This window comes from Mytilus edulis, chromosome 9, assembly GCF_963676685.1.
Source record: "Mytilus edulis chromosome 9, xbMytEdul2.2, whole genome shotgun sequence".
NCBI classification, from domain to species: domain Eukaryota; kingdom Metazoa; phylum Mollusca; class Bivalvia; order Mytilida; family Mytilidae; genus Mytilus; species Mytilus edulis.
Genome location: NC_092352.1, coordinates 74489913 through 74562001, shown reverse-complemented (window position 1 = coordinate 74562001; position 72089 = coordinate 74489913). Strand labels below are relative to the sequence as shown.

The window sequence follows — 72089 nt, the reverse complement described above, 5'->3', positions numbered from 1 at the left end:
ACACTTGTGGATTTTATACTGCCAAACTGATAACATTCAACGAACAACAAGCATTGAATAAAAAGCTCTTGGGTGCGGATTTTCCATATTCCAAAAGTTCTGAATGTGCAGCTCTGCTGGTCGACTTTTGTTTGTGTCATAAGGACAATAACAACTTTGCCTTAAGAGGACACAATCTTACACTGGATAGTACTTACTTATAACTGAGATATTCACTGCGTGAGAAGCTTCAAATAATGTTCCATGGAATGAATTAGATGCATTACAAAAGTACTGGCCACTTTCACTTTCCCTAATGTTCTTTATTTCCAAAACACTTCCAGCATGTATCGAAGTCCCATTGAAATACCATAGATATGTCGGTGAAGGGTTTCCATTACTAATACATGTCAGTAGTATGATTTCAATGCCTTCCATATACATAGATCGGTTAGGATATTTCATAATGCTTGGAGTCTGAGCTTTGACTAAATATAGGAGAAAAACGACAAGTGTTGTACAAACTTTATGCATGATGTTTATTTATAGCTGTTCGTCAAGAGATTGATGAATGTATGGATCGAGTGTTGGTGGTTAAACGTCAAGTGACATATATAATATTTATAAAGGACGAATCATATGAGCGCTCAGCCATCACCTAATCTCAAACAATAGTGTAACAGCAGAAAATAAGAACAAATTTGATAGAATCAGTTGATAATAAGCTTAAATAACTAAAATGGAAAAAAACACAATAATATCTAAAAACTAGAATAACATATAGCACCACGTGTTCCTACAGTATCACTAAAACATTATAACATGTTTCGATAACTACTTCGTATTTTTATTAAAAAAACAGTTCTTTAAATATCTTTGTTCAACCTTTTATAGTCTAAGAGTTACATATTTGACATATGCATGCAGACATTGACATCATTAACATTATATTTTCTATGAATATTTACTTTTAGTCATTCAATTAGATTTTCAACCAAATACATTATATTAAAGCAAGTTGTTTGTTCAGTAGTCTTGGCACATAATATACCATTGTGGTTACTTAAAACCCTATTATGGAGAAAAGGTTCAACAAAATGAAAAGCGTTGTTATGAACAAACAGCAGTCATACAATTTCAAGGAAAAGTGCCAAACATGTATACGATTTATTATATAGACGTATGAACATAAGTAGTATTACAATGCGAAATATTAGGGGAATACTTATTTTCCGTTGCTTCTTCAGTAAGTTAAAAATATATCTAAACACATAATCTAGCTAACAGGTTTAATCGACCATTTTCTACAGAAGAGATGACTGTACCAATTCCATGAAGTCTTGAATATGAATAGTGTATTCAATTCGTTCGATGTGCTTGGACATTTGATTTCGAAATAACCATGATATTCTAAGGGTCATTCCGTTCTGAAGTCTCCGTAGAGGATATTTGTTTGTCCTTTTCCATTTTATCATTTAAAAAATGTATCAAGATGGAAATCAAACACCGTAGGTTCCATAAAACAGAAGATAAAAATAAACCATTATAGGTCAGATTTCGTCTTCAACACGGAGCCTTTGCTTTCATCGCACAGCAAGCTTTAAACGGCTCCACACACGACTAGTGATAAACTATTCAAAAAGGAAAACAAACGGACTAGTCTATATAAAAAAAACTGGAAACACCTATAAAATTCATCAACAATCGCCAATCACAGAACATCAGCTGGTTTCTGGACAAATGCAAACAGATTTAAACGTTTTAATTGGTATCAAACTTCAACCTTAAAACGACGATCATCCCTTAACAGAGGCGATAATTTAAATGTGAACATTTGGAAAATACTGTTTCATAACTGGTTTGGAACATCAAGGAAATCATGCACGGAAACACAAAACATAAGATATGTATGTATACTCCCTCGCGACAGGTTTTCTGTAGTTATAAATATCCCCTTCTAAACACACCAAAGAATATTATAAACCGTACTCTAATGCAAAATTTCCTAACTTAATTCGACTAGTAACAATCTGTAAATAAGTCCCTTTTAGTGATTGCATAACATGAAATGTCAGAACAGTTTGTGATTGAAAACATTATAAGAATTTATATAGTTAACGACAAAAACATCTTGAGAGGTAAGCAGTCTGTTTGTTAATATCTGTTTTATTTAAGTTAAATATAAAAAAGATGATGTGCTATGAGTGACAATGGGGCAACTCTCAATCCAACTCTCCATCTCTATTATTATGTATAAAGAGTTAAGAATTATAACCACTAAAATCTGAATACCAATGATACAAAACATTCATCTGAAATAGACAAATGTTTGTAGTTTACTTAGATGCTCCAATACATTTTCACGAAACATAATTACAATATTTCACGAGTTGCATTGTTGTGCGATATGCCAGAAAAACATTCCCTACAGTTAAACATCAAGTACTTACAGAAAATATCAATTGGTAGTGTATATTTAAACATTGCGTCATTCGACATCAAGGATTCTTCTGCACAACTTATGATAGCTTGGTTATCTTTGTCTGTTAGTGTTATTGTCAGTGCGCTCATTCCTTCATATGAACATGATTCGTCTAATTTTGTATAATTTGTTTTCGTATTTGTATAGAACACAGGAAAATTGTTTTTGTCACGTCTTTTACGCCAGATAAACTTTCCAGGTGGTTTTCCTACATTTCCTATACAAATAAATGTTACATTGTCTCTTTCTGTGAATGATGCCAAAGTCCCTGTTATTGATACACTGTGAGGTTTTGTTGGAGGTACTAAAATAAGAGAAACACATCGCAGAAATAAACAGTGAATACAATTTTAGATTAGATTAAATAATAAAATCACAAAAATACTGAACTCCGAGGAAAATCCAATCGAAAAGTATCTTAACACACGGCGAAATAAAATGACAAAACACATCAAACGAATGGACAACAACTGTCTATTCCTGACTTAATACAGGCATTTTCAAATACAGAAAATTTTGGATTGAACCTAGTTTTATAGCGCTACACCTCTCACTTGAAGACCGTAATATTTACAATGATGCGTGAACAAAACAAACATAGTAAATAAAATAGTTAAAATATGGGTACAGCAGTCATCGTTGTGTTACAATCTTAAACAAACAATTTTAAAAATAAACACAAAAGTATCTATCAAATCAAAAACACATTCATTGCTTTGCTTGCCTGACGTCAGACAATTTGTCACATAGGAAGAAATGTTGTCGTTCAATGTTTATTCGAAACAATTTTAGAATTTCACATTGGGAATGTTGGCATACAGGGTTAAAAAAAATCAAAGTATATAAGAATTAATTTCAGAAATAGACCGAGATTCAAAATTGTTCACAAGTTCTTTCGAATTTTTAAGAAGCCACAAACGGTTTATACCACTACGCGATTAAAATTTTGTCGTTTGTCGTTCAAAGTATGTTCTAATTTATATTTATTAAAACGATACTACACAAGGTAGTTATAAATCAACTTTAACAAAAATCAAACAATGTTATATACTTTCAATTTCAGAAAGTAAATTCTACTTGCACAACACTAAGAAATATTTTTTGTTCCCTACTTTTTCTTAGTGAATCATATTTGAGTCTTTGAACAAAGGTGTACCTATAGTAGAATTTGGCTTTGACCTAGCCTTTGGTACATTGTATATTAACTCTCTGAATAGTATAAGTTTAGTAATATGGAGTTATTATTACTGTATTTTATGTTCTGGTGCTACGATAACAGTTTGTTCATGTGGTTCCTGTTACACTTGTTAAGTATGTAAGCGATCATCGAGCGTTTTAACGGCTAAAGAAACCTAGTCATAATAGGGAGGAACAAAGTTGTTTATATTCAAGATTTTAATTATTTCTTATGACAGTGTTTCGTATGTATCTCGTATACAAATAAAAGAGGGACAAACGATACCACAAAGGACAGTCAAACTCATAAATCAAAAATAAACTGACAACGCCATGGCTAAAAATGAAAAAGACAAAAAGACAAACAGTAGTAAACATGACACAACATAGAAAACTAAAGAATGAACAACACGAACCCAACCAAAATATAAGGGTGATCTCAGGTGCTCCGGAAGGGTAAGCAGATCCTGCTCCACATGTGGCACGTCGTGTTGCTTATGTGATAACAAATCCGGTAAATAGTCTAATTCGGTAGGTCACATTAAGGGAACGGAATGGTAGTTACGACGTAAGGAACATATCCGATATCATTTGTGAAACGGTTATTCCATAACGGTCAACCAACTCGTGATGGAGTCCGTAAAATTTACGAAGGGTTTATTTCAACTTCACCATTTGGAACTCTTGGTTTAATAGCTTCCTTGTGAGCAGCAACCGTCTTTCAAGAAAATCATGATAGGAAATGCAAGCACTGGAATATCGTATCAATTGGGAGATATATACCCCGTATGCAGGTGCTGCTGGAATGTTGCTACTTAGAAATGGAAAGTTCACAATTGGAAAGCTGAAATCATCTCTTTTGTCGTAAAATTTTGTTTTCAACCGAACCTCATTGTCAATTTCTAGATGTAAGTCAAGATATGAGGCCGATTTAACTGTATCTGTAGTATCCTTTATCTCTTGTTCGATGGGATAGATGCGTTCCACATAGTCACCAAATTTTGAACTATTTAGTGAAAGAACATCATCTACATAGCGGAAAGTAGAGTTAAAGGATATCGCTAACTTCTTATCTTTCAATTGTCAATTTGTAGATGTAAGTCAAGATATGAGGCCGACCTAACTGTATCTGTAGTATCCTTCTAGTTATAAGCTATACCAAATAAACCAAACATAATTACAAATTAAACCTTCATTGGTTTTATAAACGTATAAGACACTATTGTTCGTTCTTTGTTATCGACAGGGAAGTATGTGATTTTGAATAGTACAGTCATAAAAAACCTATGTCAGATGATAAAATAAATAGCTTTGTGAATCAATTTCTTTTTGTTTATGATCTTTGGATTTGTTAATACGAGGAAACCATATATGGTTACACAAGCAAAGGCTGTCATGATTTATGAACAACATTACTCTTAGTTTGGTGTTGTGTTGCTATGTGTCTATTTTTGTATATTATTTGGGTTTTTTGCCTCTGACCAATTTTTAAGTTAAGCCAAAAAACAAGTTATTTTTACAGTGTATTCTCATTTGTACTATAACACCACTGTCCTAGATTCGGGGAAAAGTTAATCAATCACACAGCATGCAAATATATGTTTAAACCCCGTCTCATGTTTTAGGTGTGTGTCCCTAGTCATGATCCTATAGAACAGTGGTTGTCCTTGGTGTATGTCTGTCACATTTGTTGTTTTTTTTCAAAAATTGTTATGCATAAGTTAGTAAGTTTTCACGTTAATATTGTTCCACATTTTCTTCAGTCTGTTTATAGCTTACAGTAGTATATCGATGTTCAAAACTTATAAATCGATAGAAAAAAAACAAATCCGGGTCACAAATCAAAACCGAGGGAAACGTATTAAATATAAGAGGAGAATGACGACACAATATTAAAATGTAATACACACAGAAACAAACTAAGCATAAGACAAAATCCGATGAATGTTTCTTATTGTAGAAGAACGAACGTTTGTCTGTAATTGCCTTAATCCACTTTGTTTGAAATTTGATGGATAAAAGTCTCATCGAAAATCATAGCATAATTCCGTCTTTTCATATAATAAAGTAAGCATCCAAAAAATATATTGGAAAGCATGAAATGTTCAATCTAAAAAGACAATAATTTAACCTTTTGGTTCAATTTATATGATTTTTACTTGTAGGATTAAGGTACATGCCGACTTAACTATTTGCTTACCCATTACGTTGATTGATGTTTGCAGCGAAATTATTGAATCAGCGTCATTGTAAGTGTTTAGATAGGTAACTTTACAAAGGTATTGATTTTGATCAATGCATTTTATTTGCTTGAATATCATTGTTGCCTCAGTTGATTCTTGCGTTATGTTTGTCATAGTTATTCTATTACGGAGGTACTCTCCTGAAGAAGTAATCACGGTGGCGTGTCCTGGTAAGAAAGTGACAATTGTGAAAAAATTGCTGTATGTAGTCTTGTTTCGGGCATAAATTCCAACAGTATAAATGTTTGCGACATTCTCTTTTGTATATGAACATGTCATCTCTATATCGCTTTTACCAGTAGCAGCAGTAATATTTTCATTCATTAAAACATTGATCCCATTCACCACTGAAAATATATGATGGGAAAATCATTTATAAATTTTATCATCACAGAGGTTAGGATCGACCCATGTACCAAAACCAAACTGTCCAAACACTTTGCCAAATATTGGAACACATCACGTATGTAGCGTCAGTTACTTATTAGTTTTTTAGGAGTATTTAAAGACTATAAATTCAGAATAGAAAGGTTTTTAGAGTCAATTTCTCTGAATTGAAAATTGTATCTTTTGAAAAATAGAACACTGTCACACACTATAATCAAAGAAGACTATACATCATGACCTTGCAAAAAGAACGCAAACCATTGATGTACGTTTAAATAACAATCGTAAACAACTTTGCAACTATTCATTGTTAAAATAAGTCTGGATGCAATTGTAGAGTTAGAATCGTTCTTTTTCAACAACATAAAGTAAAAGAACTTTTTTTCCTTTATTTTATCTCAATTTAATTTAATCTAAATGTTATCTACCAAAGCGATCCTAAACATGATGTTTTATTTCAAATATAATTAACATAACATTCAGACAACCTGTATAATGATCAATTTATCTAAATTAAGCATAACAATAGAATTATTCCTTCGATGCGTGTACAATATTTACCCCTTTCTGTCCTTTCTATCGGATTTGTACTGATAGGTTAAGTTTTTTAAAAACAATTTGTTCATGTTAAGTCTTGTATAATTTATATTATCTTACCCTCCATTTTTGTCATACTTAGTTTCTATGTCAAGGTTTAAACTTTTGGAGTTTACATGCTTTCCTCGTGTTGTGTTTGTTTTCTTGTTTGTTTTTACTTGTTCATTTACCGAATTTGAATATCGTTGAACTTTTGTTGCCTAGATTTAAACAGCAATGATGCGGTTTTTTTTAAGCTTCACCTAATGTTTAGAACAAACGTATTCACCTAGAAAATTACCAGTGTTTTACCTGAACGGAAGAATGCCACAGCTGAGTTGCACTATTATGGACCTTTCGTTACAGGTAAGATTTAGTTCAATGTAATGTTTACAGCTGTGTTAAGATTTTATTAGCCTGTATGTTTGTAGTTGAACCTTTCTGCCAATCCGTATTGTATCTATTTTAAGCAATGTTTTGCACATCAAAAATCGTACATGTTGTAGCTTAAAAATATGGTTGATATAACTCTAGTCATATGTTTTATTCTACGCAATATCATTTATTAGTCCTACTAACATCAATAATTCACTCGAGCGGCAAAACCTTCATTTAGATGATCATCTGTATATATTTTCTCAAATCGCATTTTTTTTTTTATAATTTGCAAAAAATAAGATTTTACTCTATTTTTTTTTACAAAAACATAATAAAAAGTGTGAGTCACCGTGCTATTTTTGAATCTATAAGTCTTATAAAATTGCTCAAATATTCATAGGTGTTTTATTGACAAACCCATTTTTGTGCATAAAAAAGTATCTATGAAGTTTTCAAAATAAAATATGATAAGATAGGTCTTATAATATGTTTTAAAAGATAAAGAGAAAAATGATGACACCGAACTTGTTTACTTGCTACAAGTTAAACAAATTAACATATAAGTCCAGTATAAAAACGTTCATAAAAGATGTATCTCCTATTAAATAGCTTAAAATTCTAAAAAAACAAATATTTGGTTTTTGATTAGACAGTTTTGAATTTGCAGATTTGAGCAAAGAATTAGAACGATTGTGGGCTGCAATTGTACAATCCAGTATGGCGGTATACCATGAATCTACCGTAAATAAATGCATTGTAGTTACCAGGATTCAAGTTTAATATGCCAACGTGCGTTTAAATTTATCATAGACATTCTACAAAGTAGTTATTAGTGCACGCAGAAGTGTAGATTATTGGTCCATTTCTCTCGATCTCACGATCTCTCTCGATCTCGATCACGATCTATCGATCGATCGAATCAGTATAGATTCCAAACTCCTACAGAATTAGACCAATAGTTCGCTTACAATCAACACGTTCAATGCAGGAGTAAAAAAATCCAAAAAGCACCAATAAGCGTTGATACTGGATTTTTTCAGTAAAAATAAAAACAAATATTATGTTCAGGCGTTTGTATAGTGAGACCAATCAGTTCAAATTGTTAGACCGAACATAACTACATGTATGTTCTTAATTCTAGGTATAGAGATCGTCAAGGAGATGTGCATTGTTCGTTCCTATAGGAATGCCGACAATTTTTTGAAAATTTCTAAATTTAATAAACATATAAAACAACTCCAGTATAATGATCACTTGTTCCTCCGTGCAGCATGTTTTCCCTTTTGTTTCACTAATTTGTAAAGAACAAAACGTATGGTGTCTCAAATCAAATAACTGGTGTAAATGTATGCTACCATTCTTATATTAAAAAGCGTGTAAATTATTTTTTTATACCATTTTTAATGAAAATAGGGAATTCAAATAAAGAGTAACTGTAATACAATAACTTAAAATAATTTAGTAAAATAACACGGTATTTTCGCTGATAAAATATAAAAGCACACAAATAACACAAACAGTATTTTTTAACAATGGTCAACTATGAAAACGGTAGAAAATCATATTGTCTTCAATGAAAGCTATGTCATTTGGTCTTTGGTGTAGACTTAGTAATTATACCGCATATTCTGATTTCATGATGAACACAAAATTATTCAATTACAAATATTCCTAAAAAATACTTACCATCAATATCGATGAAACATATTGAGATAATAGTGCAAGTAAAACATATTGCAAAGTATGTGTTGACACCCATTATTATCTTGTGATTTATGAATTAGCGGAAGTAAAATAACAACATAGTTTTCCGGCTTTTATTGGTTTATTTCCTTGTAAAGAAAAACGATATCGCAAAGGTAACGAAATTCGATATAAATATGTGATATTTTTTTCAAAAAATGTCATTGAATGCAGAAATAAATCTCGTACATATTTGGGGTTAGTGTCAGACCTTGATCGGGACGCTGGGAGTGTCTACTTTTAAGTTCTGTATTTCGTGATCGAGCAATATAATCATCGGTATTTCTTAATTTAGTTCAATCGAGACACAGGATTTAGTTGCATTAACGTCCGGGAATAATGATTTTTTTATCTATCAGGGTTCTTATTTTAAAGGTAAAAAATGGCATTAACTTACCCTTCCGGGGCATCTTGTGTGTAGGAGTTTGTGCGTGTTTTTAGTGTTTGGTATTCTGTTTGTGACTGTCCCTTTTGTACATGTGTTTATTTTTCAACAGTATGGTTTGTTTTAAACTATTTAAATGTATTTGCACATTGTTTGTTCTATGGTTTTAAGTCTTTGGCTCTGTTTAAAACCCCGAGAAATTCGTAATCGGAACTACTCTATGACAGGATAAGAGAAGTTATTGAATAATTGTATCCTAGCTTCAAGGATTAAAATATTATACGCCAGACAAGTGTGTCGTTCGTAAAAGACTCATTAGTGCAAGCCGATATTTTTTTTTATGTCAACATACCAGCATGGTAAATTTATAATTACTTGGAACGGAAGTGTGTAAAGTGTAAACAAACAAAGTATAACGCGAATTTATTAGAATCAAATATGTTTAAAATAAAATTGAGAATGGAAATGGGGAATGTGCCAAAGATTCAACAACCCAAACATAAAAAAAAACAGCAGAAGGTCACCAACAGGTCTTCAAAATAGCGAAAAAATTCCCGCACCCGGAGGCGTCCTTCTGCTGGCCCCTAAACAAATATATACTAGTTCAGTGATAATGAACGCCATACTAATTTCCAAATTGTACAAAAGAAACTAAAATTAAAATAATACAATACTAACAAATGCCAGAGGCTCCTTACTTGGGACAGGCGCAAAAATGCGGCGGGGTTAAACATGTTTGTAAGATCGCAACCATCCCCCTATACCTCTAGCCAATGAAGAAAAGTAAACGCATAACAATACGCACATTAAAATTCAGTTCAAGAGAAGTCCGAGTCCGATGTCAGAAGACGTAACCAAAGAAAATAAACAAAATGACAATAATACATAAATAACAACAGACTACTAGCAGTTCACTGAAATGCCAGCTCCAGACTTCAATTAAACTGACTGAAAGAGTATGATTTCATCATATGAACATCAGGCACAATCCTTCCCGTTAGGGGTTTAGTATCATACCATCATAACATTTGGTAGCTTTTGAAGTGAATACTGACACCTTTGTGCTTTATAAAGAATATTTCCATAAAAAATTGGATGTGAAATACCTGAACGTATAAGAAGTCTGCATGTTGAGCTATATTTACGAATGATGTCTTTATACCGATGATAAAATTTAGTAAAGGAGGAACGAAAGATACCAAAGGGACAGTCAAACTCATAAATCTAAAACAAACTGACAACGCCATGGCTAAAAATGAAAAAGACAAACAAACAACAGCACACACGACACAACATAGAAAACTAAAGAATAAACAACACGAAGCTCACACAAAAACTAGGGGTGATCTCAGGTGCTCCGGAAGGGTAAGCAGATAATGTTTGACTAGTTTGTGATATCGAAAACCCTGGTGTAATAATTTTTCAGTAATACATAAATTTCTCACGTTAAAATCTAAAACATTGTTACATACACGAGCGAATCGTACAAGTTGAGATATATAAACACCGTAAGATGGTGACAAGGGAACGTCAACATCTAAAAATGGATAATTAACGATAGGAAATGAAAAATCATCTCTTTTATCATAAATTTTAGTATTCAGCTTTCCGTTAGTGATATAGATATCAAGATCGAGGAAAGGGCAGTGGTCATTGTTAGTATTAGCTTTATTTAAAGTAAGTTCAACAGGATAAAGGAGTAGGTCCGGTAAGGACCGGTTTTGGCCTCAAATTTCAGTTTTATCTGACGAAAGATTTTGACCACTTTTTAAACACTTAAGTGTCTATTTCATATGATTCAATTAATTTATGTGAAAGATTTTAACTTATTTAGTCATAAAAAACGATCCTATTCAAGCTCAAATATGAAAAATCTACCAAATATGCGAAAAAATGTCACTTTTCAGATGGTTTTCGTCAAAAACGAAAGTGGCCGCATCCGTGTTCATCCTCAATCTTTATATATGTTATGTATTATCATCAAATACAACTTCCATTTCAATATTTTGGATGAACACGAATGCGGCCACTTTCGTTTTACACGGAAACCGTCTAAAATTTAACTAAAATGCTGGAATTGTGACGATTTCAGTAATTTAGCATGACTTATTGGTGCTAGTACCCAATATATGTGCATTGTATTGTCAAAAACAGCCCATATTTATGTAGCAGAACCATTCTTTTATCCGATAAATAACTAAAAGTTTACATTTTAACAATTTTGTAAAACTGCTATATTTTGGGGTCGAAAAGGGGTCTTACTGGACCTACTCCTTTCTTTAATATACATACTGAAGTCGTCATTATTGAGAACCAAAATATCATCCAAATATCTAAAAGTATTATAAAATTTGTTTATCAGATGTTGTTGCGATGGGTCTTTGTTTATTTTTGTCATAAATTGTAACTCATAGCAATACAAAAACAGGTCCGCAATAAGTGGTGCACAGTAAGTCCCCATTGGAATTCCGATAATCTGACGATATACAGAATCCCCAAAGCGAACAAAAGTGTTATCTAGTAAAAATTCAAGATCATATATAGTATCAAAGCATGTCCAATTGACATATCTTTTTTTTGTTTATTGCTACTAAAAAATGACCTAAAGAGTTTGAACATATATATTCACATTCTGACTTTTTAAATGCCCATTTAATTAGGTGTGTGAATTTTTTCTTAATGAGAATGTGAGGCAATGTGGTATACAGGGTAGAAAAATCAAAACTTTGAACAGCTTTAAAATCACCAATATAAGCATGCAATTTATCAAGTACTTCCAACGAGTTCTTAACACTTCAAAAGTAATTAATTCCACTATTTTCGAAGGCCTTATTTGAACAATTTATTATCAGGTTTTTAATAGTACCAAGTTGCTGGTAAGAAGAATAGACAATTTATTAGTGGAACAATGGCTTGAGGACGAAATAAATCTATATTTGTAAGGTGTTTTGTGTAGCTTCGGAAGCCAATACATAGTTGGGACTTTCATTGTATTTGGCTCTGCTTGTAAAGCGGTAGCTAAAAGTTTATGTTTGTTACAGATGTCGTTTTCTGAAAATGGAGTCAGTTGGAATGTTGGTGAATTGGTGATTTCTGTTTTTTTCAGAACCTCAATGTAAAATTTTCGTCAAACAATAATAATAGTATTAGCAGCTTTATCGGCCGGGACAAAACCAAATTTCTTGGCTAGTTCTTTTAGTTTATGTTTGATACGAGAAATGGGTTTGTTGTGGTTATTGTTAATAGCAAAATGTTCTTTACAATGTTGAATACGTATATCAACTATCTTCTGTATACTTTTTGGTGATGATTCAAGATTGAATTTTTTAGTTATTGAGTATTTTGTAGAAAAGGGGGAGGGTGTTTTTAGATGTCGCGTCGTATCTCAAAAACGATTAAGGATTATTGCTTAAAACTTTACACATTTCTTTGTTATATTAATCTAAAGATTTGTATACTTTTTGGTGATGATTCAAAATTTTCTTTTAGTGATATTTAGTTAGTTTTTTTTTTTTTAAACAAAGTGTGTTGGGGTTTAACATGTCCCGCTGTGTCTTACAAACAATATATGGTTATTGCTTAAAACTTTCTCAGAAACTATTTAAGATTATTGCCTAAAACCTCAACACAAGACGTCGGGCCTATCATGCATTCATTGCGCAGCTGTTTATTAATTATGTTATTTGATGTATTTTATAACAATACAAGACTATACAAATAGTATTGTGTTAATAATAGTGCAATTAACTATATCGGCCTTTTTCAAAATCAAACTGTGTTAAACAAATAAATCCTGTTATATGGTTGCTTTACAATAAAGTCATTCAAATGAACAGGTATATTATTTATCTTTACTTTTATATACGAATGAAAAATGAAAGATAGAATCACAACTACAAACGATAAGACAAAATATTCGATCAGAATTACAAATAAAATTCGTAATTAAATAATTTTAAATACCTGAACGCTGAATAAACAAATACCGAGACACGTCTTTTAGCAATGTGAATTAACACTCAGAAAAACAGTCATATTCTGGAATAGGTCGCGTTCAGTACTGAAATCACCAGACCACGTAAAGGGTCAACCATAATCTAAGATACGGAAAACATGTGCTTGGTTAGTTTAGACACAGAGACATCGTATGTATCCACCAACTCGCGATGGTGTCCATAAAATTTACCGACGATAATCTTAAGCTTTCTACTACATAACTTGGAACAATTTCTGCGTAAGGAGCAAACTACTGTATAGTGTGGACACGCACGAGCATAACGTATCGATTGCGATATGTAAACACCATACGATGGGACAGAGGGTGTGTTACTGCTGAGAACTGGGAAATTGATAATTGAATATCTTCATTCGAAAAAAAGATGTTAAGACGAGTGGAAAAGTAAGAAAAAAAGTCTACAAGTACGACAAAAATGTGAGTATTTTTAAAACAAATATTAGTTAAACAAAAATTTGTACGAAACTAGGTTCTCCTACCTTACGAAGGATTATCTTATTTTACAAATAAAAAGTTGTAGTTTCAACAACATTTATTTTAAAATGTTCACGAGAAGATATATATATATATAACAGCTTGCTGGATACGATACTGCACAGATAAAAGTAGCTTACTAATTTGAAATATATCATATTGATTGTTATGCTGCTTACATTAACGGTATCAACGTTTGTTTTAAACTTTTTTCCTTAAACTTAATTCATTCAATGCACTTTATAATACACAAGATACAGACTATTTTGCATTTATAACATCGCTATTGGTGTACTATTTAACGCGATTTTGAAATATTACCGGGTGGTGGTTTTTTTTTTTTTTTTTTTATATAGTTTAGAGAAGACTATAAATGAATTCAATGGGACATTGTTCATGATAACAAATAATACATATTTCAAATGCATTGCATTGACAATCTTAAATCATAAGGTTTAATACGATTGAATAGCTTAAGCCCAATATGATATTGTTTGAATCTAGCAATTAAAATAAAACATCCTCTTGTAAGTGTGTAAAAGGAGTATGGATTGGTCGTTTAAGCGTCAGGAAAGGGGTTGTATGATTCAACTACTTAACTTTTGTCAAAAAACATTCAACGAGTAATCGAACAACACAATAATTCACGAATGAGCGTAGCGCATTCGTGAATTATTAGTGTTGTTCGGTCAAAAGTTAAATACTTTTCGATATTTGAAATATTTGATTAGCTATTTTCTTTTTATTGCATTGGCAATTGGCTATATTTCTGAAATTAGATTAGAAAATGTCAGACACTATATCTTTTTATAAGACTTCATTATTTGTTTTGATCCGACGTTATGACAAGACTTATTGTTGTATGACGTCGGAGGAATGAAATGTGTTTATTTCTGATGAAAAGACCCTATAAGTAAATCAATATTAAAGCCAACATATGCTATCTTTCATGACCTAACAACAGTATCGTAACTATATCACTTCTTAATAAGTATGTTTAAAGGTTTTGTTATCTTTTGAGGTGAATACTGACATTTTTGTGCTTTATAAAGAATATTTCCATACTATTACTTATACTGATGATAAAATTTAATAAATGTTTTGACTACTGGTTTATTATATCGAAAACCCTGGTGTAATGATTTTTCAGTAATACATAAATTTCTCTCGCGAAAATCTAATACTTTGTTACATACACGATCGAATCGTACACGTTCAGATATATAAGCACCATAAGATGGTGACAAGGGCGCGTGACCATCTAAAAATTATAATTTACGATAGGAAATGAAAAATCATCTCTTTTATCATTAATTTTTGTATTAGGCTTCCCGTTAATGATATAGATATCAAGATCGATCAAAGGGCATTTATCATTGTTAGTATTAGCTTTATTTAAAGTAAGTTCAACAGGATCAAATTCCTAGTTTACATACTGAAGTCGTCATTATTGAGAGCCAATATATCATCCAAATATCTAAAAGTATTGTCAAATTTTTGAATCAGATGTTGTTTCGAGGGGTCTTCGCTAATTTTAGTCATAAATTGTAACTCATTTGTCATACAAAGTCAGGTCCACAATAAGTGGTGCACAGTTAGTTTTCATTGGAATTCCGACAACTTAACGATATACGGAATCTCCAAAGTGAACAAAACTGTTATCAAGTAAAAATTCAAGGGCAGATATAGTATCAACGCATGTGCATTTGACATAGTTCTTTTTTTTTTTTTTTTTGTTGCAACTAAAAAATTACCTAAAGGAGTTTGAACACATGGATTCGCATTCTGACTTTTTAAATGTCCATTTAATTAGGTGTGTGAATTTTTTCTTAATATGCCAGCTTTAGCAGGCACCTATGGTAGAAGCATCGTTTTGGAATAAAGATTGATAACTTTCTCTACACGACCAATCTGAAAAGTTTCGTCACTCTCCTTAAACCTCGTACGATTATTTTTTTTAATGGTGGCCGAATTAAACGTTTCAACGCGAACTTGAAAAAACTGGACAGATCGGAATAATTTCGGTGTTACATTATGTAAATACGGCATGAATTTCAGAAAATTTGGTAACTTGTGTAGTTTATTTAAATTTTATTGTACCACGGAAATTTCCGTAGTTTGGATAACAACATCTGACGCCAAGTTTCGTCTGCTTCGTTTTTCTCTTATTAGTGAGGTCAAAACAAATTTCCTAAATAATCACAGGTGCTTTCATTTAAAAGTCACAAAATCATAATAAATGATAACATATTTAGCGTAAAAGTTCCGTCCAGCCATGGGAACACAGAAAAAAAACTCTGCAAGTAATACATTTCGGGATTTTTATTTAGAATGACCATGCGGCATGCGGGGTAAACTCCGGTGCACTGGTTGACCATGACTACATATGTTCATCAGCCACATAATTCCCAATATCAAGGAGCAGTGACAATGACGTTGGTTATACTGTTGAATGTGATCACGGTTATTCATGTAGCCCACAGACTAATTTAAAACTTAACAAAACTCAAAAGCTTAAAACAAAAAATAATATTAGAATAATTCCCAATCTTCAATCTGTAGTATTCAGTACTTCCTTTGGGAAAGTTAACTCTTAACAAATCTTTTCACTGATTATGTCACATATTACATATCTACATTATACAGTCCCAGGAGATGGAAACTGGTTCTTTTTCTCTCTCAATTTCATCACAAAAGGAGACTTGAATCTAGAGACTAGAAGCTGCGGAAATCTAACAAGTTTTTTTGTGAACTTGTGAAGTTATCTAATTATCGTATTTTTAAAATGAGCAAATTAAATTTGTTACCAGCATCCTTTTCTTTTAAAAAAAATTAGTTGAAGCATGGAATTCGAAATATTTTATTAATGTTTATATTCCAGTTTTAAGGATTTGAAATTGAACATGTAATGATGTATGGAATTTTGGTACTGATCCCATTACAGAATCATGGATTGTTTGGAGGTCAATTCAAACCCATTTTTCTATGACTCTACTTACATGAACTCAAAATGAAATTGGTGTAACTATATTGTAAACAATGATAGTCTACAAGACAATAACAATCAAACCACGGAGAAAACAAAGACTCACAAAACTAATTTGAGATTGAACGATAACCAACATTTTGTGCAACAGTACTTTCTTAACTTCTTTATATACAACGCAGATGTGGATTGATTTAACCATATACTACAGACTATAGAATACCAGAGCACAAATGCTGTAATGTCTCGTCTGCTTTACTTATGACAGTATATTTGTTGAACGTCTATAATATCAAGGGTTTTACTAGAAGTGTCAATGGTTCATAAAAAGAGTTCAAGGTCAGAATACCATGCCATACAGATCTCGACATATATCCCGTACACCAAATAAATGTGTTCCGAACCTTACAGTGCCTTAGAAACTGACAAATGTAAAATTTATGATTGGCCAATTAATTCGGAACGTAAGGTCAAAAGTATATGAACCCTGACCGACAGCTAGACATAGACATCTTACTATCATTCAATATATCAAATACAATTGACGTCATCATGGTCATATATGAAACATGCAGACAGCCATGTACACCATACACGAAATACCTTGGCGCTATAGCATACATGTATATATCCAAAAGGCTAAACAACATAAACCGAACATCGCCGATTAATGCATGATAATGAGTTCGATGATAGTTGAAGCCTTGCAGAAGTCGAAAATGTACACCTTACAATCATAACAAAAGACAGTTATCATAAAGCTTAACGAATCCGCGATACGGACTTGACCACAAAAATGAAAATCTTCACCCATGAAATGAGGCAAATTCGGAGTCAGATGAATCTGGTCTGACGGACATGCAGTTTATAGGATCCAATATACAAAATGTGGGTATCCTATAACTCGTGTGAGTACTTCACGTGACAATAAAAAGCTTCATCCTACAATCATCCAACTATTTTACATTTCATTTTCTGAAAATATTAATACTTTGAAATGCTTAAATCTATTGAGGATGTTGACCTATCTAGCTTTTCTCAATACCAATAACAAATATAAATTATGACATAATTGAAGAATAATTTGAACATCTTCGTAGCATCAGATCTTTCATGATCCTTTTCGCGATCTTCAAACATGCGGTAGGTGAACTTTCACGATCCGAAAAATCAATTTTTGTGTAAATAGTTCTTTATTTACCAAGTTTCAGATTATGTTTATGCAAAATAACTATGAGAACCATTTGATTAATTCAAATAGAATGCCCTTATTCGGATAAAAGTAGTTTTTCTAGTCGAATTTGTGAAAAAAAATCATGTTTGTTTACATTTTTTTATGTCATTGAAATGTCGAGAAGCAATCTGCCTTTTGTTGTTTTGTAATAACTATGTACTTTTAAAACTGGATATTCTCACATACTGATCATAATGTTGAACCATTCTGACAGGCAGTTTTATTTTGTCGTTAATTTGTCTGTGTAATTAATTAAATTAGAATATTTATTGACCTTTCATATGTCTCCTCGATTAAATGTCTTTCACGATCCGTTACCAGAACTTTCACGATCGTCTCTCAATACTTGACCGCCGTTAGATATTCTTTCACGATCATTTCTCTCGTTAAACCGAATGACACCCGTGAAGAATATCAGATATGATATCTTACACACTTTTGTCATAATGGCCAATCAGCTCATGATAGCGACCGTAAAATTTCTTGAGTGATGACCTTAATTTGATTGATTCATAGCCCTGTCTTAGCAACTTTTGAGAAAACAGTATTTCTCGTTCTACAAAATCAACGTACTTTGAGCTAGTTCTAGAGTAACGTATTAATTGGGACACATATACTCCATATGCTGGTGCCACTGGGATGTTGCTACACAGAAATGGAAAGTTGACTATAGGAAAATTAAAATCATTACAAAATAGGCACAGAATGGACTTTTGTCTGGTTCATAAAAAGAAGTTGGTGAAAAAACTAACAATATAGATGCATCATTTTGTGTACTCTCTGGTTGCAACTTCACAACTACAAATTTATTTTCATAACCAAATTTTAAGAAAAAGGACAAGACAATAAATGCTTCGCCACACACAGCCTTATACTACCACAGATGTATATTAAGCCTATAAAAAACTTTTTTTTAAATCAGTTTAAATCGAGCATATTTTACTTTCGGACTCTTCAAACTTCAATATGGACTAAAGTGAAAACAGATATCAGGTGAACCCAAACATTTTTATTCAGCAGCAGTCTCTAACTACATGTATATATCTCCTTAATTTTATATGATAGTTCTACAAAAATATTGAAAATGTGTACATTTTTTCTTTCTAGCTTCTCTCATGTGATAGCATACCTTTTTGATCACTATGTATTGTTGCGTCTAAATAAGAATTGTAACACTTTATAGTGACAGAACAGGTTAAACAAATACTTCTCAAAAAACAGAAAAAGAAGACAACTTGGTACAGCACCAACCATGCCAGTATATGTATGAATAAAAACTGAGATCAGAATAGCATGGACAATATGTTAGATATATGTCCTTGTGAATAGTAAGGAAAGTTATCAATAATTCTGCAAATAATGCAATTTTATCAAGTGTTTTGTACATTTTCTGTTAAAATTTTCACACAATCAGTAAATCATTCAAAAAGGCTAAACATAATTTTTATTACTGAAAGTTATAAACAATGACAAGTGTTTTATTCACCAAATAACTCATGTGTAATTGTGTTTCTGTGAGAAAAAAAAAATCATGTTCAATTTTGGAAATTAAAGGGAAGGAAAATCCTTTTGTGGCGCACTGACGCATGTTAATTGTGAATATACTTACCAAATATATTTTCTTTATCATGATACTGACGTCAACATTATCAAGGAGAACACATCGTAGAAAAAATGCACAAATTACAGATAAAATAAGTAAAACACCCTATTTTGTGTGCATCTCCATCCAAATCAGTATTTGCTGCATCTTTGTATACTAGATGACTAATAATCAATGTAAATATGGGAAATTGCTGAAGAAAACCCGAAAGTTTTGAGTATTGAATCTTCTAGTACAAATTCAAAGAGATCCATTCACTTGTACTCAAGTTATTGTCTGGAAACCAAATGTGTCTTCTTGAAACAACTACGACATGATTAAGCATTACTCGAAAGCAAACTTTTGACATTCTTGTATTTCCCATTTCCATTCTCAATTTTGTTTTGCTGTCATATAATAAAAAATTGAAAAGTAAGCTAATGAAAATAATTTATGCAAGACATGACATAAAACTGACTCTGAATTAGTACATGAAATTGATGTAGAACCCACAATTGAAGATGATCAGGAATATTAATGTTTTTGTTCAAGGCAGATTTTTTTCACCGAAGCCCTTCAGCGTTTTCAATTGAAATTATTTAGTCAAAATTTAACACTATTATTAAGGTTCATCATAAGAAATTGGCAAACACGGCCGTATCCCCTTATAAAAAAAAACAATACCATATCCCTCCTGCCTTTTGAAGTTCTATGATCGTTCCCTAAACATTTTCTATCTGAACTTATTATTTTATTTTACAAAAACTATACGTTAATGTAGCCTAGGACATTGGTCCTGATCATACATGAAATATTTGCCACTGGACGTTAAGCAACCAACAACCAATCAATATATAGGACATTGTCTTGGTATAAACCTGGCATTTAAGGTAGCGCCTTCCTCATATTAAAAATATGAGGCAAAGTGGTATATAGGGTAGAAAAATCAATATTTGAACAGATTCAAAATCACCAATATATGCATGCAATTCATCAAGCCACATATACAATGAGATTGAATGTTTTCTAGTATGTTAAAGAGTTCGCTACTCTGATTCAAAAGACACATTTGTTTAAAGAGTGTTATAAACTCATTGTCTATAAATTTAGAAACTTAAAAAGCAGGAAACAACTAGAGGTCCGTGTTTTTCGTTTTCGAAATATAAGCCATTGAAAATTTGGCGGGAAATTATTATCTTTACAATATTTATACACCAAACATTGGCAATCTTGCTCTTGTAAAAAATCTGAAATAAAAACAAAGGATGGTATAGGATTTTCAAACAATAATATAATAATATTATAAAAAAAAAATAGGGTTAGCAAAGAATGTTTTAATGGCACGTATGGATAAAACCAAAGGATTCCGAACATCTGTCAACAATTTCAAAACAAAAGGAGTGAACATCTCTTATTAAAATCTCAATATAAAACATATAAGAGTCATGCTAGATACATATGGTAAAAGTTAATGCAATTATTTTTTGATGACCTACTTGCATCTTGAAAGCGTGGGAATTTTAAAATCCGATATACCCATCTTGAATATGCAGTGTACTTTAACCTAGAATTTCTCACTTTTCCTTTCCTATTTAACTAATGACCTATCGTAATTACGATTATCTAATTTTAACAAAAATGGACTTCAAATTCCTAGATTTATTGAGAAGCAGATAGTATACTACTACTAAACAATTCCGGCACTTCTACTGGTTTCCGTGCAATATAAAGAGAGCGGCAAAACATTGCATTCATATTTGTATCTTATAAATTCGAGTGGTTGCCAGGAAATTTATATCGGCCAAACAGGGAACAGTGTCACCGAAAGAGTGAGAATTCATCGAAAAAACATACGGTAACCAGAATACAGAAAAAAAACCTTAGCAAACATTTAGACGAATGTGGCGGGGGATTTTTTTTTTTAAATATTCCCATTTTATAAAACGGATATGGACTGTGACATTACACGGGAAGTAAAGGAGAAATATTTTATTTCAAAATTTAAATCACGACTGAATGCAAAATATGCATTTTCTATTGTGTGATAATGACGTTCCGTACTTCTATATACAGGGGTAAATTCAGTAAAAAATCTCCCATTGACTTTAATGCTATTCTATGTATGGAATTAAATTTATACCTGATTTACCTTTAGAAATTGGAAATTTTCATATAATATTCATGAAAGTACAAATGTAGCCCTATCTGTGCAACAATAAAAACATAGGGTCATGCGGCATTTTTTGGCATTTACATGGCCTTGTTTACAAACAATGTAGATTCGTACTGACTTCCTATACTGACCCCCATTACTTCTCAAAGTAGTAAAAAATAATCATCCATTCAGTATTTATTTTTTATTTTTTTCAACTCCAGTTTTGATCCATCTGCCAAAAAATATTTATTACAAACATTTTCTGCCAATCAGAAGAGCATATGACTTCAGTGTTATACAGAAAGCTCTCCCCTAAATTGGCCTGATGACGTGTATTTACCCCTCCAGACTAAGTGAAATACGATTTATCTCCCTTAATTTATTCAACAACAACTATGATGTTACATACCTACCGTAACATAGTTACGTTGTATATTTTCACCTGAAGATTGTTAAAAAACATGAAAGTACTTGTGAAGTAAAACCGTTTATACCGGAAATGTTTGATTTAAAAATAATATATATCGTTAGGTTGATTTTCTAGGCACTTTATATATTATATATATTATTGGAAATATATCAATACACAGTTGAAATCCTTGTTAAGTTATTTTACTTCCGCGATTTCTAAAAATAGGATGTGTTTTAAAACCAGCTTTGAAGTGTTACTTGCATGCGCAATAATAATAATTTGTGTGATTGCAATTGACGGTAAGAATTTTATAAATGTTTTATATAAAATTTTATCTCTAACATGCTTATTTGGGAAACAAAAAAACAATCTGCTTTCGTTTTCGTCTTTATTTTTTATTTTGTATCAGGGATTGTTTTTAATTTCGTTGCTTTTTTCGTCTTTAATCTTTGTAATATTCAATATAATTAACTATGTCAGTTATAGTACTGTATTAAGAACCACATGCACTTTTCGTCTATTAATTATTTTTCTAGTCACTTAATGTTTATTGTTTGATTTCATAGCTTATAAGCTTTTCTTATAGATCATGTACATGTTATATAATATATCAGTTCTTTGTCGAACACATATATTATTTAATTGCGTCTGCCATTTCTGAGATATATCAATGTTGTTAACACTTTTATCATGCTTTAATGTGAAAGTAAAACAAAAATATATTAAGCTCTGATTCACACACAGCAGTAGGTTGGCTATTTACAAGCCACATATACAATGAGAATACTAGAACAAATGAACCAAAAAAAAAAAAAAATAAAAACATCATAGAATTAAAGACAAGCTAATATTCCGGATTATTTTGTTATCTATATACAGTGTACATGATGTAGTGACTTCCCTCATGATGTTAAAATTTGAAATTATTTTTTACAGTGGTGAATGGAATTAACGTTTACATGAATAAAAACATTACTGCTGTTGCTGGTGACGGTGGCATAGAGATAAATTGTTCTTACACTAAAGAGAATGTACAAAACATATATACAGTTGCAATGTTTGTCCGAAACAAAACTTCACACGACGATTTTGTCTCAATAGTCACTTTCTTACCAGGTCAAGCCACGGTAATGAATCCTTCAGGAGAGTACCTACATGGTAGAATATCAATGACAAATATTACACAAGAATCAACTGAGGCAACTTTAATATTCAATGAAATAAAATGCACTGACCAAAATCAATACAGATGTAAAGTAACTTATCTTAACACTAACAATGACGCTGACAAAGAAATTTCGCTGCCAACAACGATCAACGTAACGGGTAAGAAAATGTAATATTTATGTTATATAGTTCTTGACCTATATATCAATTGGTCTGTCGTGAAGTACTGCATCATTGCCAATTTCTATATTTTAAAAATTCTACAGTGGAAATGTGTTTATATTTCATAATTAAACTGCAAAATTGATTTTGGACCAAATTTTTGCTATTAAATAATTGACTGTTTATATCTATATGAATCTAAAATTTGTTTATATCTATTTAAGAAATGTCTACAGTGATAGAGGTACATTGATTGTGTTTTTATCATGATCTGAAAAAGAATAGTAATACCAAATTAATTACCTTGTACAAATATAAAAATTAAAGATTATGTGTTAAGCCTAAATGTACGTACACTTAAAGGTTGCACTTTGTAAATACAGCTGTTTCTCAAAACACGCCTCTTTTTGGGAGTAATTGAATATTCATAGAAAAATAATTGTGTTTACATACTGGTTCCCAGTTATGCTCTCTGTGTTCCATATCGCAGAGACAGAACTTGGGAATGTTACCAGTAAATAAACACGTGCATATTGCTTACATCGAAATCTGTGGTAACCTTTCATTCGAGGTAGGGGTAGTTAAGAAAATTAGTGTAAGTTTAAACTCTGAGAAGTTCAGGGCATATAAACGTTGAAAATATGCCGCACAGCCCTATATTTTGACCTTTGAAAAAAATTGTGGTGCATATGAACTTTCAATTCTAGGATAAGATTTTTTTCAAAACTTCATAGTAAAAGTGGTACAGTTTTAGCCGTAAAAGGAGTTCCTATGGGAAATTGCATTGTCAATATTTACAGAAATGCAACCTAAAGGTAACAGTAGCATGCCGGTGTTCAAAATTCATAAATTGATTGAGAGAAAACACATCCGGGTTATAAACAAAATCCGAAGGAAGCACATTTATAACAAGGAAACAAAGGAACATCAGGAACACTCAGTCTAATATTTAATCATAACAAATTTAGACATCGATATATAATACAAATAAGGTCGTTTTTCTTTAAAGAGATAAAATAGACAATATCAACAACTTCACAAATCAAAAGATACATGTATAATCTTACCACCTGAATAATGAAGCTGTCGTTATATCTAAATGTTTGCTAATGTATACGAAACGTCCACCATAAATTGCACCCGGATTGTTATTTAGATCAGATCTTCGAATTTGTTCAAAAGTCAAAAATCAATACGTTAAGTCTAATTGGTGTATACTTTAAAACACATGATCACCATGGGTAAAATTCTACAAATTTATTAGAAATAACTAAAGGCTCTAAAGAGCCTGTGTCGCTCACCTTGGTATATGTGAATATTAAACAAAGAACGCAGATGGATTCATGACAAAATTGTGTTTTGGTGATGGTGATGTGTTTGTACATCTTACTTTACTGAACATTCTTGCTGCTTACAATTATCTCTATCTATAATGAACTTGGCCCAGTAGTTTCAGTGGAAAATGATAGTAAAAATTTACAAATTTTATGAAAATTGTTAAAAATTGACTATAAAGGACAATAACTCCTTAGGGGATCAATTGACCATTTTGGTCATGTTGACTTATTTTAAGGTCAATTATTGCTGTTTACAGTTTATCTCTATCTATAATAATATTCAGCAAAATTTCCTTAAAATTACCAATTCAGGTGCAGCAACCCAACAACGGGTTGTCCGATTCATCTGAAAATTTCAAGGCAGATAAATCTTAACCTGATAAACAGTCCACCCCCCCCCCCCCAACCCCATGTTAGATTTGCTCTAAATGCTTAGGTTTTGGAGTTATAAGCAAAAATCTGCATTTAACCCCTATGTTCTATTTTTAGCCATGGTCGCCAACTTGGTCGGATGGCCGGGTCACTGGACACATTTTTTAAACTACATACCCCAAAAATGATTGTGGCAAAGTTTAGATTTATTTAGCCAAGTAGTTTCAGAGAAGAAGATTTTTGTAAAAGATTACAAAGATTTACGAAAAATGGTTAAAAAATTGACTTTAAAGGGCAATAACTCCTAAAGGGCTCAACTGACTATTTCGGTCATGTTGACTTATTTGTAAATCTTACTTTGCTGAACATTATTGCTATATACAGTTTATCTCTATTTATAATAATTTTCAAGATAATAACCAAAAACAGTAAAAATTTCCTTAAAATTACCAATTCAGGGGCGGCAACCTATCAACGGGTTGTCCGATTCATCTGAAAATTTCAGGGCAGATAGATTTTGACCTGTTAAACAATTTTACCCCCATGTTAGATTTGCTCTAAATGCTTTGGTTTTTGAGTTATAAGCAAACAACTGCATTTTACCTTTATGTTCTATTTTTAGCCATGGCGGCCATTTTGGTTGGTTGGCCATGTCACCGGACACATTTTTTAAACTAGATACCCCAATGATTATTGTGGCCAAGTTTGTTTAAATTTGACCCAGTAGTTTCAGAGGAGAAGATTTTTGTAAAAGTTAACAGACGACGCCGGACGGCGACGACGACGACGACGACGACGACGACGACGGACGACGGACGACGGACGCAAAGTGATGAGAAAAGCTCACTTGGCCCTTTGGTTAGGTAAGCTAAAAACCTTGGAACGTCGATCGTTAGAAATTATCTATTGTATTGGTTTTTTTTTATCTTTGAACCTTTTGATCTAAGTTATGTCTTCTTTTAATGCTTGCTTTGGTTAAGTTGTCCAATATTTTTCCAGGGTGTTTAATTAATTGATCCCGACTTACAATGAACATGGCCAATGCTTATAATATAATATGCGCAAAACGCAATAGCTGTCGTTTAAAAAAAAAGGATGTGCATAGAAAAAAAAAACCTGAGAGGAAAAAAATGTACTAAATGTAAAAAATTGACCACTGAAAACATTATTTAAAGTTGCAAGACAACTTCTTTTTTTTATATTTTGACAATGTCCATCTATTATGTGGAATATTTTAACATGCTTGCATTTATATTTACCACTAGAAAATCAGTTTAAATCGGAAATGGTCATTTGTGAGCTGAAAAGCTCGAAAAAGACTGAGAAATAAATTATCATGTCAATTCAAATTTCCAGATGAAGATTAGTTCATCCAAGAATATTCATTTTGCACAAAGGCTTTGCCCGAGGGAAACATGATTTTCGAGGGTGAGCAAATCTTCATATCTCTCGAAGGCAAGGGAAATGTAATGTTTTATTCCACTGCTCATATGCTTAACATGAAATACTAGTTTGCATACATTTTTTTCTGGACAAGACTTACACATTGGTAACAGTACGGACCAAAGTTAATTAGAAGTCTCTTTGTTTTTACGTCTAAATTTGAACATCATAATGATTTTTACTATTGCTATACCTGTCGGATACTCCTGATACCGTTATACTGTAACTTATATCCATCTTTCCTCAACAAATGTACAAAGAAATGTAATATAGAATATAACGTTTTTTCTGAATACCTTTCGTCCTTTTTCATTGTTTTTAATGAAATATAACCGAAAGATTTAGAATTGTTTTACAGCACGAATTATCAACAACATAAGGTCAACAAACAATCAAACTGCATGAATCGCCAGCAAACACCTTATTAGAGTTATGTACTGCTTTTAATGTAAACCGAACATATGAAATTAGCGTCTTACCCTGTGTTGCGCTCTTGTCGAAAAATACAGGAGAAATAGAGAGCTACAAAAGGAGAAGACCGGTTAGCAAATCAAAATCTAAAACCAAATTTTGTAGCATATTTCTAGGGTGTTTCAAAGCACCATCATTTTTTATTCTGTGTTTCTATAGAATATAGGGAAAAGCATATTCAGTTTATTCAACAAAAAAGTCTTCTGTAGATGTAATACCATTGAATCATAGTATGTAACATCCGGTTTCATACAAGAAAGGTCGAACAAAAATATTTCCTTAAATTCGACAGTTTTAGGAAATTAATCATACATTTTCTTACAGTAAAGCAATTCTAGATCGTAAATAATATATATTGTGTGTTTCAAAGCACCATTATATTGATTTGGTGATTCTATAGAATATTTAGGACACTTGAGGTTACATGGTTACTAAAGCTTGTACAGAGGTAACACAACAGTTAACACTGATTTTTTAACTTCCAGTGGTTGTTATTTCTTATATACAGTGAAATGTTATGTGTAAATTTTGTTCATAGTACTGGACTAGATCAAATGTACTCATGCCAAATATTTCTTTATTTGAAACAAATATAAATTCTACATGATGTTGTGCAAATTTAACAAAGATTAATAGGAGAAAATCAATGGTGTTATCACGTAAACAGCAAAATGAATCATAGATACACTCATCATAGATCCCAGGATTGAAATTTTATATTTAAATTAATACTGTTGATACGATGTCCTAATTTAACGCAAATAAATCCCTAAAATTAGATGCAGAGTCTTTTGTCGTCTAGTTGCTAAGGTTTTTAATGTTTTAAAATGATGAAATGATGAAATTTAAGTAAATAATATATATACTAATTAAATAATGCGTAAAAAACATACACACTGGTCTAAATGTATCTCATACATTGTCAACGAAGCATACTAAAACAAAAGAATCATATTGTAAAGTTGTGTTATATTAGTTACACTGTGTCCTAGGGACATAATTTTCGCTCTCACCTAATATCGAATTTACTAACCCGATATATATCATAATAGGGCACTAGCACATTGTATGACGAATTTATCTTAAGAATATCTTTACATATGACATTTAAACGCATGGCCTATCAATGGGATCAAGTCAAACCATGTAGAACCAACAAATTGTGTTATTATCTTTTTTTTTTCTGTTTTGGTATTAACTAAAAAAACGTTACCATTGTGTGTGTATAAGCTACCGATAATCAACTAATAAAGGTTAAGCATGCAGCTTTGATATCAATCTACTTCAATTTAAAATCGTTTATTAAATAAAAGTATAAATAAAAGTTTTACATAAAAAACAATGCATAACAAATGAAAACCCTGTTTTGGTGACACGACAAAACTAATACAGCATCAAATGCAGTTGATTTTCTTGTACTCGCTTAGAAAGCAAAATGTTCTTCATTCATCACGAATGTGAGTGTTATTCTCTTGTACTTTCAAACGTAATCCATAGGCGGATCCAGGGGGCCCTTGGAGGCCCTTTCGTGGGGAAAATTTGGTTGATTATATAGGGAATCACTGAAGCATGACTGGAGCGGCCCCCCCTTAGGTCAGTCAGCGGGCCCCCCCTTAGGAAAAGTTCTGGATCCGCCACTGTAATCTTTCTAGCTTACAGCGAGAAAGGTATTGTAGCAGGTCCTCTGTTTTTTATCAAACCATGCATTACTTTGTTGAGTAACAGCCACAACGTCAATCTGCTAATACCTAGCGATTTAACACTTAACTGTATTCTCTTTGTGTAATGCCCCAATATGCTGTAAACAAATCGGTACTGATGATATTTCCTGGTCAGTGTTACAAAAAGCACCTACAGTACATTTCAAAATTGAATTGTTCTGATTTTCCTTCTATTGTGATGACGATTTCAGACACATGTTTGTACCACTAACCACTACTAAATAAAACGCAATAAATTTTAAGACAAATCGGCGTTAGTATATCGTTTATGCCGACACAATATGTCGACCATTTCTTTTTTCACATTATCAATTGAGGCGGTATGATAACATATATTGTTTGGGACCTAAATTGCTTAAAAGTTATCTAAGACTTTATGATAATTTGATTGATAAATGTTGCTTTTAATCTGACAATTTCATTGTAGACAAATCGATTGTGATGTCACTTTGACGCCATTAAAATGTCAAAATATCCATATTTGACCTTTATATGTGAAACAACTTCACTCAAAAATGTATTTTCGTAAATTAACATCTGTGTGAAATAAATTTGATTTTCGGGAACAAAAACTTCATCAAATCTAAATATTAATGACAATATGTCAAAATGAGGCTCTCTCTGACAATTTGCACTTAATGTTATATGCTGAAGACCTTTTGCAAATATGTATATATCTGACTTAATTCAAAATATAAAAATTGATGTCCGCATATGCCAATAGTTGTGATCTACACTGCGTGTACGGTTTTAATAGTAGCTCCTTCTAAACACTCAACGACTTGATTTAAAAATCAGTAATTAGGCAATTATCAAAGCTACCAGATCCCTTTTTATGTGATAAAATATTGGCAACTAGGGTTCCTAAAGTGAGATTGACAGGTTCAAACACATGTTTTTTGCATGAACGAAATTGTGAAAATTCATGATTGTTTGAATGAAGTGGGATAAAGCATTTAATACAACTATTTCTGCCATTTATCTTTTTTAGAAATATGATTGCTTAAATAAAGCGTCGTAAAGTATATTAATGCAACAGTTGCTGCCATTTATCCTTTTTAAGTAATAAGATTGTTTTAAGAAGCCTTTCTCTAAAGTGTAATTAATGTTATCTTAATTTGATAGTGCCACCATCCAAGCCCGATATTGTTTTTATAAAACATACACCAACAGATACCATACTTACATCAGCATATTCTACAGAACAAACAACAACAGCAGAAGGCATAATGGAAGGTGATAATATATCAGTTGCCTGTACAGGATATGTTGGAAGACCTCCAGCTAAACATGTCTTCCAAAAGTATCGTAGTGGCAACAATGTATTTATGACATATACAGCGACTGAAACATCAATATCAGAGACTTTGGAAAATTGTTCTGCCTACCGTAAAAGCAATTTAATATTTCTTGCGATGGCTGAAGACAACAAGGCAGTAATACGATGTATTGTCAATTCATCTATGGTAAAATATGATTTGTTGTACGCGGATACGGCACCGCTAGAGGTATACTGTAAGTAAAAACCTTGGTAGTAATATGCTTCGTGATAGTTGTCAAATGTGCAGATGTGGGCATTTCCATTTGTATAACTAACTATGTGTTATTTTATCATATATCTGATAAAAATTTAATAATATTTCATGAAATTATTAGCCCCAAAAAGCAAAATTTATTAACGAACATAGACATTATCAGTTTATTAAATACAGAACTGATCAAAACATAATATACCACACAGTTGAAGCAAACTACTAAATATTTAAAGTTTTATTTTTATCTTTTTTTTCTGTGTTTGTTTCATTAGAGTTTAAACGGGTTTAGCTTGTAAAATTAATCTATATATTTGGGTTTTTTAAAATAAATATCTAACGCAACAATTGGTTGTCTATAAACAGATTTTTAGGGTGACCTAATCAAAAACAGATGCTAGAAAGCTAGGTATTTTCCGGAAAGCTCATAGAGTGTGAAACGAATATTTGCATAACTCTAACAATGTCATTGTACATTTCATCTTCTTTTAATATTTTAACAAAGAACATTTCTGTTGCATGATGTTGACGACTTTTGAATCTGATTAAATGTAGTAAGACATTCATATTCTAGCAAATAATGAACAGATATATTATGTTATGGAGGGGCATTTGCAAAAAAGTACCAGTCAAGGGACTGTGAAATTTCTCAAGCCGCTAGGCGAGTGAAAGTTGGTCTCAAGACTGGTATTTTTCGCAAATACCCCTCCATAACATAATATATCTGTTCATTATTTGCTAGAATATGAATGTCTTACTACATTTAATCAGATTCAAAAGTTTAATTACACCGAATAGATTTTGATTGACACTGTCTGTACATGTGAATAGTAATCGTAGTACCGCAGGAATTATACATGTACGTTAGTTATGTGTAAACGTCATTTTTATTCTATCCATTAATCGTTCATTTGTACAGACGTCTTTTTTCCCTCTATAAATGTATATATATCTCTTAGTTTTCGGTTAAACTCAATAGTGTTCAACCATGTTGTCTTAATAATCGGGATAAGTGAGAAAGGTTCCGAATAATTTGGCGGAAACAGGCTCGCGAGGGTAAAAAGGAAATATCCAAAAGGGCAAATACCATGGTATTTGCGGCAAATTCACCGGCAGTGGTGAAAAAAGGGCAAATTCTTTTGAAATGAGGGAAAAAAATAGAATGTGAAAAAAAATATACTGGTTGTCAACCAATCAAAATGCAGCATTCTTACATAAGGTGTAATTATGGTAAAAATAAAAATAAAAAAGGCGATGAAAAATCATTTAGCAAATAATTATATGAATATACTAACAAAAATCAATTCCTTAACAAAAGAAATAAAAAGAGTTATTCGGTGATAATTTTTACAAACAAAAACTGAAATAAGTAATCAACGGAGGATTTAATATTTAATCATTGAAAATCCATTCTTTTTATTCTAGAATTATCTATGTATATATATATTTGTTTTGTTTAAACATGATCTGAAGATAATCGTTGTTTATTAAGTTTGACTTTCAACCATGAATATCGGTTATTTTAACACGGACCTCCGGTTTCCTTTTCTCAATTACATAATATATGCAATACGTGAACCAGTGATGTAAAATCCCTTAACAAAGAACAACAAAGTGGTATATAGACACTTCTTTGACAAGGCACACATGTACGGTAAAACTATTTCTGTCTTTTATATATTAATATATATATATTATTAATTTATGCTCAAATATACTCGTTTACTTATATTCATTTATTCGGTATACAAATTTACATTATGTCAAGCTTTATTACCTTAATACACGCAAGGTTTATTCGAAAACCCAAAGATATCTGCTGATGACTTTGTAAATGCAATGATATGTAGGATTGATTGTCTACAACTGTCAAATTGAAGTGACTATTTTTTTCGACCCTTTTTCGAAAGCAACTGGATCTGACGAACTATAATTTGTTAATATAACACATTCTATCAATATAATACTTCGATGCTTGTTTGTATAATACTATGGAACATTGAGTTACTGAGAAGGGAAGCTATTGACTATGCACACGTTGATAGATTATCTTGCTTTTAATATAACCACATACAAATACACTAATTGGTGTAATCATTGCATTTGATGTCTATTTTTCTTTTACAACAGACAAATCAGCAACCCCTTCTAAAGCCACAGACAATAATCAAGGTAATATCTTTTTTGAAACGTAGATGTTGGGCACCTATTTATCTAAATTGCACACATAAGAATTTTCTTATTTTTTTCAAATAGCCTTTACTTTGAAACAAAATATACTCTAACAGTCATCGTGATATATGCAATGATACTTGAAATTCGTGTAAAATAAATAGTTATTGATGTAATTCAATATAACATTTGTAAACGATTGAACGCTATCGTATTATTTCGATTCATATATAGATATACGTCTCAAAATTCGGTTTATAACTCATACAATCACAGTATTATCATAGAATTGCCATCGACTCGTGTATTTGTCATATTCAAAAACCTAAATTGATTATTTATTATTCTGTGTTCTTTCTTAATTATTTATATATTGTTGGTCAATATAAAAGTCCTTTAATGAGTTTTATATTGATACAAAAAAAGGGAAGACATTTTAAATTATATGGATTCCAGTGCATACCACATTAAGACTGCCATGCTACACGAAGAATAGGCACGATACACTACTGTAACAACAGCCCATGAAAAGGCCGTGAAATGTCTGTGAAATATCACAGGGCCGTGAAAACCCCGTGAAAATACCCCGTGACATTTGTAAAAAAAATATTTCTAAAAGCCGTGAAAAGTATTTGATGTTAGAAAAAGATCGTGAAATTTCGATATCCCGTGAAAAGGCCGTGATAATTTGTCCTTTCATGCTTAATAAAAAAATATCACGGCCCTTTTTTACTGGTTGTTGAAACCAGCGAAAAGGCCGTAATATTTTGTCATGTCAATTTTTTCTTAGATTTAAAACATCCCATTTGATTATTGTAATATGGTCTTATTATTTCGACTCACATTTTTCTAAATATACTATAAACTTTTCATTATAAATATAATATGTCTGTTTAAATATTATTATATGCAATACTACTGTACAGGACTGATCATGACTTTTAGATGGAACCCCCTGCCCATCATTGTTATACTTAATAAATTTGTGCCAATACATATTTTGTATTTAAAGAAAAGTATTTTGCTTCTCATCTGTACATTATTATAAACAATGTAATTATTAATTTTAATTGAAACCGAAACATGTTAAAACTTTCCGAAATATCGGACCGTATCCGGATTCGTGTTTCTTTTAGAGTAATTGTATCATTTCCGCAAAGTCGAAAATTTGAAAGTCGCCAAAGGTCCATTAATATTTACTTTATAGATGCAAGACAAGTGACAGCACGTTTGAGGTAAGTTTAGTTATAAATATTTTATTCTTTTATGCATCATATTACCAAAATGTTGATGATGAGCATTTCCATTGAACTGATTTTCACTGAACTTGCAGAGACCGCGCAAACATGCATGTGATATATTCACTTATATTTTAGTCTGTTGCACTTGATTCCTTTAATCATTTCGGTTAATGTTTTTCTAAGACTTACCGGATCCTTTAAATACAATTACGGTTTTGTTTTGTTTATGTATTTGGGAAAAAGGGGATGGGTCTTTTCCCCCCATACTAGCCACATAAGCAAAAATGACATTTATGTACAGTACACTACGTAAACATAAACATAGATAATTGGAAATGATTAGCAATAGCAATAAGTATATCTGAAATGGAGTTCACTCTGATAATCAGAGACGCAACCCCCTTTGAATGTTCATGTGTCGGGACCTATTCAAGTATTTTCTGACTTGGCTGTCGGGACACATAGTTAAACAGGAATTCATCAAAGGCGTAGCAGGGACAGTCTTTAATATTTGTACGGCAAAATGTCCTTTCTAGAAGGGTTTGTGCCATATCATAAGAATAATTGGTATGGCAATTAGGTGTTTAAAAATAAATTGGTATGGCAAATGTGCCTGCAGTAAAAGTTGCTACGCCCCTGGCCCCTGTAAAAATCATATATATTGAATATAAATATTTTGATTTATAGATGTTGAAATCATATGTATTTTTTTATATATCTAAAGTATGTAATATCATAGTTCATACTAGTAATAACTAAATAGTAGGACTAAGAGTTATAAATGAATAAAACATAATAAAAATTATAATTTATATAAGGTGACACATGCATAGAGATTAATTTAGTTTAAATATATTTGACTTTTTATCAAGTTTTTACTTCCATTAATTGTAAAACCAATCATGAAAATTTCAATTGACCAGTATTTTCCAGTATTGACCACTTGGGGAGTATTGTCCTGGTCGGTAAATACCGGTAAATACCACTGGTAAATACTACTGGTACTACTAGCAGGGAAAGTATTCAATATTTTTAAGGTAATATGTCCTTTCTAGAAGGGTTTGTGCCATATCATAAGAATAATTGGAATGGCAATGAGGTGTTTGAAAAATAATTGGTATGGCGAATGTGCCTACAATCAAAGTTGCTACGCCCCTGGCCCTCTGTAAAATTAATAGCTGTGACTTATTACGGTCACTTAGTCTAGACAAGTTTGGCTTCAGCCATACATATTATTACTTCAAAGAAACATTTAAATTTAATAGTCTGTCTTACTTTCGATCTTTTATATTTGGGCGTCACTGGTGAGTCTTGTGTGGACGAGGCGCGTTTTTGGCGTATTAAATTGTAAACCTGATGCTTTTTGTTATTCATTAATCATGTGTTTCTTTGTCTAATACGTTTTCCTATTTATTTGTATTGTAGTCCTGTAATATTATGTTGTCATTTCTATGTTATATTAAACATTGCCATTAAAGTGCGAGGTTTGGCATGCCAATAAACCAGGTTCAACCCACCATTTTTTCCTTTAAAAATGTCCTGTACCAAGTCAGGAATATGGCCATTGTTATATTATAGTTCGTTTCTGTGTGTGTTACAATTTAACGTTGCGTCGTTTGTTTTCTCTTATTTTGAGTGTAAATTGACATTGCGATAAGACGTGTCACGGTACTTGTCTATCCCAAATTCATGTATTTGGTTTTGATGTTATATTTGTTATTCTCGTGGGATTTTGTCTGATGCTTGGTCCGTTTCTGTGTGTGTTAGTTACATTGTAGTGTTGTGTCGTTGTTCTCCTCTTATATTTATGCGTTTCCCTCAGTTTTAGTTTGTTACCCCGATTTTGTTTTTTGTCCATGGATTTATGAGTTTGAACAGCGGTATACTACTGTTGCCTTTATTTAAAAGTGTCTTTTGTCTTTAAAAAAATCTTTAAAAAATAATATAAGTTGACAATACAGAACTTCGTTAACTTATATGATGCCATATTAGATAGGGGCCGATTTTCTGGAAAATGGTATGAAAATATGGGAAAACCTATGCATGTTTCCAAGTGGTTTTTTTAGTACCATTTTCACCTCCAGTATGAAAATCGTCCCCCTATTCAATATGTCCTGTATTGCATGGAATAATATTGTAGCTGTTTTAAGTACATGCATGTACATGAATTAGCATATTTACCTGACGATATCGGGACATAGGTATTTAGTCGGATCTTAACATGAACTTGGGATTTGTTTACAAACCGGTATTGATAAAAATATACAAACAATTGTCGAAATGTTCAGGACTTAATTAAATCTGTATTTTGGTAAGATGATGCAAGCATACGATTTTTATTGCGTCTTACACTTTGAGAAGCAAATAATCTTTAACTACTTTATCAAAATAGTGTAAAAACGTTAATTATGAGCTATGAAAGTCAAGTGGCTCGAACATTTTCCTGAGGAAGTGTTAAAAAAACTTCAAAGAAATATTTTTTACATTGGGTTAGCTTTCATTTGTCTTCACTATCCAATAGATTGACAACTTTTGGTTATATTTATAATTTAGAATTTTTATTGAAGGTGGAGCACAAATGCACAGCTAATTAATTATATTGATATGCCATTTGTATGCAAGAGTGACATTCCTTTGTGTTATGTGCCGATTCGAAAAAAAAGTTATGCGAGTATTGTCTCCCTTTAAGAGGTTCATTATTTTATAATTAAGTATAGATTTCTGATATAATTTTGAATACTTACAAAATGTATCAGTTCAATATATTTCAGTTTTTGTTATTGGTGTATCAAAAACATTGATGTACGAATATAATTTCATAATTTTGAAACGTTAAAAATGATATCATACCAATATAAAGAACCGTTCATCATTTTTGAAAAAGACTATAACTGAAAGTCGAATTATTTATCTCTCTTTCATGAAAGATTGATTGGGAAAGTAACCAGAGTTATCTAATAGTAATCACAGAGAGGGAACAGCAAACAATTTTTAATTGTAGCTTATTTAACATTAAAACAATTTTCCACTATAAAGGAATGCTACTTTATACAAATATAAGGACTTTGTTCATGTTATTTGCTAAATCTACAAATTTTATTAGATATTATGAATTTTTATTACAATAGATTAATATGCTACATAAATGCCAAAAAATTAATTTGAATATATAAATAGTTTTTTTATATACATGTATAATATATGTAATGTTTCTTTATTTTATCTAGGAATGAAGAGTAAAAGGATAAAGCAGTCTTTATATAAAAAATAGTTCAGGAATCCAGTTGGAAAGAAGAGCTTTTCAGTTAAAAGAAATTCCTTGGAATTAACAGGAACTTCTATAAATGTTTTTTTTCTGGAATAGTTATTCAAAAGGGCTGTGAAGTGAAGGATTACATTAGACAAATATTGCTGCTGAAGTGGTAAAATAAGACCCAAGAGATGTACAAAATTTCTACAAAACACATTACAGCTGACTTTAGCTACTTAATCACATTGACATTTGTGTGCTTTTATGTTTTCTTTACATAATTACTACAGTTCTATTAAAATTGATATTTTTAGTCTTTGTCACAATTATTTATTAAAAAAAAAAAATACAGCAAGACATTATTGAACATGTTGTTTCAATTTTTAATATGGTTTTTCATAGTCTCACTTGCATTGTATTTAAATAAGTTGTCTGTAGATGTTCACACAAGGTTTTCATGCATTTCACTTCACTTGATTGAAACAGCATATATTTTTTTTGTTAAATTATGGCCTGATAAATACATTTAACATTTTACAGGAGTTTTCACAATCAGTGATCAATGGCTCTTTATCACAGTAGTACATGTACATTTCACGGTCACATAATTTATCACGACTTTTTCACGTTGTACATTTTTGTTTTTCACAGGGTTTCTGCAGTCTGCTTCTCTTCACGGCCTTTCACCCAAGCCTTTCCACAAACTCTTCACAGCCTTTTCACGATAGTCATTCCACGGCATTGTCACGGATAAGTTTCACGGCCCATCGTAGATTAATCGTGACAAACACTGTAAAAATCACCAGCATTTTTACTGACATTTTCACGGCCAATCTACGGGGCATTGTGCCAGTAGTGGTAATTGTTCAAAAGGTAAACTATACAGAATATATTTGAAATACGTTAGAAATATTTGATTTCTAGTTCGGTTTCTTTAATTGCGTCTGTTCAGTATTTGTGCATTGCTGTACTGTACTGTTATGCAGTTTTATTTTGAACAGTTGTCGTTATCACTATCTAAAAGAATGAAATTCATTCTTCTTCACAATTTACGTTTTATTGTTCATCAAAAGTCAACTATAGCAATGACATATCTTTGTTAATAAAATGTATCCCCGATAAGACATCCTTAAAGCGTGTTCAAATATCAGTATTCCCATTTATCTATTAAGGGGCAACTTTTGTTGAAATATTGGTTTCGATTTTATGTTTATCAACCTAATTGATTTGAGTATTTTTAATTTTTTTTTTATCCTTTACATGTTAATAAATGATGATTATTTTATAGCTTGATAGCCTTTGTCCCTTTTTTAATGTCATCAAGCTGCGTTCGTCAAAATCATAATTAACCTGCAGATACTTGTTTGTAGTGAACATTATTACTTATATTGCCGGCAGTGTTGCAATCCTGGTATTGTTGTTCTGTGTAGGAATGTACGTATACTGGAATAAAAAGTAAGTAGAACGTATGTTTCGTGTCCGTTAAATTCCTTTATTTTAATGTCATGTTAAATACAACAACAGGAATAGTTTCTACCTTATTTTCTTTGTTGTGATATTAAATTTGAACTATTTTGTGCAGTTTTTCATTTACTACTATTCGTCACAAATACATTGTTTCATGGTTATATTTATTTATGAAATATTAATACAAATTTTAGTTCTAAGCTACTGTTTTATGCAATTGCTGATTACACATACTGTAACACAAATATATGTTACCTGCAAAAGAGAAGAAATGATACAAAAAGATTATCAAACTTATTTGGAAATAAACACGATCAAAACACAAACATCAGGGAGTTTGTTCACAATGCATTCGTTAGACCCGTTAATATCTCCGTTAAGTTTCCATTAATTGTAATATGTATTCACAAAGCCTCCGCTAAATAAGACACCCGTTAACGTTTCCGTTAAGTGTTATGTTAAACCTGATGATTAACGGTTATATAGTGCATTCTATAAGAAATGGAGTTTTACAATTTATATCTTATATAATTTAATGCAATACGAAATCGAATAAGAAATTATTTCAATAAACACTGATGAACAAGGATTAAATATATGCAAGGTTTACACTATGTTGGGTTTGTATTAAATTTTTCTGATTGTTTCTTGTATATCCTTAGTTTTCCTGCTCCTATTTTTTTTCGTCAGGCACTGTAATCAATCATAAAATAGTATTGACTGTTAATACATAGGTAGCATGCAATGAAAAGACAAATAGTATGAGTCATTTGCATACAATTTTTAAAAAGGACCCATTGATTTCATATAATATCCGCAGTAAATAATGGTAAAAATATTTTAGAACAGAAAAGGAGTAGGTCCAGTAAGACCCCTTTTTGGCCCCAAAATATAGCAGTTTTACAAAATTGATAAAATGTAAACTTTTAGTTATTTATTGGATAGTAGAATGGTGCTGCTACATAAATATGGGCTGTTTTGACAATACAATGCACATATATTGGGTACTACATGTAGCACCATTAAGTCATGCTAAATTACTGAAATCTTAACAATTCCAGCATTTTACTTAAATTTTAGACGGTTTCCGTGTAAAACGAAAGTGGCCGCATTCGTGTTCATCCAAAATATTGGAATGGAAGTTGTATTTAATGATAATACATAACATATATAAAGATTGAGGATGAACACGGATGCGGCCACTTTCGTTTTTGACAAAAACCATCTGAAAAGTGAAATTTTTTCGCATATTTGGTAGATTTTTCATATTTGAGCTTTAATCGGATCGTTTTTAATGACTAATAAAGTTAAAATCTTTCACATACATTAATAGAATCATATGAAATAGACACTTAAGTGTTTAAAAAGTGGTCAAAATCTTTCGTCAGATAAAACTGAAATTTCAGGCCAAAATCGGTCCTTACCGGACCTACTCCTTTCCATAACACTTGGAATGGTTAAATCTTAGCACTTTCATTATCTGTTTTTTGTGACTTATTAATAATATATAAGTAAGCAGTGTCCATCGCTTAATTGCAGTTACAAAAAGGAAAATAATTGTGAGAATTATGAAAAAGCCACAGATATCAGGTCAGTTAGGTCTTTAGTTTTTCTATGTTGTGTCTTGTGTACCATTATTTGTCTGTTTATCTTTTTATTTTTAAGCCATGCCAGTACAAATTTTCGGCTCACATCGAACAGTAATAACATTAACGGTACCAATTTTTCTGCACCAGACAATACATGTCTCTATAAACTATAAAGAGCCCCAAAAACTACACAAACGGGAAAACCAACGGTTAAATCCATATAAAAAAACGTGAAACGAGACACACACATCAACACACGACAACTACTGAACATCAGATTTCCAACTTGGGACAAGTGAAAACAATTGCAACAATTTTAAACGTTTTGGTAGGTTCCAACCTTCACATAATCTGAAACAATAGTGTAACATCACAACATAGAAAGACACACTATAAAATGTCACATGAAATGGCTTTAGTAAATCAAAAGACATATTAACACACGTGAACGTACACTGATCGAATGAATTTGATATATGATTGAATGTAAATGCAAAATCATTGAAATAAGGGGTAAATAATTAAAGAAACAGTATTATACAGCTGTGAAATTGTAATCAATTTTTAGCTCACCTGAGCTTTTTTCATCACTTGGCGTCCGGCGTCCGTCGTCCGTCGTCGTCGTCGTCGTTAACTTTTACAAAAATCTTCTCCTTTGAAACTACTGGGCCAAATTAAACCAAACTTGGCCACAATCATCATTTAGGTATCTAGTTTAAAAAATGTGTCCGGTGACCCGGCCAACCATCCAAGATGGCCGCCATGGCTAAAAATAGAACATAGGGGTAAAATGCAGTTTTTGGCTTATAACTCAAAACCCAAAGCATTCAGAGCAAATCTGACAGGGTAGAATTGTTAAACAGGTGAAGATCTATCTGCCCTGAAATTTTCAGCTGAATCGGATAACCCGTTGTTGGGTTGCTGCCCCTGAATTAGTAATTTTAAGGAAATTTTGCTGTTTTTGGTTATTAATCATGAATATTATTATAGATAGAGATAAACAGTAAACAGCAATAATGTTCAGCAAAGTAAGATTTACAAATAAATCGACATGACTGAAATGGTCAGTTGACCCCTTTAGGAGTTATTGCCCTTTATAGTCAATTTTTAACCATTTTTCGTAAATCTTAGTAATATTTTACAAAAAGCTTCTCCTCTGAAACTACTGGGCCAAATTAATCCAAACTTGGCCACAATCATCTTTTGGGTTAGTAGTTTGAAAAATGTGTCCGGTGACCCGGCCGTCAAACCAAGATGGCCGCCATGGCTAACAATAGAACATGGGGTAAAATGCAGTTTTTGGCTTATAACTCAAAACCCAAAGCATTTAGAGCAAATCTTACATGGGAGTAAAATTGTTTATCAGTTCAAGATCTATCTGCCCTGAAATTTTCAGATGAATCGGACAACCCGTTGTTGGGTTGCTGGCCCTCAATTAGTAATTTTAAGGAAATTTTGCTCGTTTTGGTTATTATCTTGAATATTATTATAGATAGAGATAAACTATAAACAGCAATAATGTTCAGCAAAGTAAGATTTACAAATAAGTCAAATGACTGAAATGGTCAGTTGACCCCTTTAGTAGTTATTGCCCTTTATAGTCAATTTTTAACCATTTTTCGTAAATCTTAGTAATCTTTTACAAAAATCTTCTCCTCTGAAACTACTGGGCCAAATTAATCCAAACTTGGCCACAATCATCTTTTGGGTTAGTAGTTTGAAAAATGTGTGGCGTGACCCGGCCATCTAACCAAGATGGCCGCCATGGCTAAAAATAGAACATGGGGTAAAATGCAGTTTTTGGCTTATAACTCAAAACCCAAAGCATTTAGAGCAAATCTGACATGGGGTAAAATTGTTTATCAGGTCAACATTTATCTGCTCTGAAATTTTCAGCTGAATCGGATAACCCGTTGTTGGGTTGCTGCCCCTGAATTAGTAATTTTAAGGAAATTTTGCTGTTTTTGGTTATTATCTTGAATATTATTATAGATAGAGATAAACAGTAAACAGCAATAATGTTCAGCAAAGTAAGATTTACAAATAAATCGACATGACTGAAATGGTCAGTTGACCCCTTTAGGAGTTATTGCCCTTTATAGTCAATTTTTAACCATTTTTCGTAAATCTTAGTAATATTTTACAAAAAGCTTCTCCTCTGAAACTACTGGGCCAAATTAATCCAAACTTTGCCACAATCATCTTTTGGGTTAGTAGTTTGAAAAATGTGTCCGGTGACCCGGCCGTCAAACCAAGATGGCCGCCATGGCTAAAGATAGAACATGGGGTAAAATGCAGTTTTTGGCTTATAACTCAAAACCCAAAGCATTTAGAGCAAATCTTACATGGGGGTAAAATTGTTTATCAGTTCAAGATCTATCTGCCCTGAAATTTTCAGATGAATCGGACAACCCGTTGTTGGGTTGCTGGCCCTGAAATAGTAATTTTAAGGAAATTTTGCTCGTTTTGGTTATTATCTTGAATATTATTATAGATAGAGATAAACTATAAACAGCAATAATGTTCAGCAAAGTAAGATTTACAAATAAGTCAAAATGACTGAAATGGTCAGTTGACCCCTTTAGGAGTTATTGCCCTTTATAGTCAATTTTTAACCATTTTTCGTAAATCTTAGTAATCTTTTACAAAAATCTTCTCCTCTGAAACTACTGGGCCAAATTAATCCAAACTTGGCCACAATCATCTTTTGGGTTAGTAGTTTGAAAAATGTGTCCGGTGACCCGGCCATCTAACCAAGATGGCCGCCATGGCTAAAAATAGAACATGGGGTAAAATGCAGTTTTTGGCTTATAACTCAAAACCCAAAGCATTTAGAGCAAATCTGACATGGGGTAAAATTGTTTATCAGGTCAACATTTATCTGCTCTGAAATTTTTAGATGAATCGGACAACCCGTTGTTGGGTTGCTGACCCTGAATTGTTAGTTTTAAGGAAATTTTGCTGTTTTTGGTCATTATCTTGAATATTATTATTGATAGAGATAAACTGTAAACAACAATAATGTTCAGCAAAGTAAGATTTACAAATAAGTCAACATGACCGAAATGGTCAATTGACCCCCTTAGGAGTTATTGTTCTTTATAGTCAATTTTTAACAATTTTCATAAAATTTGTAAATTTTTACTAACATTTCCCACTGAAACTAATGGGCCAAGTTCATTATAGATAGAGATAATTTTAAGCAGCAAGAATGTTCAGTAAAGTAAGATGTACAAACACATCACCATCACCAAAACACAATTTTGTCATGAATCCATCTGCTTTCTTTAATATTCACATAGACCAAGGTGAGCGACACAGGCTCTTTAGAGCCTCTAGTTTATAAATACAATAACATCGAATGAAAATCGTCTCTCGAGCTGACATCATGACCCAGTGCTCTTAAGTGGTCATTATCTTTATGTTTCATACCTGACTGATTGATGTATGAGTTCAATCAACATCTATGTGCCATTCGGTGATTGACACTGAAATACATGTATGAGAGCAATTCGTGTAGTTTGGTTTTTTTTGGCATTAAATATATTGAGCTAAGGGAGAGAACAAAAAATCCGTGTATTGTGTATGTATCCTGTCGATTAACTCATCAATACCGATATTAATATTTTATACGCATTTCAAATACAAAAGGTTCGTAATAGAAAACACAAAAATCTAAATATTTTGAAATTAGTACGTATTTTTCTTTAAACATGAGATTAAGTACCATTGTAATTTTACTATGCTTACACGGACAAAAGACTATTGTGACAGGTAAGTCTACAATTAATAAAGGGAACATTTGATATAAAAATGTGTTATCAAATTTGAACTGGCAACTAGACTTTAACATGTTTGAAGTCGACTACTTTTTCATTGAATTATAATTTACGAACAAATGGATGAATAAACTCTTAAATCATCATGTTACATCAACATGACAAAATTAAGAAAAATATCGGTCCTATGATTTTGCCCCTGCAGATACAGTCTCAAACAACATTTATTTATTTTTGTTTTGTGTATACCCCATGACATAAATGACTTGATTAAATAATTACTAATTGCCAACTCACGTGGACACTAAGCATACACCTTATCAACACTTTAATGAAAAAATCCTGCTTAATCATAGGTTCCATGTTTTGGAATTTCAACTAAAGATAAAACACCGGGTCTTCCTTCCTATATTGGATACCTATATTACATTAGTTTCATTATAAACACTGTTATATTGACGGGTTTCAAAGTGCTCCACAAAATTTATTTCCTCCTAATTGTCGATTTCGTCCTTTATTTATTTGAGACTCGATTTATTCAGAAGCCTATTAGAAAGAATAGAATAAACTTCACTTTCTACTATAGTTGATATTCTCTGACTAAGAAATTCAATGAGTTGTGACAACGTTGCACGCTTGTAACACATCGAACTTTAAAAAAAGTCTAAATCATACCTAAATAGGCAAATCAAAGAAACAGACAGTGAAGAAAGTGATAAAAAAGAAGACATGTATGCAGATCTACAGGATGGAGTTTACGATAAATCAGGCGAAACACTTTATAAAAAGGAAAATAATTGTGAGCATTATGATAAAGCCACAGATATCAGGTCAGTTAGGTCTTTAGTTTTCTATGTTGTGTCTTGTGTACCATTATTTGTCTGTTTATCTTTTTATTTTTAAGCCATGCCGTTGCAGTTTATGTTCCATCTATGAGTTTGACTTTCCCTTTGGTATCTTTCGTCCCTCTCTTTGCCATATGCGTTCATCCATGTGTACTGCATAGTTCACTTTGTTAATATAAACAACACATCAACAATCAATCGAAAATGGCGCATAATACCATGACAAATGGAGCTAAAAGACCAATCATATAATAATTAATTATATACAAAATATTGGTCAAACAGAAGATCTAGTAAGGACGGAACCATGTTTTGAAAACGTTGCTAATTTCATGTTTTGGTATATAACTAAATGTATGTGGTCGTTACGCGTTTTTGTAAACCATCCCTAATTATTTTGTTTTAAGTCAAGACATGAACTACACTAAAGTGATATTGCTATTTACTTTTATGAGTCAGCTTATATAAGAATATGAATAACGGGTATAATGTTATGATCATGTTTTTAAATATTAATGTTTATCAGTTTACTAATAATAGACGTTTAATAAAAGTTTAAATTCCGTATTTGTTTTCGAGCTCCTCTCCTGTCGTATTCTTAATATTTAAACCTTTATCTCGAAATGACTACTGATGGTAAGTTGAATACCAAAATTTATGACAAACGCGATGACTTTAATTTTCCTATAGTCAACTTTCCATTTCTGTGTAGCAGCATTCCAACGGCACCAGCATATGGAGTATATGTGTCTCAATTCCGGAGCACCTGATTTCACTCCCGGTTTTTAGTGGAGTTCGTGTTGTTTCTTAATTATTATTTCTAACTGTTGATGTAAATGTCCTTTGGTTGTGTGAGTCTTTGTTTACTCCTTGGTTTTGATTGTTATTGTCTTGATACGTTACTCTAGAGCTACCTCAAAGTACGTTGATTTTGTTGAACGAGGAATACTGCTTTCTCAAAAGTTGCGAAGACAGGGCTATGAATCAAACAAATTAAGGTCATCACTCAAGAAATTTTACGGTCGCCATCATGAGCTCTTTGGCAATAATGACAAAAGAGTGTCAGAAATTGTATCTGCTATTCTTCATCACTCATGGTAACCTTTCATCATTACCGAACTGAACAAAGAAATAACACGACGGGCGACGTATACGGTGCAGGAAATGCTTACCCTTCCGGAGCAACTGATTGCACTCCCGGTTTTTAGTGGAGTTCGTGTTGTTTCTTATTTATCATTTATAACTGTTGATTTAAATGTCCTTTGGTTTTTTTAGTCTTTACTTACTCCTTGGTTTTGATTGTTATTGTTTTAACCTTGTACGTGTTTGAGACCTTTTCACAGTGTGACGTCACTATCATACGTAAAACACGTTTAGAATTTTTTTAAATTCGATAAGGAAGCTTGCTTAAAATTTTGTATATTTTGTACAATACAAGAATATTCCTATCGGTCTGTTTCAGTAATGCGAGTAACAAACATATTACAAGTAAAGATACGAAATTGTTGGACTGTAATACAAGACCTGAGGGCAAATTCAAACCTGGTGGCTACGAATCAGTTTTATTTGAGGGAGATATTCTTGTACTTTCTCCGGAAAGTAAAGGTTTCGATCGGGAAGAGGTCGGAATAGCTAAACAACCTAATACAAAAAACATGAATAATCAAAAGAGAGGGGAAGAAGCAACGAATGCATCGTAAGTAAAAAAAAAACAGGATAAACAGTCATTAAGCTAAATGCATGTACTCATAAGAAATACGGCATACTAAAAATCACCTTTACCGTCAATATAGTCAATCTGTACACTACTTGCTAGCAAATGTTTTGGTAAACTGCCAATATTAATATTATCGGATATTTTAGAAGATATGTTAGTCTTATCTATTTTTTTTTAAATGCTAGTCGTTAAAAGTGTTAATAGGATGATTTAAGCTGCAACAAAAAACAAACGGAGAGACTAGAACACAAAATTCATATAACTGACAGGTATTTTAAGAAGGGACATTGATTGTAAAAAGTAGTGTATGGCTTGCTCAATCTAGAAAAACTGAATATAATAATCGGATGAAAAATAAAAAGTGGATGTGTTACGATTACCTGTATTAACATATAATCCTGGAACCTTTGATAATTTTTGTATAAATGACTGTTTTCACTGGTCAAAAGTGCAACCATAGAACATTTAGACATCCATTATTGTAGAGATAAATTTGGCTGCATGATTTTGTTAAATTGAATATGACTATGCATACTATTTGATAATGTGTATAGTCTGAAACGCTTTCCTTAGTTAACCGAAACTTCTCGATGTTTACACTATCAAATAGCTCCAGTAAAAGGAGAGACCACCACAAGTAGTATTAACCAGTTGAAAATAGTGAAATTTACTTTTCACTTATTCATTGTTATTCAGTGCGTTAAAATGCTTTTCTGGTTTTAAATAATTCATATTCAACAAATCACTCAATACGCAAACCATTGGTCATTTAAATTATTGATATTATTCGACTTGACATATAAAGATATTTTGAAATTAAAACATATACTTTAAAGACCAAAGAGTTAAAGGTTAAAAAGACCAAAGAGTTAAAGGTTTAAAGACCAAAGAGTTAAAGGTTTAAAGACCAAAGAGTTAAAGGTTTAAAGACCAAAGAGTTAAAGGTTTAAAGACCACAGCCATTGAAAATTTTGATAGCACACAGTAGTATACTAAAAACTAAAACCTGAGCAACATAAACTTCTTAATTTATGAAACTGGAGGTGACATCGAGTGCTTCAAAAGATTAAGAAGATTTGTCCGCATTTGACACATCTTTATAACTTTCATGGTTAGTACCAAAATTGGCAATCAATCCCGTTCGATCCACACACAATCAATTGAAGAAGGACGGATTGTAGTTTCGACAATAGCAACAATCTTTTTTAAACAAAAACATGTACCAGAATTAAAATTGTGTAGACCAGACGCAACTATGACACAATCGTTATTAGTAGTCAACCAAGTATTTGACGTACGTAAAAGTAAGCAAAATTCTATAAGGAAAGACTTCAGAAAATTAAAAAAAACAAACAGATTACGATTGAATTTTGCTATTGACACATTTTATGTTAACACGAGCATGGCCTGCATTACCTATTATGCATTTGAAAGTTTAACATTTTTTTAGACCTATTTTACCGCAACTCGTTGAATATGCACAGATAAACGAAGCAACAAAATTAAGAAATATAAACAAACACAATGACATAGATACACAAACTGTAAACAGAAGCGCAGAAACACAAGAAGATACACAAACTGTAAACAGAAGCGCAGAAACACAAGAAGATACACAAATTGTAAACAGAAGCGCAGAAACGCAAGAAGATACAATAACTGTAAACAGAAGCGCAGAAACACAAGAAGTTACACAAACTGTAAACAGAAGCCTAGACACACAAGAAGATACACAAACTGTAAACAGACGCCAAGAAACACAAGAAGATACACAAACTGTAAACAGAAGCCCAGAAACACAAGAAAGGATTAAAGTTGAATCTGGAGAAAGGCATATAAAGAAAGACGAGAATGCTGTTAATAATAGTACAAACAAGTGAGTAAAACTTATTTACTCTCAATCTGTATATCGTTCAGTTTTTCATTACTTAAGTAACCAATCCTGACTAAGTTTTTTTCCAAAATATCAATAACAAATAAAGCGTTATACCCAAACTATGAGAGAAGAGTGCAGTTACTTAACCGAACCGAATTAATTTGCATTATATAAATAGAAAGTGTTTTCAATAAGTGTTAGATGAAAATAAAACTAACTAAGTACAATAACTGAAAAAATGTATAGAATCATTCAAGTAGATAAAATTGTGATACTAAAGTGTAAGCTGAAATGTGATTGACATAAATTATAGTACTACAGATACAATGGTTCTATTTGACATTGCCAATCAATACTAATAAATTGGGCTATTTATATTATACATATGAAAAATCATTTAAGCCTAAACCTGCAGGGGCATTGAATACTGTTTTGATGATTGTAATTAAATGCATTTATCGAATTTGACAGTCGTAAATGTATTGTTGACTCTAAAGACCACATGTATGATTGATACAAATAATGATATACCGGGAGTGAGATGGGCAACACAAAAAACCTTTCGATACGTTGGGTTCTCATCTGTTCTCAACCTAGTACTCAATTTGGCCTTTTAGCTTTTGATTATGTTGAACGCTCAGCTGAGTTTGTTTGGTTTTTTTTGTACACGAAAAGCGTGTTTGGCATACAGAACTATTATCCTGGTATCGTTAACGAGTAGCATTTTATTCATTAATCAGACCATTGGCCAATTCTGAAGAAAAAAAGCAGATAAAAAGTAAAACTGCAAACTTGCAGCAAGGAATTAACAATACATCGACTCGAACGGTAGATAATGTTGGGTACTTTGATACAACGAAGTATCTAGGGTAAGTGATGACTTAAAACAATAAGTTTGAGAATGTATAGTTCACATAATGATGGTTATACCAAGTTGACTTTTATTTTAACGTTTGTTCACATAATGTAACCAAAAGTCTGATCACCTGAAATCGCAATATAATAAAGTCATGCGAACACACACAGTCATTTTAACGCCGCAACTCTCTGTTTGTGTCTGTCCTAAATCAGAATAATGGAATTCAGGGTAACAATATAGTTGGTTCATGTTATTCAAACTGCTTCTCGTTTACTAAATTATATGAAATTAAGCCCTTATTTTTCTTGTTTGAATTGTTTCACACTTTTTTCGTCATGGCCGTTAATAGTTGACTAAACTGAATGAGTCTTAATAGTTGAAGTCGAGCGGTGAACTTACATGAAGTTCATTGAACTTACGTTTGGTAGCTATAGCTGTCTCATTGGCAATTACACACACTACTTTAAATTAAGATCAACAACTGTTAGTTTCTGAAATTATATAAAAATAACCCAAAACTGAGGTTACGACACACATACTGCATACTTAATTTTAAAGATCATTTCAAAAGGAGTTTATAGTACCTAAACTACAAACATTTCGATACAACTTTTGTAGTACATTGTCGATATTAAACAAAACTCAATCCTATGGCAATTTTAACAAATTATCAATTGTACATTTCTTTGACTATTTATTTTTGTATAACGAGCGAATTCCAACACGATAGCGTACACAATTGCACGTTACACAAAGGTGGTTTCAAAAGTTTGTATCATCCAATGCAAAATATATCTGATATCGACGCAACCGATAAGAAACACTCTGTATGTGTGTTACTTTTAAACAAACACCAACTACATTTATAATTACATTTGCGACAAAAAAAACATATAAGTGTAAAAAATAAGTGCTGACACAAGTCATACTTTCAAACTTGATATCCTTATGCATATACATGATATGCGTCAACTGACTTTGGAAATAAATTTGGTTACTCGTCCATTTTATACAGGGAACAGCAAACCAATGGTGGTCAAGAAATTTTCAAAAGAAACGATCAGACAAACATGTACACAAATCAAGCATTTGAAACAGACGGAGACTAATAAGCAGAGGAAGTCTCTTCTCAATTTCGATTATTTTACAAATCTCAAAATGGTGGAGAAAGAAATCAAAATGTCGATAAACAGTCATGATCAAACACGGTTACGCAAGTGAATGAAGTTCCGCAACTAAATAGCTTGTCTATAACTGCCATCGTCGCCTCAACTTTATTGGTGTTTTTTTTATCGCGCGTGTCAATATTTGGAAAAATCTTAAGAGCTTGTCATTTCGCATATATCATGTATATACCTTCTCGATTTTATATGTATTGTGGGGCAATGTTTTACTTCTCTTATCGTTTGTTGGTACCATTTTTGTTCCTACTCATACGTAATGTATTACAAATACATTTAGGAATTTACTTCATTACGATTCCCAGGTTGACATGTTGATTTGAAAATACTATATTTGCCAGTTGTACTTAACCTCATAATCTTCGGAAAAAGATAGAATTGAGAATGGAAATGGGGAATGTGTCAAAGAGACAACAACCTGACCATAGAGCAGCCAGCAGCCAAACGCCACCAATAGGTCTGCAATGCAGTTAGAAACTCTTAAAACTTAAAAGCCATTTCAATTGAAACAATTTTACATTTTTTTAATTTATCCTTCATGTTTTAAAATGAAGTCTAATTCTTAATGCAAAATCATTCATGTTTATTTCATATTTTTTGCTTGTAAAAAGCATACGAAATGCGTACTCCTGAAGATCAATCAATATTGTCGCGAGTTCTGTTTTTGAAATATAAATGTATTTATCATACTCAGGTAATCAGTGAATTATTTACTTTAAATATCTTTGTCTATATATAGTTCATCTTTTATTAAAAATACCTTTTAAGGGCAAACGATACAGTTTTTATCCCGTATTTACATTTTGATAAAATATTCTTATTTTTTACCTGATTAAATCAAATATGTAATAAAAAATATATCTCTAAGTGCTACTTTTTGAGTAAAATGAGGTCCTAATTTTGTATCTTTGCTCAAAATTCGGATTTGTAGTCGTATTTTCTATTTCGAAAGAAAGACATAACTTTTTGTTTTAAAAGATAAACACAAATTGGTTTTTTTTATCGAAAAAATTGTAATTTCTGTATTTTATAAGTATCTTAAAAATGTATACATTTTTTATTCAGAAATAACTCATATTTATTAAATGTTCATGAATGCAGAAAAAAAGAGAATTTTTTGCTGTATATTTATCAAATTTAAAAAAATTGCACTATTTACGTTTTCATGAAATTTAACATACATTATCTTTTCGCGCAATCAAACCAAATGGCATTTTAAAAAAGAGGGGTCTATGGACTCGTTTTCAAGTTAAATAAGTTTGAATGGTAAAAAAAAACGCAATAAAAATCACTTGTAAAATTCATGGTACAGTAGCATTACCAAAAAGACATCATCTTAGTAAATTTAAGTAAACAGATTCTAAAGAGAACGTTTTGAATGCAGACCAGTAACGTTATATTGAAATTGACAGAATTTAAATATAAATGTATTTTATATGGACTTAAGGGTTACATTCATACTTGTTATGCCCCACCTACGATAGTAGAGGGGCATTATGTTTTCTGGTCTGTGCGTCCGTTCGTCCGTCTGTTCGTTCGTCCGTCCGTCTGTCCGTCCGTCCGTCCGTCCGTCCGTTCGTTCATCCGTCTGTCCTGCTTCAGGTTAAAGTTTTTGGTCAAGGTAGTTTTTGATGAAGTTGAAGTCCAATCAACTTGAAACTTAGTATACATGTTCCCTTTGATAAGATCATTCTAATTTTAATGCCAAATTAGAGAATTTATTCCAATTTCACGGTCCACTAAACATAGAAAATGAAAGTTCGAGTGGAGCATCCGTGTACTGTGGACACATTCTTGTTGTAATTAATAACCTCCTCAATTTACTGATTGTTACATATAGATTGTGTGTATAGTTAAAAATCTAAGTAAAAAAGGTACGACTGGGAGTTTTGATGAAATCGAACAGAAGAAAGGCCAAATATCCCAAAAAGGTAACCATTACCGTATACATTGATTGTATACTTGTGTATTTTTATTTTATTTTTCATTTTAACCATTGATTTATATTGTTTGTAAATATGGTTTTCCTCTTATTTCACTTATGCAATGTGTCTGCGTGATCAAATAAAATGTTGCTAGTTTAAAAACATCAGAGACGCAATCTTAATCAGAAAGCTTTCAAAGATCTCTTTACCCGTTATTTTGTAGACCTAAATATCCTATATATATATTTTTTAACAATCGTTTTTGAATGTTTATATCTCACAGTCTGCTATTATATCTTTTCATTAGCAAAATAGTTTGATAATTGTTATTTTACTTTCAAATATATACTCTAACATTGTTCTGTCATTATTTATTTTTTTGCATCCATTATTTATATCTATGAATAGTGTACCATACAATTGTGTATATTGTCTATTTTACAAGTGTCTTAATAACATATTATTTGATGTTGTATTATCTACCTTTAATAAATTAATCCATTATAACTTGATCTTGACTTATATCTTTTTTATTGACAATGATGTTTGCTTGAAGTTTTAAAATAAAGTTTTCAGTATGGTTTTTTTTCAAATAAAAATGGACATTACTTATTATTTTTGTGAATTCAACAGTCTATTTTGACTAGAAACATTTAAGTGTTTACGCAACGAGTATCTCTGTCTGTGCTGTAATACTGAATCCTATCTGACTTTTCCTTTTAAAATGTTTCCCTTTAATGCATATAGAAATATTTCAGAAGGGTAAGTGTGTTAGTGTTATCCTAGTCGATATCGCCATCTAAACACCATCAGGATTTTTGTTCACTCTTTGACGACAATGGTAAAAGATGGTTCGATAAAAAAAATGTATGCAGCTCTTTTTTGTTGGTTTGTGTGTTTGCATTGTGTAATTAGTTAGGTTATGATACATGTAGTTACAATTGTGGCTTCTGGATCTCAATTTCTGTTACATGAAAAAGATAGATATAAGAAGATGTGGTATGAGTGCCAATAAGACAACTTTCTATCCAAGTCATAAATTATAAAAATGTCTAGATCTGTTTGGATAGTTTATACTAACTTTGTATAAATAACTTTAAAGAAAAAGTCCACTATTTATTACAAGTTTGGTCTTTTAAAAAGTTTACTGTAAAATACATAGTTCTCACGTCTAACCAAATAAGCAAAATTTCTCAAATAATTTCCTTGTTGCAGATACGCAACTTTTATAAGTATTTAATGTAATAAGTATGTGCATTGTTGAAGTTTTAATAAAACAACTGCATATGAGGAATTGATTACACACAAGGTTCCGAATGTTCTTCGCTTCCAGACTGACCGCCTGTCCGAGATCATTTTACTAGTAGCCGGTTTTAGACGTCATAAAACTTGGGGTCAAAGTGACAACAAGTTACGATATAATCCGTTTAAATCTGATGGGTGATATATTTTTGTAAGTTAATGTTATATGTAAAACAATACATCCTTGTATTAAACGTTTTTACAACGACCAGAATTACATGTATTGCAAGATATAGAATAGCTTCTAGTTGTATTGAAAAGGGTCATATTATTTTCTTCGTCCTGAATATGCATGAAATACTTGCCACTGGAAGATGAACAATTCAAAATTAACCTGTAATTCTGCATTACTTATTCGAGAATCATCACAACGTAATTTATCATTTTTGAAATACAGATTTAAGTTAATCTGAGAAAGAATCAAATCATATATAGAGAAAAGAAGATGTGGTATGAGTGCCAATGAGACAATTCTCCATCCATACATGATTTTCTGAAATATGTCATATAGTCTCTGGTGGAGCATTGTCTCATTAGGAACTATACCACATCTTGTTATCCGGTACGTATGGTTGAACTTAAAAATTGATTGGATGTTGGTTTTTTTTTTTTTTTTTTTTTTTGCCTTTCCGTTATCGTATACATCGCATAGAAAATACGCAAATCGTCATTCATTAAACTTAGCAGTAAATATTATTCAACTTTCTTTACAAAATGAGTCTCGAATCACTTTAGATGATTGATATTTTGTGCATTTTTCCTCTGATCTTTTATTGTTATAGTTTTTCATATCATGCTACTCGCTTGAGATGGAAAATTATCGCTTAAAACTAAGCAGGCACGTGGCGTTGCTAACGAAATTGACATGAAATTGACAACGTCGTCATAGGTAAAATAGCGATAAACAGATTATCATTGGTCATCTCAACTCGATTGCCTTTCTCGCATTCGCCGTCCCTGCTCAAGCGAGAAAATCAATCTCATTGATATGACCAACGATAATCTATAAGTATCCGGTTTATCCAATATCAAACCACCCCCAATCCAAACATTACCTGATGAAATAATGGATTCGGCTGAATCTATTCCCAAATCTGTCATATATTCGTGTAAATCCTTTTTTTTAATCATTAAAATCACTAGGAACTTCCAGATAGAACTTCTTTCTACGATTGACTAGGCAAGGAAAATATCCGACGTCTAACCAACAGTAATACTATGAGGCACATATTTTTGTATCAATAGCTTTTTAACAATTTCCAACTTTGATTGCATTATATAGGTATATTCCGGTATATATGTTGCATGATAATGAACTGGATATCCGAGTTTAGAATTTTCAGCGATTTTCGGCTTTTATTTGAATGCCCATAGATTCTCTCTTGAACGAATTATTGCCTTTGTTCTTGATCCATTCGTATGTCGTATTTTTCTGAACAAGTCGGCATATTCTTTCAGAGTCTGTATAAAACAGTACCGAATTCTGCATATACTTATACACTGTCATTCATTTTTCATATTTTTTTCCCTTGCATTTCTAAAAAGATCTATTTGCAAATGTACCGATATCAAAATATGCAGTAACAACAGTCATACTTCTCAGTAATATGTTTCTTTCATAGAGTTTTGTTGGTTTTATAACTGCCTTTACATACATACGAACCAAAAATATGATTGAGGCAACTATAATGAAAATGATAGGTTTTATTGTCGTTTTATCCATAACTCTGTAATACAAATTATACTGCACATATTTTAGCAGTCAAAATGCGTTGACCGTATATTTCTATGTCATATACAGTCACTGACATGATACCACTTTTCCTCATGAATATTTAGATAGAAATTGCCGAAGTTATAATTAATTATTCATACGACCTATTCAATCTGTTCTTGATTTCAGTGTATACAACCACTCAAATTTATTTCTTTTGCATTATTTATCAAAAAACATATTTCACTTGTTAATATTTTTGGTCTGCAAACTATAAATCATTATGTTTTTTGCTAATAGTTGATATCTTAGTTTAATTCTTACACAAATTTGTTCACCATCGATTGCTAACTTCAACAGGTAATGTACATTTCATCGTGTTGTATATTTCTCCGCCTGCATGATATGAGGCCTTTTTATAAAAGGGGGAAGTTTCCCAATATTTAATTCAAATGATAACATTAACACATTTAACAACAATTGATTATATGAAAATAAAAATTATATTGCAGTATAAAGACAATGATAGCCGAGCTTTTTCCCCGTTTCGGGCCGAATCCTTATATCGTTGACATGTCAAGTCAGTGCACTATTATTGTCTATTTATGACGACAATTATAATGAAAGCACACGGTTTTACTATCTTCTTAGCGATAACTCTGAAATACAAATTATGACGACAATCATAAGGAAAACAAAAGATTTTATTAGTTTATTCAGATATCTCTGAAATACAAATTATGCCGTTAAGAAAAGGAGAAGCTTTCTTGGTAACTCAACGTCACAAAATAAGATCACAGTAACTGTGGTACCTCTCTCGAGCAGGCTTTACATGTAATGTATAGGGCTTCTTTTTGTCATAGAGCTCTCCGTGTGTACTTAAACATCTGACAAAAACAAATCCAGGAAAAACACTTCGGACTCAAAACACTTATAACATTTTGTTTTATTATTGTTTTTAAGAACTACATTTTCGTTAACTTCTTACAGGTTTTATCTTGTTTGTATTAGATAACTCAATTACACAAGGTTTAGTACAAACACTGGCGCATTACTGGTTCATTTCCAACAGATATTCAAATAAACAAGAAATTTGAGGACTTGCTGCGTTTGTATTGATTACCTAAATTTCACAAGACTCCGTCCAAACACTAGTGCATTGCCTGTTCATATTCATGTTCAACAAAGTAATTGTCCTTTCAATAAACCCAAATGTTGTGATACAATTTACTCTATAGTCGCCGTCAGCTGAAATTCGTAGCGGTTATCGGTAAAAATAATCTAAACTATCAATCGCGTTCACTCGAGATATAGTTTTTCACATTCCATTCATAAATCGCAAAAAGAAAAACCTACCTACCTTTTAAGTGATCACACTGTAATAATCCTTACCTTCACTTTTTTTATAAATATTTTAAGATGTTTACTTTCTGATTTCTCGTCCAAGGACATTATCTTCTGCAATTTTAATCATTTTATCTAGCAAATATAAAGAAGCTGGGATTAATAAATCAGACGGTTTTAAAACTATTCTATCTCTTGAATCGTCTGCATTCTGATGATTGTTCAACGGAAATGAAACAAGCCGGATAGTCGGAGTCCTACTCGAAAAAGTTGATAAATACTTTCGTTTCAAAACGTTACAAAACACTGAACATCATTTAAGCTTTTCTTATAATATTTTATTCAAAAATAAAATGTATTTTGTTCATAACTATAAGTCCAAAGTTAACTCTAAAGTAAGCTTAGGCATTTGAAAATTGACCTTCCCGTATAAGCCTATGGACCAATACGGCTTTTTTTGTATTGGCTCTGTCCGAAATATAACTCCGGTTATTATAAAGCCTGGTACCTTTGTATATTAATATGATATACCAAATACGAATACACATGTTGGCTATCAAAACACACAGAACAAATACAATCCGATGTCTATATTTCAACTATTGCTCTATCAATTGGCAAGTTATATTGTTGTGTTATGTTACGCTTTTGGTCTGAACGTCGTTTTAATACTTGTTCATTCAGTGTTTGGTCGTTAATGAACATATTGATTTTGATTGCAATCTTGGTTGTCATTGTGTTCATCTTTAAGAAAGGGGCGAAAGATACCAGAGGAACAGTCAAACTCATAAATCGAAAATAAACTGACAACGCCATTGCTAAAAATGAAAAGACAAACAGACAAATAATAGTACAAAAGAAACAACATATAAAAACTAAACTAAAGACTGAGCAACACGAACCTCACCAAAAACTGGGGGCGATCTAAGGTGCTCCGGAATGATAAGCAGACCCTGCTCTACATGTGGCACCCGTCGTGATGTTCATGTTATTACAAACCCGGAAAATAGTCTAATTCAGTAGGTCACAATCATGAATAGGTGAGGGGATTGTAGTTACGACGTAAAAAACATATCCGATATCATCTGTGAAATAGTTATTCCATAACGGTCAACCAACTCGTGATGACGTCCCTAAAATTTACGAAGGGATGATTTCAAATTCACCATTTGGAACTCTTGGTTTAAAAGCTTCCTTGTGAGCAGCAACCCTCTATCAAGGAAATCATGATAGGGGATACAAGCCCGGGAATATCGTATCAATTGGGAGATATATACTCCGTATGCAGGGGCTTCTGGAATGTTGCTACATAGAAATGGAAAGTTTACAACTGGGAAGCTGAAATCATTCGTTTGTCGTAAAGTTTTGTTTTCAACTGATCCTTATTGTCATTTTAAAGATGTAAGTCAAGATGTGAGGTAGACTTTACTGCGTCTGTTGTATCCTTTATCTCTAGGTCGATTGGATAGATGCGTTCAATTAAGTCACCAAATTTTGAATAATTTAGTGAGAGAACATCATCTATATAGCTGAAAGTAAAGTTAAAGGATATTTCTAACTTCTTATTTTCATCCTTAAAAGTTCCTGTATAAAATCAGCCTCGTAATAATACAGAAACAAGTCGGCAAGAGGAGCACAATGTGTTCCCATTGGAATGTCGACAGTCTGTCGAAAAACACGTCCTCGAAACGTAACAAATATGTTGTCAATCAAGAAATCAAGCATCTTGATAATGTCAGTTTCAGATATGTTTTTGTTTGAATCAGTGCGATCCTTTACAAAGTAGGATTTATCCCTCCCTTAGACACTATAGTTGTGTCTACGTTGGCCATTCTGTTTCATGAAACAAAGCAATACCAACTCTTTCAATTTGTCTTTAAGTTTGAAATGGGGAATGCTTAAAGGTGTTAATATAAGAAAATTTATCAAATTTGGTTGTTCAAAAATGCTGTAAATTTTGTAAACTTGTGAATTTTGTTTCTCTTTTTAAAAAAAAATGCACATGAATTAACTCCTTTGTTATAAATGATTGAGAAAATAGGCGTACGATGGTCTTAGAAGTTACTTCTGTAATCACAAGCCAATAAAACTGAGGTTGTGAGTTCGAACCCCGCTCGTTCTCGACACTCGACTCCAATCTTAATTTACAAGAATTGTCAGTTTTCCTAATGAAGGTCGGTGGTTTTCTGTTAGCACTCCGGCTTCCTCCACGAATATCAAGTATCAAGCTTGCAGCCATGTGCGGTAAGAATGGGATCGTTAAATCCGATGCCTCGTGTAAAGAGAGTTCCACGCTCTTTGAACGTTAAGAACCCTTGCAACAACTCATTGAGGGGTTCATTTGTGGTCTGTTGCAAGGTAAAATTTCTGTCCCTATCCACTATATTCTTATTTTCCAGTGGCATTCAAAATGTTCCCGACCATCATCCCGGACGGCCTCTATTACAAGAACTACCTATTGTATTTATTGTTAACTGGTTCTCGTCCTGAACATGCATGAAATATTTGCCACTGGACGTTAAGCAACCAACAATCAATCAATCCGCCACGAATAAAAACTGGCTGCCACGAAATAGCCTTTATACAGTGCTTATAAGTAGGGTTAACCAACCAAAAATAAAAAAAATAAGAAATTTGAAAAGGAAACAGTTATATTGGATGTACATGCTTCTGGTAAAATCATCCCTCACCCATATTCTTAAAATAGAGACTGACTTGATTGATAATAAAATTTAAAATATTTATTACTCAAAAACTACTCATTGTAAATACACATTTTTTTCACAGAGTTTAATTTGATCATAATCATATTTTTAATTCATTGATATTTTTTACTTGTATCACATGTTTAGGAAATAATTCCAGAACGATATTTCAACGATACTGGAACGTCAGAAGAACACAAAGTCATCCTTAATATTTTGAATCATCAAATAAGTTTCTGACAACTGAATTATGTTTGATGAGCTACAGAAATTCGGTCAAGTTGTCTTATCTGGCTAAATCCAATATAATTTGGACTTATTAATAATATTTTGCCTTACTTTTTAAAATATGTATGTCAGTTTGAATTTGAGTTATCTTCCTTCAACCAATCTGCAAAAAAATAAGTTAGTTTAATCTTAACAAAATGTTATAAAGACTTGTCAATAATTAAAGTTTACAGTCATGAATAAAATACAAGTGGATCGTAAAAATAGATAACTGAATTGTGAGATGACTTCTCCTGTCATTATAATAAGGAAGTAATAAATAAGGAAGTTATCAGTATTGCTAAAATAGAAAAGGATATTGCACTTAACATAAATGATGGTCCAAGTATTAAACTTATCATAGATACCTGCACTAAACAAAATTAAACTCTAGTTGGGCGTTTTGTTTACAAAAATACTCATAAATAACTCTCGAAAAATAAAAAAATACAGTAAAAAGGTTAATAAAATACGAAGTTGAAAATCATTGAATGTTGATAAAAACATAGAAACCATAGGATAACATTATTTGTTTAGGAAAATTGGATGCGCTTTTGTAGTCATCGTGTGCATGTCTATTGAAAAATTCCATCATTTAACAGATAGGTTTGACAAAAGAGAGTATGGCCTTTGCTAAAAATGGCCAAACCCTTTTATAGTTTTATTTTAATGTTCTTTTAATTTATTATAGATACACTATAAATGTTCTTTTAATCTATTTTTTTTTACTTATAAGATACACTATAAATGTTCTTTTAATTTATTAGATACAATATAAACGGGTAGATGCTTCGGAGGTTTTATATAAAGAAATGAAGAAACGTTTTTTTTTTTTTATTCTTATTTCTCATTTTAGCAAACATTTGGTGTTTGCGGACTATATTTCGGACGCGACAGGATGCTTAAAAATCCACTTTCTTAGGAAGATTCGAACTAAAACTCCTAGTTTGGTGATACTTGTTGGATTTTGTAGTTTAGGGTAAAATTTAAATGCGACCTATTCCGACAGCTGTAGATTAAAATGCACTTATTAATCTCTGCCCTATAAAATTATGGTCTTACGCATTAGATGAAAACTAGTAAAAACTTGACAGAATGCATGTATATATATGTATCGGGTTTAAGAAAGGAATAACACATGCACACATTAATACAAATCAATGATTAAAATAGATATTAAAATATTGAATTGATTACTAACTAAACATTTGTAAACACCGATTAAGCCCAACACAAGATGCTCTAAATGATATTTTGGTATCCTGTTTTTAAGTGTCACTTAATAATTTTTACACAAATAAACCAAGTACTATATATTTGCATTACTCTATGTTCCTCAATAAGAATGCATCACGCGACGTTGTTCCCATTTATTTTGATATTTATGATTAACACATCAGCAGCAGAAGGTATGTCTTACTTACGTTTCCCATACAGGGGTAATATCAAATCTGTCAGGTTGATGATCTATTACGCCAAACACATTTTTTCTACAGAACACTCATTTGCTCTGAGTGGCAGAATATGCTTGTTTTCACCATTGTATAAAAATTGCATTGTGCTTATTTTCAAAAACTCTTTAAGTTAATATGTAGTTTCTATTCTATAGGCCTATATTATTCTCTGCCAAAAGAACATAACTTTCTCAATCTGCATTTCCGTATTCAGAATGTAGATTCAATACTACGTTATAATCCTGGAATTTTCTTCATCATGTACGATTTTTAACATCCGTAAATTATTGCAGCATTAATTTTTAAGACGCTTTAATCAATTTATAACGTGTACAGTGCATTAGAAACAAAACATATTGCACTATATTTTATTTCGATCTTCATACATCAATACGCAAACTTATACGTATTGACATAACAGATTCGAATAATGTGTTATTGTGTTCTATATTATGGTTACCTCTCAACTTCCCCATGTTCCCAAACGACAAAGTGATGCACATCCGAATATATATCCATCTATATTCATGTTACCAAGTTTGTTACATTTCATTGCAGTTTTTAATTCTATTCAACACAAATCTTTTATTGCTTGTGGAAACACTACCATGCGGCTAAACTGTTCATCTTCCAATGATATTCTCAGAATAATCGGTGCCAATTATGGGCGGTTTACCTCATTTTTATGCCATCCAAACTCATGGCCTACGCCGTCCTCACAATGGGATTTACAGTGTTCAGCTAGAGGATCATTTGCTATTGCATCAGAAAGGTAAGTTGTGATACGAGGGTCTGTGTGGGGATAACTCAATATAGAATATAGTGCAAAATAAAGGAGGAAAATACAGAATCGATAAAAATAGACAAACTGGAACAGTAAGCATAGAGAATGAGGGGTTTTTGAAATATAAAGAGTGCAAAATAATGGTTTAAATAAATAACATTGAAATATAAAGAATAACCAAATGAAGCATCTCAACACCCGGTAATAAACCAAAAAACTTATTTATGTTTAACCCTTGTAAATTGTCAAATTCCACCAATTCAGATTAACGACAAAGCTAAATAAAAATCAAGCCATCAACCAATCGAAATAAAAAGGCTAAGATCTCCATTTCTACCCGTCATATGTTATGAAAAAAAACAACCTAAAAAGAATTACATATAATTTGTCTGTCAAGAACATCGTCAGTTTTTTATTCTACAATTACCAAAGGGACTTTCAAACTAGTGTGTTGGAAATAATCTGAAAACGCAATGGCAATAAAATACAAAGAACAAAAGCTAACAAAAACAGTATTTCAAGTACATCATAGATATCTAAAGCGTGAGCAACAGGAACCCTACACACAGATGGGTGATATCAGGTACTTCAGAAGGCTAAACCGATCCTGCTCCACATGCGGCACCCGTCATGTGGTTTATGCAAGTTAAAGCCAGTGATTGAAACATTACGTTACCAACTCGTGATGTCGTCCGTAAAATATTCGAAGGAGTGATTTCATCTTTGACACTTGGGTTCTTTATTCATAAGCTATCGTGTTGGCAGCAACATTCTATCAAAACAATCAAAATAAAAAAACACAGACCCTGAATTGTCGTAACAACCTTAAATGTTGCAATATCAAAATAACAAGAAGTTCACAACTGTTAAGCTTTAAAAGAAACATGTTGCCGTAAAATGTGTGTTCTACACTGGCCATCATTGTCGAGAGTAAACATATATGCAAGTCAAGATATGAGGCAGACTTAGCTTTATCTACGGTATCCTACCCAGCCTTTATTTCAAGTTCTTTACTGTGTGGTGTCAGCATAAAAAGACTTGGGAAAAAGGCGAAACGAGACAGAAGATGACAATCAAAACCTAACCGCAGACGGCTTAATCTAAGATTCCCAAATAAAGAGAGACGATTTAAGCAAAGTTGCAAATCAATATTAAATTCTAACTACAAATAATAATAATAACGCAGTAATAAAAGGACTAGGTCCTGTTAAATTTTGAATCCATTTAAATCTCTTTGAACTCTGAACTACATCTGAATTTTGAACAATGATATGCAGCTTTTTTAGTTACTTTGACACCTGTTAAAAGTTTAATTTGTGTGCGTGTATTTTGTTACGCGTTAGTACAAAAATAGTATAGCGGCGAGTATAAGTAAAAATAGTACACTGACATTGCATTTATTATTTTTGTTTAAAGCAAATCGTTTTCAAATTTATACGATGGTAAACAAACAGCTGTATAATGTGTTTTGTTATTATTATTATAGATGTGATGGAAAACCTACATGTACATTAAAACCATCAACTACTTTGTTTGGTGATCCATGTACTACTACGCCTAAATATCTGGAAGTGCTGTATCGTTGTGTAGGTAGGTATTCGATGAATATTGTATATCATAATTTAACTTGAATCTATCATTTATGCCAACACTATCTATTAGCATCCACTATAAAATACATCTGCTTGTATATCGTATAGCGGGCTATTTTCGCGGGGTATACATTTTCGCTTATTTACGCGGATAGAACAAAATCGCCAAAATAAATTCCGCCAATTTAAAAGTGCACATGCAAAGGTATTGATGAAGTTTTGAATCCGCCAAAATATTTCGTATACCTTAATCGATGAAAATCGCGAAATTTTAAACCCGCGAAAATAACCCACTATACGGTAAATAAAGGAAATGTGGTATAAAACTCTTCGCAAGAGACCAAATGACATAGAAATTACCAACTATTGTCACGTACGGCCTTCAATAATGAGCAAAGCCCAAACCGCATAGTCAACTATAAAAAGAAACGAAATGACAAATGTAAAACAATTAAAACAAGAAAACTAACGGCCAATTTTATGTACAAAACATGAACGAAAAATAAATAAATGTATAATATACACCGAAAAACGACAACCACTGAATTATAGGCTCCTGATTTGGTATGATTGCCAATGAGACAACTATCCACAAGAGACCAAATGACACAGACATTAACATCTATAGGTCACCGTACGGCCTTCAACAATGAGCAGAGCCCATATCGCATAGCTATGTAGACAGCTCTCTCACTAGCAAAAAAACTCTGACTGTACACATATAAGGGCATACACTACAGGCACGGGGACACATTCTACTGCATCAACACAGTACGAGTAACAAGCCCTGCACTAACACGTTAGCGGGATTTAATTCCTCACCCTTACCTAGAACAGTGGTGTAACAGTAACCATAATTATATTTTTTTCAATTGTAATGTATTTTATTATATCTGACATTAAAGTGATAATTCATTAATGTGCTATGTTACTACGCTCTATTGAATGTTATAGGTAATAAAGATACAACTAGTAGTACCAATAAACAATTGATATGCATATGATTAACGAATCAATTCTATTACAATGTAAATCGGAACAACAAGCTAATAATCGCTGTACACAGTAGCAACACTAGTTATTGAATCTGTTAAAATTTCAGTATTGGGATGTTGGTTGTACGGTCACTAGATGAATAATTTCGGCATCAGGCTGCTTGTTCTATTAATCTTATTTGAATTCTGTTTCCCGGAAATGCATAAATTTTCTTAAGAAAAAGAAACGTTCACAATGAAAACACAGTATCTCATGGACATACACACTTAACAAAAATCACCAGTTAAAATAATCAGAGACATATGTATAGACAATTGGCTTTTGGTTTTTAAAGACATAAACTACAACGACAAACTCAGAACTATAACATGTAATAACTACGTTGATTGTTATCATTTAGAAATTTCACCATTTCAAAAATGTAACAATTATAGGTTTATAAAATATTAATGAGTCCTTTATAATCAGATAGTAATTGTATGAGGGGGTTTTAAATTGCTGTGTTAACTGATCTGTATTTTGTAGATCAAACTGGTCCGTTAAAGCACAATCCTCAAATGCCAACAGCTTTATCTTATCCAGCAACTTTAATTCATAAGACTACGTCTTCAATGGTAACAGACTTAACAACTCCAATAAAAACAGAACTTTCATCACCAACGTTTCCAGGATCCTCTGAGATTGTTTCTTTTGCTGAAACGTGCAACGAGGATAGATCAAACTTTTCAGTTTCAGGTAAATGAAACACATTTCAGTCCGGGTAGACTCTTGAATGAGATTTGAGCCTGTTGTATAGTTACCCAGGAACAAAAAACTTTTCAGTAAACAAACAGACTCATATCCTCTATCCTCTACTTAAAAGATCACATTTGAGTGAAAAGGCAGCAATGAATTTTTATCGTATGCAGAATGATAAATGAAGTATAATAGTATTCATGTATTCAATATACTGCATATAAAGGTTACATATATCAGTCATTCAGTTTCGAAGATGTACTGCTCACAGATTTTTCTATAGTTTTGGAAGATGAAGTATCTAACTCATAACAGTAGCAAATCAATGATAAGTGGATATTAGTTTCCAAATGAAGAAACTGACTGTCTTTCTATGTCTTTAATTTTTGTATAGAGTTTTGATAACTGTAATTCGTCTTTTCGTTGATTTGTCTTTTTCTCATCAAGGTGGTTTTCTTTCCCGCATACATTTTAATTGCTTTTTTAGGGGATGTTTTCGGTTAGTACATTCAAGGCCTAAATGATTGTAAGAAAAATAAATCCATGCTGAAAAGCATTAAAACGACCAATAATTTGATGAGAACAGCAAACTCTATTCCATTTAATACAATTGTTACGATATTTCAAGTCACTTGGGTCGAACCAAATAACAGGACATTTCATTTTAACTCTCTGTATTGTCTGTTATTTGGTAGGACGATATTTAAAAAAAAATAGTGATAGTCTTATCTAAATGAGACATTGTTTTTTTTTCTAGTTGAAGTCCTTGCAGCCACATTGGCTGCTATAGTATTGTTTATGACTTTTACCATCGTTATACTGGTTATCAACTTTCGGTGAGTTAGTACATTTGAAAGACAATTTATGCTCTTGGGTAGGGTAAATAGTTTAAATCGACATGCATGATACAATACTTTATAGCACAGACACGTGTATATAATAGAAAACATTGTTCAGGTGTCATGGCAGTATTTTTTTTATTTTGCCTTCTTTTCACTTTCAAAACTAATCTTCAAATTTTACATTGCATGCAATTTAGTTTTAGTTCTTTGCCAAAAGAAAACCCGACTGATTGGTGAAATATCAATCCAACAATCACAACAAATGTCGATCAAAAAGAAAAGACAAAATAGTATTTACTTGCGCCTCTCCGACTGTAAATTAAACAGGTTATCAGGTCTTCTTAGTGTTGGTGCCTTAAAATTTTGCCTAAAAGCAAATGTATCATCTGAAGACCTCATCATATAGTTTTCAGTCAAGTAGGCACATGAAACGAGTTAACAATTTGTTGTCAAGGAGTTAGAACGTTATATCAATATACTGAAAGGGAAGGGAGGTGAAAGATACAAGAGGGACATTCAAATTCATAAGTCGAAAATAAACTGACCACGCCATGGCTAAAAAGAAAAGGACCAGCAGAATAACGAAAGTACACAAAACACAGCATAGAAAACTTCGTTTGACTGTTCCTCTTGTATCTTTCACTCCTCTTTTAAGACTAACCTACACAAACCTCATTAAAAGCTTGTATAGAAAATTCGATAATACGTTATTTAATTTTACCAGCAAATTTTAAATGAACTATATACATTCTATAGATTTAGTTTTCAGAAGTTATATACAAAAGTAATCGGAACTTACTATTCAGTTTTGTCGCTACAAACACATATTGTCAGGCACCTTGCTATATTTGGTATCGTTATCTTTATTTTTAATGGTTTTGTTTTGTATGTTCTAACGTTAAAGTTATGTTTACAGATCAAAATTAGAATTGTTGAAGTCTTGTGTAACACAGAATTCTATCAATACAATGGAACAGACGCGATATCAGGACTTAAATAGAGAAAATATTACAGAACATGGTTATTCCAGCCTCAGAATACCTGATTATCTTGAACTGCACTGACATTATTATTGACTTATTTGAAATATTTGAGGAGGCAAATAAAAACATTAATTTTTTATTTTTTTTTGTGTTTTTTTGTAATTTTTTGTGTTTTTTTTTTTTTAGAGATTGTATCACAATGATGACTGTATTGCGCATATTTTGACCATTTTGCCTAATATGTCTGTTTTGTTCACGCATCGTTCTGAATATAACGGAATTTGATGCGACTGTCATACAAGTGAGAGGTTTAGCGCTATAAAACCAGGTTCAATCCGTATTCTTGCAATTGAATTTGCCTTCACTGAGCAAAAGATTAAACTCAATTAAACAATTATAAACGAATTCAGGATCATTTCGTGTTTCTCTTCATCATGGACATATGTGAACTTTGTTTTAAATTTGAGTTGATGAGATATCAAATTACCATACTTTAGTAATAACCTTACATCTGGTGCAAGAAAATTGGTACCGTTAATTTTATTACTACCACTGGGTCAATGCCTCTGCTGGTGGATTATTAGTCCCCGAGGGTATCACCAGCCCAGTAGCCAGTACTTCACTTCGATACTGGCATGAAAATACGGATGTTTTGTGTTATCAAAATTTGCTTTTACAAAATAATAGAAAATATTATAAATTAAGGAATGTATCTCCCTCATGCAAAGCTCTGATTCCTTTCACGGATTTGGCTATACGTTTAGGACCTTTTGGATTATAGCGCTTCATCTTTTATATTAGCTTTGGATTTCAAATATTTTGGCCACGAGCATCACTGAAGAGACATGTATTGTCGAAATGCGCATCTGGTCCAAGAAAATTGGTACCGTTAATTTTATTACACGCATTTATTTCTATTTTTAACATTGAAATCTGGTTCAAAATGCAAATTTGACATCTACATCATGTACATGTTAAGCAGTGTACCTTATTATGTGCATGCGTACTGGTTTTTAAGTTAATGTGATTTGGTCACATGAATCCGCATCAATAGGCTAATAATAAATTTGTAAAAAACATAAACACGAAAAAAAACAGGTAATAATGTAAGATTTGGGAAATCAAAGAGCAATTAAAAACTGCAATTTCAATAAAAACAGATAACAACATAGCCAAGCAAACACAATTTGAAAGACAAACGGTATTCAGCAAAACACTGCTCAAAACCTTCAAGAACAGAAAATAAACTAAAACCCTTGAAGGATGGTGGTGATCAAACGTCTTGTAGATAATAGAAGTAATTCCTCCTCATTACCGTTAAGTTGTTTTGAAGTTGAAAATATATCTGTTAGTTAGCTCTTATAATGAGACCGCTTTCCATCTAAGAAACTAGAAGAAGTTCTGAATTTTAGAATACCTGTGTTGGTAAGAGTCAATAGCAATCAAAACCAAGGAGTAAATATAGACTCACAAAACCAAAGGACATTTACATCAACAGTTATGAATAATAAACTCTTATATTGAGAAAACTTTCCTTCCCATTAACTTAAAGAAGTTTTGAAGTTGAGAATACCGTCATTAGTAACCTTATATAATTAACAAGCTAGAGAAATATACGTCTTTCTAAGCCTAAATATGATTTGTGACAAGTAGGTTATCGTTAGGGGTTTATGAATCACTGATTTCTTTTGTTCTTAATATACATAGTTTTGTTTTTCTCATTGTGTATATCCGTATTTTATTGTGCTTTCAGATCTTTAGATTAAAATAAAAAGATGAAAGCTCGTATTTGTTTTGAATGTCATTTGATAAACAAGTTTAGTAAGTGACTGATTATTTTCCCTTTATTCCGTATACTGCAAAAGTGAGTATTCTAGTTGTATAGATGTTCAAGTTCAAACTCAAACATTTACCAAGACATCTAATTAACAAAAACTACATTTCTTTTAGGTAAAAAGTAGTTTAAACGTGGAATCTGTTCCTTATTCATGAACTCTGAAATGATTGTATAGATTGGGAATAAACTCATCATAGATACCAGGATTAAATTTTGTATACACGTCTACAAAAGACCCATCAGTGACGCTCGAATCCAAAAAAGTTAAAAGGCCAAATAAAGTACGAAGTTGAAGAGCATTGAGGACCAAAATTCCTAAAAGTTTTGCCAAATCCAGCTAAGGTAATCTATGTCTGAGGTAGAAAAGCCTTTTTTAATTTAAAAATTCTAAATTTTGTTTACAGTTTATTCATAAACATAACCATATAAATTATAATTCATGTCAGCACAAAAAGTGCTGACTACTTGGCTGGTGATACCCTTGGGGAAATAAATCTCCACCAGCAGTGGCATCGAACCAGTGGTTGTAAAGAGCCCTTATCAGTCTTAGGTCATGATATCAGCGCGAGATCCGATTGGAGGAGACAAAAAAACAAAAACCTAAATTCAAAATTTTAAAAAATTGTATTTTTTGTTTTGTTCTTTTGAATAAAATATTTTCCTGATTCCACATTTTTTATTTATCAAACTTTGAAAGGATTTGCTCAAAAAGAACGTACTATAGAGGTGTTTTTCTGGAATTTGTCTAATGACGTCAACGTGTCATGCAATAATGTTACAAAAAACATGGGATAATAACTGGGAGCAGTTGATTACAAAAGTCATATATCACGGGTGAAGCAATTCTTTAAATTAGATGAATAAATATATGTACAAATTAGTTTTATCATGGGGAACAACTACGCAGAGCAGAAACTGCTTACCCTTCTGGAGCACCTGCTATCACCACAAGTTTTTGGTTGGATCCATATTGCGCATTCTTTAGTTTTCTATGTTGTTTCTTTTGTATTTTTTTCTTCTGTTTGTCTTTTGCATTTAACGCACCTTATGTAATTTTTTTTTTTGTAAATATAAATCATTTTACTGATATAATTCAATAGAGATTCATTGCTATATGTTTTAGTGGGTTTTTTAAAGTCCTTTTTTAATAATTGCATATAACCGAAGAAACCATGAGACCCCTTAAAAGTTATACAATTATATATAGGATGAACATATTTAACCAAAATGAATTGCAGTGTGGAGTAATAAGAGGTTGCCTAAGACATCATCTACGTCAGATTACCAAAAGTAACTAAATTATAGGAAGGGTGTCCAGAGATATCCATAATCATTATCTGTTTACGATGAGCAATGGTCACCAAATTTAATATCTGTATGGATTACCAGAGGTAACCGAATTCAATATCTAGTAAATTGACAAGATTTAACCAACCACAATGTATGTGTAGGGTCCCAGTGTTAACACAAGTCAATATATGTGTAGGCTGACAACAGGTAACCAAGTCCAATATCTTTATCAGGTTACTTCTACAATTAAATATAAGTGTACGGTGTCAGAGGTTACAACATTCAAATTCTGTGTCGGTAGATCAGTTAGAACCAAAGCCAACTGATATATATTTTACCAATGACAACACAACCAGAAATAACCATATTCAATATATATGTTGCGGGAAGTGTTAAACAAATTTAACATCTGTATAGTGTGATACGAGATAACCGATGCCAATAAAGATTCATTAATTATGCATTGTGACCAGAGGTTACCAAAGCCAATATTTTTGAACGGTGACCGGAGGTTACTAAAATTAATATCTGTGTATGGTGACCAAAGGTAACCACATACCAAATCTGTAAAGGGTGACCAGAAGTAACCTAAGTTAATAAATGTATACGATGATCGGAGGTAATCTCATTCAATAATATGAAAGGGTTACCCAATTCAAAATCTGTGTAGGGGGACCAGAGGTAAACATATTTAATATCTGTGTAGGGTGACCAGAGGTAACCACATTCAATATCTTTTAAGTTGACCAAAGAAATTCATTATTTATGAATTGTAACTATAGGTAACATAAGCCAATTTATTGTAGGGTGACCAAAGGTAACTATTTTCATTATCTGTGTAGGATGACCAGAGGTAACCATAGCCAATATTTGTGTGGGTGACCAGAGGTTACCATGTTTAAAATATATATAGGGTGACCAGAGGTAACCATAGTCAATATCTGTGTAGGGTGACCAGAGGTAACCATATTTAATATCTTTTAAGGTGACCAAAGATAACCATATGCAATATCTTTGTAAGGTGACCAGAGGTAACCTTATTCAATATCTGTGTAAGGTGACCAGAGGTAACCTTATTCAATATCTGTGTAGGGTGACCAGAGGTAACCATATTCACAATTTTGGTATGGTGACCAGAGGGGTCACCATATTCAATATCTTTGTAGGGTGACCAGAGGTTATCACATTCAACATATTGGTATTGTGACCAGAGATTACCAAACCAAACATCTATAAGTAGGGTTAATAAGAGTACCTTCATTCAATATTTATGCATGGTGTCTAAAGATAAATAATTTTATATCTGTGTATGGTGATCCGAGGTAACCACATTCAAAAAAAGCCAATTGCTATATATATTTGTTGACAATGGCAACATAATTAAATATATGTGTACAGCAACCAGAAGTTACTATATTAATTATTAAAGTAGCGCAAAAAGTGTGAACCGAGATAACCGATGCTAACCAAATTCATTTTTATGAATTGTAATCATAGGTAATATAAGCCAATTTATTGTAGGTTGACCAAAGGTAACTATTTTCAATATCTGTGTAGGATGACCAAAAGTAACCATAGCCAATATCTGTATGGGTGACCAAAGGTAACTATGTAAAAAATATGAGTAGGGTGACCAGAGGTAACCATAGTCAATATCTGTGTATGGTGACCCAAGGTAACCATAGTCAATATCTGTGTATGGTGACCCGAGGTAACCACATAAAAAAAAGCCAATTGCTTTATATATTTGTTGACAATGGCAACATAATTCAATATATGTGTATAGCGACCAGAAGTAACTATATTTATTATAAAAGAAGCGCAAAAAGTGTGAACCGAGATAACCGATGCTAACCAAATTAATTATCAATGAATTGTAACCATAGTTAACATAAGCCAATTTATTGTAGGTTGACCGGAGGTAAACATTT

The 72089-nt window shown here is 32.0% G+C and overlaps 4 protein-coding genes across 4 annotated transcripts in view; 2 read left to right on the top strand and 2 right to left on the bottom strand.

Annotated features, from left to right (window-relative positions):
• Nucleotides 1-6931, bottom strand: part of LOC139489358 (CD166 antigen-like) — a 9327-nt gene extending 2396 nt beyond the window's left edge. Inside the window, exons 1-4 of the mRNA XM_071275667.1 lie at nucleotides 6925-6931; nucleotides 6177-6227; nucleotides 2430-2765; nucleotides 198-467 (exon numbers count right to left, since the gene is read on the bottom strand). Coding sequence (XP_071131768.1) covers nucleotides 198-467; nucleotides 2430-2765; nucleotides 6177-6227; nucleotides 6925-6931 — 664 coding nt within the window. The remainder of the gene's footprint in view (nucleotides 1-197; nucleotides 468-2429; nucleotides 2766-6176; nucleotides 6228-6924) is intronic.
• Nucleotides 6932-23337: 16406 nt separating this feature from the next.
• Nucleotides 23338-50759, top strand: LOC139489357 (myb-like protein X). Its single transcript, XM_071275666.1, has 9 exons — nucleotides 23338-23533; nucleotides 30006-30395; nucleotides 32543-32584; nucleotides 33792-33819; nucleotides 44594-44740; nucleotides 46218-46451; nucleotides 47923-48348; nucleotides 49089-49217; nucleotides 50223-50759. Exons 1-9 carry the CDS (start codon nucleotides 23338-23340, stop codon nucleotides 50314-50316), a joined length of 1686 nt encoding a protein of 561 aa, XP_071131767.1. The 3' UTR covers nucleotides 50317-50759.
• Nucleotides 50760-54170: 3411 nt separating this feature from the next.
• LOC139489356 (uncharacterized) lies at nucleotides 54171-56781 on the bottom strand. The gene is given in 4 exon segments (XM_071275665.1): nucleotides 54171-54294; nucleotides 54613-54714; nucleotides 54716-54831; nucleotides 56722-56781. Coding segments are annotated over 4 exon segments (402 nt in total).
• A 4183-nt stretch (nucleotides 56782-60964) lies between these two features.
• Nucleotides 60965-67160, top strand: LOC139490429 (latrophilin Cirl-like). Its single transcript, XM_071277224.1, has 6 exons — nucleotides 60965-61054; nucleotides 61658-61871; nucleotides 63370-63473; nucleotides 64997-65206; nucleotides 65964-66042; nucleotides 66965-67160. The coding sequence occupies exons 1-6, from the start codon at nucleotides 60991-60993 to the stop codon at nucleotides 67110-67112; spliced, it is 819 nt and encodes a 272-aa protein (XP_071133325.1). The 5' UTR covers nucleotides 60965-60990; the 3' UTR covers nucleotides 67113-67160.
• Nucleotides 67161-72089: the final 4929 nt, after the last annotated feature.

What these genes read in the sequence shown, in the direction of transcription:
- LOC139490429 (XM_071277224.1), top strand. Translation starts at nt 60,991, where the DNA reads ATGCATCACGCGACGTTGTTCCCATTTATTTTGATATTTATGATTAAC. An exon ending in TAACACATCAGCAGCAGAAG is followed by an intron (nt 61,055 to 61,657) that starts GTATGTCTTACT and finishes ATTTCATTGCAG; the next exon opens with TTTTTAATTCTATTCAACAC. An exon ending in TTTGCTATTGCATCAGAAAG is followed by an intron (nt 61,872 to 63,369) that starts GTAAGTTGTGAT and finishes TTATTATTATAG; the next exon opens with ATGTGATGGAAAACCTACAT.
- LOC139489357 (XM_071275666.1), top strand. Translation starts at nt 23,338, where the DNA reads ATGAATCCTTCAGGAGAGTACCTACATGGTAGAATATCAATGACAAAT. An exon ending in CAAGTGACAGCACGTTTGAG is followed by an intron (nt 33,820 to 44,593) that starts GTAAGTTTAGTT and finishes ATACCTAAATAG; the next exon opens with GCAAATCAAAGAAACAGACA. An exon ending in GAAGAAGCAACGAATGCATC is followed by an intron (nt 46,452 to 47,922) that starts GTAAGTAAAAAA and finishes ACATTTTTTTAG; the next exon opens with ACCTATTTTACCGCAACTCG.